The sequence below is a fragment of the Rhinoraja longicauda genome, chromosome 17 (assembly GCF_053455715.1).
Source record: "Rhinoraja longicauda isolate Sanriku21f chromosome 17, sRhiLon1.1, whole genome shotgun sequence".
Taxonomy (NCBI): domain Eukaryota; kingdom Metazoa; phylum Chordata; class Chondrichthyes; order Rajiformes; family Arhynchobatidae; genus Rhinoraja; species Rhinoraja longicauda.
In genome coordinates this window covers 19,896,971-19,969,059 of record NC_135969.1, presented here as the reverse complement: position 1 = coordinate 19,969,059, position 72,089 = coordinate 19,896,971, and the positions used below count along the sequence as shown (strand labels likewise).

The 72,089-nt window shown below is 45.1% G+C and overlaps 1 protein-coding gene and 1 long non-coding RNA gene across 8 annotated transcripts; one reads left to right on the top strand and one right to left on the bottom strand.

The window, feature by feature from the left end:
- Nucleotides 1–25,413: 25,413 nt before the first annotated feature.
- LOC144601810 (uncharacterized) lies at nt 25,414–46,734 on the bottom strand. 2 transcript variants are annotated; one of them, XR_013548372.1, is made up of 5 exons: nt 46,609–46,734; nt 37,381–37,493; nt 31,146–31,232; nt 30,576–30,710; nt 25,414–25,760 (listed from the first exon to the last, which is right to left on the bottom strand). It is a non-coding gene; the product is annotated as an uncharacterized LOC144601810 (long non-coding RNA). The 2 variants fall into 2 exon arrangements; XR_013548371.1 differs by lacking the exon at nt 46,609–46,734 and adding an exon at nt 44,157–44,349.
- gata2b (GATA binding protein 2b) lies at nt 35,528–67,223 on the top strand. 6 transcript variants are annotated; one of them, XM_078414251.1, is made up of 7 exons: nt 44,186–44,489; nt 44,855–45,140; nt 48,867–49,245; nt 50,031–50,660; nt 53,130–53,275; nt 55,481–55,606; nt 63,149–67,223. In XM_078414251.1, the coding sequence occupies exons 3-7, from the start codon at nt 49,008–49,010 to the stop codon at nt 63,440–63,442; spliced, it is 1,434 nt and encodes a 477-aa protein (XP_078270377.1). In that variant the 5' UTR covers nt 44,186–44,489; nt 44,855–45,140; nt 48,867–49,007; the 3' UTR covers nt 63,443–67,223. The 6 variants fall into 6 exon arrangements, with proteins under 6 accessions (XP_078270380.1, XP_078270377.1, XP_078270376.1 ...); XM_078414254.1 differs by lacking the exons at nt 44,186–44,489; nt 44,855–45,140 and adding an exon at nt 35,528–35,544; XM_078414250.1 differs by lacking the exon at nt 44,855–45,140.
- The last annotated feature ends 4,866 nt before the right edge of the window (nt 67,224–72,089 follow it).

Here is a 72,089-nt window from a genome sequence, read left to right as displayed (position 1 = left end):
TTCCAAGGTGTTGGAGTTGCCAAACCAGGCCGTGATGCAACCAGCCAATATGCTCTCTATCATATATGTGTAGAAGTTCAAGACATACCGAATCTTCTAAGGAAGTAGAGATAATGAAGGCCTTTCTTTATGTCTGCCTCAATGTGCAGGGTCAGGGACAAATCTTCAGGGACATGTACTCGCAGGAACTTGAAGTTGTTGACTCCACCAACGAGCCTGAAAACAATTATAAATTAAGACAATCTTCACTGTCTGCACATGATCCACATCCCTCCATTTATATGATCCGTATCCATGTGCCTGTCAAAAAGCCTCTTAAATTATCTTAACAGCTGCCATCACCACTTCTGGCAGTGTATTCCAGGCGCCCACCGTCCTCTGTGTAACCAAACATGCCCCACACATATCCATTAAACTTTACTCCTCTCATCGTAAGTTATGCCCTGTAGTCTTTGATATTTACAGTCCAGGTTAAAGGATCTGACTGTCAACCGTAATTTTATATATTTCTATCAGGTCTCCCCTCAGCCCCGGTCACTCCAATGAAAACGAGCAATGTATTTTATCCATTACCTCCACAGATACTGCCTGATCTGCTGAGTTCCTCCAGCACTTCAATTTTTGCTCTCAGCTCTAGCATCTGCAGTCTCTTGTGTGTCCAAGAATATCTCTTGTTTTTCCCAGCTCAACGCCTGGTTAGCTTGTGGTTACTGACTGTCTTAATTTAGTTTATTCATCAAATGACAAATTGACAATTTTAAATATAACCGGTTAAAGGAGAAGGAAGAAAGGCACACACACACACACACACACACACAAGACACATCCACGATGCACACACACATATGCACACAAGCACAACACATATATTTGATATGTACACGTAGATATGCACACATGCAACATACACAAATACACACTATCTACCTATTTGATTGCTTACACATAATATGCACACAACATGCAAACACACTCTCAGAAACACATACATCACTACACATGTTCACATAGCCACACGTATATAAACATACATATTTAAACACCCATACCCACACTCTCACAGGCAATAGATAATTAGCTACATTTTTAATTATTTGTTTGTCTCCTCACATCAGGGTAGATCTCCATATCAATGTGAAGTGAGCATCGCACTAGCCTTTGGATGTCCACACCTCAGGGGGCAGATGTTTTATATTAATTTACAGATGCTGGGTGCTTTCGGAGGGGCCAGAAAATATTGGCCATCCCTTATTGACCTTCAGGTTTAAGAGCAGTTTTAGCCCAGCAACCAGAAGGCTCTTGAACACTGCATAATACTAACCTCAGCAACAATGATCTTTTACTGACTGTGACTTTAGTTGCACTACAGATTTTGGTGTTTGCACTATGATAGTTACCTAGTTTCACGGTTATTAATTGAGTGTATTTTGATTTTTTAAAATTTATCTGAGTCTTGTGTTTTAACTTCAACATGGACTTTAACCTGAGTTTTGAGCTTTGGCTAAGGGAACAGCACCCAGCCCAACTGCAGAGACAGCAAGACTCCAAGGGAGGGGAGATTAAAGAAAGCAGGAATGCAGACCATCTACTTGTCTGAATAAGAGTCCTGACCCAAAACATTGCCTCTCCATGTTTTCCTGATGCTGCCTGAAATCAGAGTGTGGCCAGGGTGGTGTGGGTCTTTGTTGATATTGGCTGCCTTTTTGAGACAACGCCTCCTATAGATTCCTTCGATAAGAGATCTGGGAGTGTCTTCATCAACCCTCACTTACAGCGCTGTAATGTATTGGGACGTTTCGCGATGAAAGGTGCTAAACAAGTTATTGGTATTCAATGCAAATGCTGGCAGTTGGCCTTTGGGAGTCCACTGTTAACAACTCTACATCCACTAGGTGGCACTTTTTACTAACAAATGCCTGGTCTAGAAGCCAGCTCTGCCTGTGGTCCATTGTATCCAGTCCAACTGGAGCTGTGTGAGAGATTCCATGAGCTCCCGGAATTGATCTCTGCATTCTGTATTCTGCATTAGGATTTCTGCTGAGCATCTCTTCTTGGTCTCCGCAGTGTGGGTCAGTTTGGGTCAGTACAATCACAAAAGAAGCTCATCAATGCCTGTACTTCCTGCGAAAATTGAGGAGATTCGTTATTTCAACAAAAACTCTGTCGAACGTCTAGTGGGCCAAGGAGATGGCAAATAGAGTTTAATTTGGATGAATATAAGATGTTGCATTTTGCGAAGTCATACCAGGGCAGGACCTTCACAGTGAATGGTAGGGTCCTGGGGAATGTTGTAGAGCAGAGCGATATTGGAGTACAGGCACATCGTTCCCTGAAAGTGGTGTCACAGGTAGAGAGGGTGGTGAAGAAGACTTCTGGCATGCTGGCTTCATCAGTCAGCGAACCTAGTATAGAAGATGGGAGATAGACACAAAATGCTGGAGTAACTCAGCGGGTCAGGCAGCATCTCTGGAGAGAAGAAATGGGTGACATTTCTGGTCGAGACCCTTCTTCAGAAGATGGGACGTTATGTTACCGTTGTATCAGGCATTGATGAGACCGCACTTGGAGTATTGTGTTCAGTTTTGGTCACCCTGTTATACGAAAGATTACATTAAGCTGGAAAGTGTGCAGGGAGGATTTACAAGAATGTTGCCAGGATTAGAGGTCCTAAGTTACAGGACGAGGTTGGGTACTCTTGTAGAATTTATGTGGGTTGTCAGTCTGAGTGTGTAGGAAGGAACTACAGATGCTGGTTTACTCCGAAGATAGACGCAAAATGCTGGAGTAACTCAGCGGGTCAGGAAACATCTTTAGAGAACGGAACGTCACCTATTCCTTTTCTCCTGACCCGCTGAGTTACTCCAGCATTTTGTGTTTATCTTCTTGTCGGCTGAGTGTTGTCTGAGTCTATGTGCCTGTGATGCTGCTGCAAACAAGATTTTCATTGTACCTGTACCTCACCGCACCTGTGGAGAGATTGAAGAAAGCAGAAATCCAGAGCACGAGTCTGAAGACGGGTCCTGACCCAAAATGTCACCTATCCATGTTCTCCAGGGATGCTGCCTGACCCGCTTACACACACTTACATGTGACAATAAACTCGACTTGATGTGACTTGAATGGCGGAACAGGATCGAGAAGCTGAATGGCCTGCCCAATATTCTTCCTTACTTTGGATTTTGGGCACCTAAATTCTGACAGGCCTTGAGTTTTATGACCAGGATGGATCAAAGTGCTTGATTATCTCCCACTCCATGTGAACTCACCAGGTTCACTGGGACATGTACTGTACTACTGCCAAATGTGAAATAAAAGTGTGTTTGGGTGTTGATTTGAGTAACATCCAATAGTCCAGAAAATCTACTGGTTGTCCTGGAGATATCGGATTATTGGAGTTTTATTGATAACATTATTTAGGCTGGCAGTGCAGAGGCTGTAGTACACTGGTGGCCCAGCAGAGGTCAGTATGGGCCAACCTCCCTGAGGCGAATAATGTTCATAAGAAGAATCAAGGAACTGCAGATTGTTTACAAAAAAAGACGTAAAGTGCTGGAGTAACTCAGCGGGTCATGCAGCATCTCTGGAAATCAGACCCAAGTATGAAGGGCCCCAACCTGAAAAATCACCAATCCATTTTCTCCAGAGATGCTGCCTGACCCACTGAGTTACTCCAGCACTTTGTGACAATGTTCATTAGAACATCTTCACCAGAAGAACTGCAGCAGTTCAAGAAGGCAGCTCACCTCCACCTTCTCAAGGGCAATAAGAATGGACAATAAATGCCAGTGACATGCAGATCCCTCTTTAATAGATTACCAATGTAGAAGGAGATGTGCAGGTCAGGTTTTTACACCGAATGATGAGTGTCTGGTACGCATTGTCAGGGGTGGTGGTGGAGGCAGATGCGATAGTGGCTTGCAAAGGCTTCTAGATAGATCTCTTCCTCTCTTTCCCTCTTTCTGTTTCACTTTCACTATCTTTCCCTCATCCTCTCTCCCTCTCACTTGTTTTCTCTCTCTCTCTCTCTCTCTCTCTCTCTCTCTCTCTCTCTCCCTCTCTCCCTCTCACTTGTTTTCTCTCTCTCTCTCTCTCTCTCTCTGTCTCTCTCTCTCTCTACCAATATTTTCTCTGTACTCTGCCATTATAATTGAGTATGGTGAGGGGGAAGAATCCAAATTGCTCATTGATTTTTAGATATTCCCCACAATTATGATTGTAACAAGGCAGGTGAAACAAAATGGACTTCCCAGAAAGACCGTGGCCTTCAACTGAATGGCAGCTTGTTTTTACATCGGACTAATTTCTGAACGGCCGTTGAATTTTTGTTTCATTCATTTATTGCATCTGGCTGTCAGTAGCAAGGCCAGCATTTATAACCCATCCCTAATTGGCCTTTGAGAAAGTGGTGGAGAGCTGCCTTTGTGAACCGCTGCAGTCCTTCTGGTGAAGGTGCTCCCACCAGAGGGAATGTTTAGGAAGGAACTGTAGATGCTGGTTTAAACCAAAGATAGACACAAAAAGCTGGAGTAACTCAGAGGGCCAGGCAGCATCTTTGGAGAGAAGGAATGGGTGACGTTTCTGAAATGTCACCCATTGCTTCTCTCCAGAGATGCTGCCATTCCCGTTGAGTTACTCCAGCTTTTGTGTCTATCTTCCCACCAGAGGGAGTTGGGGGGTAGAGTTCTGGGATTTAGACCCAGTGACCATGAATGAACGCATTATATTTCCTAATTGGGATAATGTACTTTAGTTCAGTTTATTGTCATGTGTACAGTTTATTATCATAGTGAAAAGCCTTTTTTGCATGTTAACCAGTCAGCGGAAAGAGAATACATGATTACAATTGAGCCGTCCACTATGTACAGTTACATGATAAAAGGAATAATGTTTAGTGCAAGACAAAGTCCAGTAAAGTTCCATTAAAGATAGTCCGGTAGAATGTAGGTCAGGCCCACTCTCTGGATGTTGGTAAAGTAGTGCTGCACTACTATCTCAGGTATGGTCTGGAGGGGGACCTGCAGGTGGTGATGTCCTCTATAACTGCTGCCCTTATGGGTGCAAGAGGTGGTGGGTTTGAGAGGGACTCTCAGAGTGGCCCACAGTGGTGGAAGGAATGAATGTTTAATGTTACCGATGGGGTGCCAGTCAAGTGGACTGGTTTGTTTGGATGGCATCAAGTGGTTTAACAGCTTTTTGGGGCTGCACTCACCCAGATAAGTGGAGAATGTTCCATCGCACTCTTGACGTGTGCCTTACAGATGCTGGAAACGCCGTGCGTTAACAGGATACCCAGCCTCTGGCCTCTCTAGTATCACTGCATCTATGCGGCTGGTTCAGTTGAATTTCTTGAGCAAACCACAAAATGCTGGAGGAACTCAGCAGGTCAGGCAGCATCTGTGGGGGGGATGCACAGACCATGCTTTGCATCAAGACCCTTCTTCAGATATGGATTAAGGGGGAGGAGAAAGCTGGAAAAGAGAGGTGGGGGAGGGACAAAGTCTGGCAAGTGATAGGTGGGTACAGGTGAGGGGGTGGGGTTGTGATTGGCAGATGTGTGGAGTAAGTGACAAAGGCTGGAGGTGAAAAGGAGACAAAAGGGTGTCATAAGGAGAAAAGAGGAGTGAAATTAATGCTGGAGGAAAAAATATGAGTGGGATAGTGGAGAAGGGAAAAAGGAGGATAAAAGGGAATGGAGTGGGAGATGAGCGTACAGAGGAGGGGAAAGGAGCAGGGTGTCTGGACTGATGGGAAAAAATGTGTGCACATGGGTGGGGTGGGAGCTGGGAAAAGAGAGGGGGTGTTAGGAGGGTATTACCTGAAATTGGAGAATTCAATGTTCATACTGTGGGTTGTAAACTACCCAAACAGAATAGGAGGTGCTTTTCATTCACTTTGAGTGTGGCCTCACTCTGGTAATGGAGGAGGCCTAGGAGAAGCCCAAGGTCGGTGTAGGAATGGGAAGGGGAGCTAAAACGGTTAGCAAGAAAGGACAGTTGAGTGTGTATATTGATAGCGAGGCTCACCAATGGTAATGGGATTAATGACAAGGGGGATTCGAGATGGCTATTACCAGGCTCACCTGCGGCACAATACTATGCCACTCTCAGCCCATGTCTGCATGTTGTCTAGGTCGTTGCATGCAGACCTGAGCTGCAAGGACCGGGTGGGGAAGTAGAGCTGATTAGAGCCAGCAAAGTTGACTTGGCCCAGATGGCTTCCTAGAGTCAGAGTCATAAAGCTATTATTGCACGAAAACAGGCCCCTCGTCCCACCTTGTCCAAGCAGACTAAGTTGGCATATCGGGTTAGTCCTATTTTTGTTTAGCTGTATTTGGAGTATTGCGTGCAGTTCTGGTCACCCCAATTACAGGAAGAATGTGGAGGCGTTTGAGAGGGTGCAAAGGAGCTTTACCAGAATGATGCTGGATTAGCAGATATTAGCTATAAAGAGAGGTTGGACAATCTTAAATTGTTTTCTCTGGAGCGCCGGAGGTTGAGGGAAGATCTAATAGAAGTATATAAAATCATGAGATTTTATGAGGGTTGGCAGTCAGAATCTTTTCCCTCATAGTTTTAAGATGTAAGGGGGAAACTTTAAAAGGGATGTGGAGGTCAAGTTTTTTACACAGAGGGTGGTGGGGGCCTGGAACGCACTGCTAGGGGTGGTGGAGGCAGATACGTTAGTGGTTTTTAAGAGGCTTTTAGATAGGCACATGGATATGCAGGGAATTAAAGGATATGGATCAGGTTCTGGCAGATGAAATAAGTTTATCTGGGGTTTATAGAAACATAGAAACATAGAAAATAGGTGCAGGAGGAGGCCAATTGGCCCTTCGAGCCAGCACTGCCATTCATTGTGATCATGGCTGATCATCTACAATCAGTAACCTGTGTCTGCCTTCTCCCCATATCCCTTGATTCCACTAGCCCTTAGAGCTCTATCTAACACTCTTTTAAATTCATCCAATGAATTGGCCTCCACTGCCTTCTGTGGCAGAGAATTTCACAAATTCACAACTCTGGGTGAAAAAGTTTCTTCTCACCTCAGTTTTAAATGGCCTCCCCTTTATTCGTAGACTGTGGGCCCTGGTTCTGGACTCCCCCAACATTGGGAACATTATTCCTGCATCTAGCTTGTCCAGTCCTTTTATAATTTTGTACGTCTCTATAAGATCCGCTCTCATCCTTCTAAACTCCAGTGAGTACAAGCCTAGTCTTTTCAATCTTTCCTCATATGACAGTCCCTCCATCCCCGGGATTAACCTCTTGAACCTACGCTGCACTGCCTCAATAGCAAGGATGTCTTTCCCCAAATTAGAGACCAAAACTGCACACAATACTGCAGATGTGGTCTCCCCAGGGCCCTTATATTGTGGGCCGAAGAGCTGTTAGTTTGTTGTACCTTTCTATGTTCTGTGTTCTATTTGTCTGTATTTGGCCCATATCCCTCTAAACTCTCCTAGCTATATATCTATTCAAACATCTTTTAAAAGTCTTAATTGTATCCGCTTCTACAGCTTCCTCTGACAGCTCAATCCAGATATGGACTACCCTCAGAGTGAAAAAGTTGCCCCTGAGGTCCCTCTTAAATCTGTTCCTTCTCACCTTAAACTTGTGCCCTTTAGTTTTTGAACCCTGTGTCAATCTGGGATTTGATAAACCTCCCCACTGAGGGATTACGAAAAAAATATTTTAAATTAAATGAAATGGAAATCATTAAAAATCACAACAATAAGTAAAATGGGAGAGGCATCATTAAGCTCAAACTATTTGTAAATCCTTCATGTAAATCTCTGATAGTGATCTGTGCCTTTGCAAGAACAAGTACTCAAAGTGGAGCCCTGGGGCTAAACGTGACCTTTTGCAATCTCCACGGCGCTTATACAACTCCGTCTTGGTTCCAGATGTCTGGCTCGGCTGGACCATCCCAGTTCTCCATTTGTACCTCACCCTACCCACACCCACATCCCCACCCCAGCTCCTCTCTGCTGGTCAAGTCAGTCCAGGGACAGCCAAAATGTGGGCCACAGTACAGTCAGAATGATCTGTGTCCAAAAACCTCAGCCTTACCCCCATCACACGCTCTACTCTACCCAGCCCAAGCACCCCACGTCTTAAACTATGATGTAACTTGAAGAGCGGAAGGGGGTGAGAGGGAGGAAGAGAGAGGGAGGTGGGGAGAGAGGGACAGAGATGGAGACAGGGTGAGCGAGAGAGAGAGAGAGGTAGGAGAGAGAATACGAGAGAAAATGAAACAGCATGAAAGAGAGTGAGAGAAAAAGAACAAGAGAGCAAAAGAGAGAGAAAATAAGAGAATGAGAGAGTGAGAAATAGAAAATGAGAGAGGGAAGGAGAGGATAACAGAGCAAAAGAGAGAATTAAATAGAGAGAGAGAGAGAGAGAGAGAGAGAGAGAGAGAGAGAGAGAGAGAGAGAGAGAGAGAGAGAGAGAGAGAGAGAGAGAGAGAGAGAGAGAGAGAGAGAGAGAGAAGGAGAGTATTTTGGGGTGGATCATATTCAAGCCTTGTCTGCATTAACCACCCCAGGAAGATGAGCCAGCGGAGACAGAGGGTGTGGGCTGCCCCACTGATCCTCGCCGCATCATCTGTGGTCATTTGTCTGATTTATGTGAAGGCGTTCTTCCATTCCTTTGTCAATCAATAATACAATGTTCCTCAATCCTTTGGGTGACCTGAATCTCACAATATTCCAAATCACAACACAGTGTATAAAGACATTCTTGCATCTGAGTCCTGTACAAACCCCTGACATGGGAGTAAAACACAAAGTGGAGTAACTCAGCGGGTCAGGCAGCATCTGCGGAGAACGTGGATAGGTGACGTTTCGGGTTGGGTCCCTCCCTCAGACCAAGAATTTAATTGTTCTGTTTTGGGACATATGACAATAAAACACTCTTGACATCCTTAACTCTTGATGCTGCCTGACCAGCTGAGTTACTCCAACACTATGTATTTTACTCAGGATTCCAGCATCTGCAGTTCCTTCTGTCTCCATTCCCCTGCCAACGGATAGAGGTTCTCTTTATTTAACTGGAGATCTCTCAGTACTGCCCTTCTCACAGTGCGGCGCTCCCTCAGTACTGCCCCTCCCACAGTGCGGCGCTCCCTCAGTACCGCCCCTCCCACAGTGCAGCGCTCCCTCAGTACGACCTTCCCACAGTGCAACGCTCCCTCAGTACTGCTCCTCCTACAATGCGGCGCTCCCTGTGTAACAACACAGCCCTCTCTGTCCCTCTGTCCGTGTTTCAGTGTAGAACACCCTCAGCTATGCCCCTTTGGCAGTGTAGCACCCTCGATGTTGGCATATGGAGTTTGTCTATGTATTTGGTGTGAAAGGTGAATCTATGAAAGGGGTTGCAAATGGGCCAGTTTGGCCATTAAAGGGTTAATCCGCACAGGTGATTCTTGCCAACGAACAGAGCTGAGAGCAGAATAGAACCCCCTGGTTTGTTGGGCATCACCATGACCTGCCTTCAAACCTTGTCCATTATCTGTTAACAAGAACCAGTGACCAGGAAGAGGCCATTCAGCCCCTTCAGCTAGTCCTGTCATTCTGCCAGACCTGTTCCACGCACACTTGGCATGCATTGCTCGCTCTGCTCACCCCTGGTAAACCCTGGTACTTCAGATGTTGAATATCCATTAGCCATTAAAGGCGTGGTATGTGGAATGAATGGTGTAACTGCCTCTGACGAACCAATCACCCTCAACTCCCACCTCAGACAGAGACGGCATTTACCCTCGAAAACTAAACACGACCTGAGCCTTGCTGGAAGATTCACAAACAGGTTTTGCACCCCCTCTTTTCATATTGAAGCCACAGCATATTAAAGTATTGTGACAGTTTAATCATCAATCTCTCTGCTTTCACATCCTAGTCAGGTTCATTTTTATCACAGTTCCCTTCATGTCATGGTGTGCCTTCCGGAGTGAAGCTCATGGTGACCACTGTGCCTCAGCTCTGGATATTATCTCGCTCTCCCCTACCCGCGGAAGCCTGCCTCACACCAAGGTGTCATTACCACATCAGGATAAGAGGAACGTACCAGCCCGTCCCCAGCCACAGTCTCAATCCTTCTGCAAACGGAATTTTACAAACCTCATCAGGCACTGCAGCCTTGATATTATTAGAAGGCAGAATACATCAATAAAGTGCGGCAAAACGGGCCGCAAACGGTGGCATTTAACGGCCAGAGGGCCAATGTAGCATCTACAGGCAGGACCGTAAAGTATGGTCCACGTTTGGAGCATGCAAAACGTGGTGACAGTTTAGGCTCATGGAGACAATTGTTCCATTATTGTTGCTGTGGGACCCATACGTTGAGATGGGGTTCAGACCCCAACTCCAGAAATCACCAGAGTCAGGAGTGTTTAATTGTCATATACCCTGGCACCAGAAGAATGCAATTCTCACCTGCTACAGCTTTTGAGACACAATAAACGTAACAATATAACAGGTAAACATGTCAGAGACACAAGAACGGCAGATGCTGGAACCTTGAGCAAAACATAAAGTGTTGAAGGAACTCAGCAGGTCAGGCAGCATTGGAGGGAAATGGACAGATACATTTCAAGTCGGGATCCTTCTTCAGACTGATACCTTTCTTTAGGCTTTGTAAGATAAATATATTGAATAAATTAATAGTTATACAAGGTATAATAATAGTTATACAACCCTTGGTCCAGGTATCGTTACAATGATGCAAGCCAAAGTACGTAGTGCAACCTCATACAAAGTCCATAGCAAATCGGTGCTGAGATATGGTGTGGCTAGGGTTATGTAGTGTTCAAGTGCCTGCTCAGAAAAACCTGTTCTTGAACCGAGAGGTCACGGTGCTCAGGCTCCTGTGGCTTCTTTCTGATGATAGCGAGACGAGAGTGTGGCCAGGGTCCTGTGGGTATTTGATGATTTTAGCTGCCTTCTTGAGTCAGCGTTTCCCGTAGATCCTTTCGATGGTGGGGAGGTCAGTACCTTTGATGGACTGGGCAATGTCCACCATCTGAATGCATCGTTAAAACTGACAACAAAGAACATGATGTGGCATTAAGCCCCTTGAATCTGGTCCATTGTGGCTGATGTGTGTCTTTTTCCAAATACTCTCCACCATTAGAAAAAATTCTACCAATCTAGGATTGAAATTAAACTCATTGTATAAGAATTATGGGAAGGAGCTGCAGGTACCCTGTGTGTGTAAAAGCAAGAGACTGCAGATGTTGGTTTACAAAAGACTCAGAATGCTGGAGTAGTTCAGCGGGTCAGACAGCATCTCAGAAGGACATGGTTAGGTGATGTTTTGGGTTGGTACCCTTCTTCAGACGGATTGTGTGTGTGTGTGTGTGTGGGGGGGGGGGGGGGTGGAGAGCGAGGAAAGAAAGGTGGAAGAGAAGAGGGGCAGGACAAAGCCTAGCTGGTAACAGGCAGACACAAGTGTGGAGTGTTATTTGATAGGCATATGGTTGGACAAAGGCCAAAGTTGAAAAGGCAAAAAATGTGAGACGGAGAGATTGAAGGAAGGGCTGCAAATAGTGAAGCTAGAGGAAGGAATGTCAGTGTGTGCAGATGTTTTTCTGATCTTTAGTCCTGATTCTGGTTTCCACTAGCGGAAGATCTCTCCGCCCACCCGGTTCTACTTGGTATCTTGCATGAAACCACACCATGACCTTCTAAATTACAGGAAATCAAACCCTACTTTTCGTAATAGATCCTTATAAATTGACCTTTAGTGTCCAGGTACCATTTTAGTTAACCCAGGCTGTGTCTCCTTCCCTGTGTGCTAATCAGGAGTTGCTTCAGTGTTCCTGTTGTGGTCCCACCAAGGCTTTATATGACTGGAGCATCACCCCTCTCCTCTTCTACACTTGAGACCTCTGGATACAAAGACCAGCAATCTGAACAAGGATCCCAACCTGAAATGATGTCTGTCCATTCTCTCTGCAGACGCTGCCTAACACGTTGAGTTCCTTCAGCACTTTGTATTTTGTTCAAGATTCCAGCATCTCTCTTGCGTCTCCAACATCAAATCTGTCAGTTTCAGATTATCTTCTGCTTCTGATCTCTGGCCTGTTAATGCTTCGTGTACAAGGACTCAGAAATCTCATTGCCTTGTCTTCTATTTGTGCACCATTTACAATGTGCTCTGTCCTGGTTCTCCCCCTCACTGTGAATTTCTTTAGTTTAGTTTAATTTATTGTCACATGTACCAATGTACAGTGAAAAGCTTTCTGTTGCTTGCTATCCTGCCAAGGGAAGGACTATACATGATTACAATCGACAGTGTACAGATACAGCATAGAATAACATATCGTGCAAGATAAAGTGCAGTAAAGTCCGGTTAAAGATAGTCCAAAGGTCTGATAGTCCGATTACTTAAATCTGCTTGCAGTGGAATCCCCTGGCCTCAGTTTCATCCACTGCTGTAGCGTTATGTGTAGTTGATGAAAAGTAATCACCTGATGTTGTTTTTATATTCACTGAAAATGTCAAGAGTCAAGAGTGTTTAATTGTCATCTGCACCAGCAAAAGAACAATAATATTCTCATGCTGCAGCTTAACAGGCCAACAAATGCAATAATACGCAGCTAAATATATAATAATAATACAATAAATTATTGATAATACAATGGACCATAAAAGTGCAAAACCTAAGTCCGTAGTGCAACCAAAGAACACAGTTCATAGAAGATCATAGTTGCTGAGGTTAGTGTTGTGCTGTGTTTGCGAGTCTGATGGATGCTGGGAAGAAGCTGTTTTTGAAGAAACAAAGAATTGCAGATGCTGGTTTATACCAAGCTTAGACACAAAGCGCTGGAGTAACTCAGCGGGTCAGACAGTATCTCTGGAGAAAGAGGATGGGTGACGATTTGTTAGAACCCTTCCAGGAGACTGGATGGGAGGAGGTGTAATCAAGGTAGATGTGGGTGTAGATATCGGTGGTTAGTTTGTCTCTTAAGGTGGCGATAAGAAAAATCCGGAAAAGGAATAGATGTGTCAGAGATGGTCCAGGTGAATTTGAGGGAAGGCTGGAAGTTGATGGCAAAGCTGATGAAAAGGATGAGTTCTTCACAGGGCCAGGAGGCTGCACCCATGCAGATGTTAACATCATGGAAGAAGAGTTGGAACGGGGTGCAGAGTGAGACTGGAACAAGGACTGTTCCACATTGCCAACAAGGAGTGTCATAGCTGGAACCCAACGAGTGGCCATGTCTACATCTGCGATTTGTAGAAATCATGCAGCCGTTAGATTTTTTGTCCAGCTGGCTAGATGTAACAAGTGGTGTACCACAGAGAGAGGTGCTGACACTTAGACATCAAGGCATAGAAGGATACAGACCTAATGCAGCCAAATGGGATGAATGTAAATGGGCAGAAAAGGTCAGCTAGGACGGTGGGCCGAAGGGCCAATCCCTGTGCTGAACAACTAAAGAAACCCCAGTTTCATGATATAGTTACGGCATAACAGTGGCTCAGCAGTAGAGTTGCTGCCTTACAGCGCAAGAGACCTGGGTTTTTTCCTGTCTGTGGGTACTGTCTGTATAGAGTTTGTTTGTTCTTCTTGTGACCACATGGATTTTCTCCAGGTGCTCCAGTCTCCTCCCACTTTCCAAAGACATACAGGTTTGTAGGTTAAATGGCTTTGGTAAGTTGTAGAATTGTCCCGAGTGTGTGTAGGTTAGTGTATGGGGGATCGATGATCGGCACAGGCTCAGTGAGCTGAAGGGCCTATTTCTGCTCTGTATCTCTAGAGTAAAGTCTAAACATAGAGTTGTAGACACAAGGAACTGCAGAGGCTGGTTTACAAAAAAAGACACAAACCGCTGGAGTAACAGTCAGGTAGTATCTCTAGAAAACATGAATAGACGATGTTTTGGATCGGGACTCCTCTTCAGAGACAGACTAGGTTGGGATGCCTGCCAACTATTTGGCTACGCTAATCCTGTCGCAAAGTGTAGAAGGACAAAGGAGATACAAGGAACTGCAGATGCTGCTTTACAAAAACAGATTAAAAGTGCTGGAATAACTCAGTGGGTCAGGCAGCATCTTTGGAGAACATTCCAGGTCAGGACCCTTCTTGAGACTACTCACCTATCCATATTCTCCAGACATGCTGCCTGACCCGCTTAGTTACTCCAGCACTGAGCTGCCAGAAGACGTGGTTGAGGCAGGTAGAATATAAACATTTAAGAGGCATTTGCACAGGGAAAGACACAAAGTGCTGGAGTAACTCAGCGTGTCAGGCAGCATGTCTGGAGAACATGGATAGGTGACGTTTTGGGTCGAGACCCTTCAAGATGCAGTGTGCCGTTACATCTGACAGTGTTGCCAGTAACCACTGTTAACCTGATTGGAAATCAGTGCTTCGATCTTCAGGTGTTGTTGAGGCAGTCAACAGGCAGATACCGGGTGGTTTCCTGCCTGCAACAGTCTGCGGCAATGCTGTGCTTTGGTAATATCTCTGCAGGCCAATTATCTCCATCTTCTCATTGCAGTTGGCACATCCCCTGAGCTGTTGGAGATATGGGTTTCTTATCTCCTGTGCAGGATCGCCTGTTTTCGCGAGCTAGGTTTACAAAGCATACATGGCACCGTAATCTCAGAACAGACAATTAAATCTTGGTCAGCGCCTATTGAACAGAGGATGTAAATGTTCTGATGTAAAAAGAACAGGGCTTTCAGCCCACAATGTCCATACCGAACATACAACAAACGATTTGGAACAGTACAGCACAAGAACAGGCTCTTTGGCCCTCAATATCTGTGCCAAACATGATGCCAAGATCAACACTTATCTGCCTGCACATGATCCATATCCTTCCATTCCCTGCATATCCATGCGCTTATCTAAAAGCCTCTGAAACTACTATTGTATCTGCCTCCACCACCACCCCTGGCAGTGTGTTCCAGCCACCCATCATCATCTGTGTAAAAAAACTTACCCAGCATCTGCTTTAATCTTTTCCCTTCTTACCTTATAGTTATGGCCTCGAGTCTAGTTTAGAGATACAATGTGGAAACAGGCCCTTCGGCCTACCAAGTCCACGCTGACCAGCGATCACCCATTCATACTAGTTCTATCCTATACCCAAGGGGCAATTTACAGAACCTATAAACCTGCTCATCTTCGGAGTGTGGGAGAAGGGGGCAGGGTTCTGATATAGGGTTCCGATCCGAAACATCATCTATTCTTTTTCTCCAGAGATGCTGCCTGACCTGCTGATTTACTCCAACATTTTGTGTCTATCAAGAGGCAAGAGTGTTTAATTGTTGCGTGTACCGTCAACAGCACAATGAAATTCTTATTTGCTGCAGTTTAACAGACCCGTAAACATAATAACACAGATAAATATATAGTAATAAATTAATAATCAGTAATCATAATTGGTAACTATACAAGTGCAAAACTAAAGTCTGTAGTGCAACCAAAGACACAGTCCACAGAAGATCACAGTTGCTGAGGTTAGTGTTGTGCAGTGTTCAAGAGCCTGATGGGAAGGAAGAAATTCTTCTTGAACCTGAAGGTCATGGTTTTCAGGCTCCTGTACCTTCTTACTGATGGTTTCAGTGAGATGAGGGTCAGGGTGGTGTGGGTCTTTGATGATTTTCAACGGTTCACTGGTATTTATTGTTACATGTACCTAGATACAGTAACATTCTTTAATTTGTGTTCAATTCAGTAAAATCTTACCATAATACATAAGTACAAGAGTGCAACAATTGTAGTGTAAGAATAGTAGATTACACTATGGTACGAAAAGAGTGAACCATGCTTTTAGCAATATCTTATATCCTTCAACTAGGTGCCGTTTTGAGGCAGCACCTCCTGTAGATCTCCTCGATGGTGGCGTGTGATGGACCGGGCATTGTCAATCACTCTCTCGTCTTCTTCGTTCCGAGGCATTCGAGTTATCGAACAAGGTCACGATGCAACCAGTCAGTGTGCTCTCTACCGTACACCTGCTGTAGTTCAATAGAGTATTTGTCAACATACCAAATCTTCTCAATTTTGTCAGGAAGTATGGGTGTTTAGGAGCTTACTTTGAGATTGCATTGATGTGCTGGGTCCAGGACAGATCTTTAGAGATATGCATATCCAGGATTATGAAGCCGTTGACTCTCTCCACCTCCTTCCCAACAATGAAGATAGGTTCATGGATCCCTGTCTATTTTATAACCATATAACCATATAACCATATAACAATTGCAGCACGGAAACAGGCCCGTTCGGCCCTACCAGTCCACGCCGACCACTTTCTCTGACCTAGTCTCATCTACCTGCTCTCAGACCATAACCCTCTAATCCCCTCTTATCCATATACCTATCCAATTTACTCTTAAATAATAAAATCGAGCCTGCCTCCACCACTTCCACCGGAAGCCCATTCCACACAGCCACCACCCTCTGAGTAAAGAAGTTACCCCTCATGTTACCCCAAAACTTTTGTCCCTCAATTCTGAAGCTATGTCCCCTTGTTGGAATCTTCCCCACTCTCAAAGGGAAAAGCCTACCCACGTCAACTCTGTCCGTCCCTCTTAAAATTTTAAAAACCTCTATCAAGTCCCCCCTCAACCTTCTACGCTCCAAAGAATAAAGACCCAACCTGTTCAACCTCTCTCTGTAGCTTAAGTGCTGAAACCCTGGCAACATTCTAGTAAATTTCCTCTGTACCCTCTCCATTTTGTCGACATCCTTCCTATAACTTGGCGACCAGAACTGCACACCATACTCCAGATTCGGCCTCACCAATGCCCTGTACAATTTTAACATTACATCCCAACTTCTATATTCGATGCTCTGATTTATAAAGGCAAGCATACCAAACGCCTTCTTCACCACCCTATCCACGTGAGATTCCACTTTCAGGGAACAATGCACAGTTATTCCCAGCTCCCTCTGTTCCACTGCATTCCTCAATTCCCTACCATTTACCCTGTACGTCCTATTTTGATTTGTCCTACCAAAATGCAGCACCTCACACTTATCAGCATTAAACTCCATCTGCCATCTTTCAGCCCACCCTTCCAAAAGGCCCAAGTCTCTCTGTAGACTTTGAAACTCTACTTCATTATTAACTACACCACCTATCTTAGTATCATCTGCATATTTACTAATCCAATTTGCCACACCATCATCCAGATCATTAATGTAAATGACAAACAACAGTGGACCCAACACAGATCCTTGGGGTACTCCACTAGACACTGGCCTCCAACCTGACATACAATTGTCAACCATTACCCTCTGGTATCTCCCATTCAGCCAGTGTTGAATCCATCTTGCAACCTCACTATTAATACCCAACGATTTAACCTTCTTAATCAACCTTCCATGTGGAACCTTGTCAAATGCCTTACTGAAGTCCATATAGACAACATCCACAGCCTTGCCCTTATCAATTTCCCTGGTAACCTCTTCAAAAAATTCAAGAAGATTAGTCAAACATGACCTTCCAGGCACAAATCCATGTTGACTGTTTCTAATCAGGCCTTGTTTATCCATGTGATTATATATATTGTCCCTAAGTATTTTTTCCATTAATTTTCCCACCACAGACGTCAAACTAACAGGTCTATAATTGCTAGGTTTACTTTTAGAACCTTTTTTAAACAAAGGCACAACATGCACAATGCGCCAATCTTCCGGCACCATCCCCGTTTCTAATGACGTTTGAAATATTTCCGTCATAGCCCCTGCTATTTCTGCACTAACTTCCCTCAATGTCCTAGGGAATATCCTATCAGGACCTGGAGACTTATCCACTTTTATATTTTTCAAAAGTGTCCGTACCTCCTCTTCTTTAATCCTCCTAATTTCCATCACTACTCTACTTGTTTCGCTTACCTCACATAATTCAATATCCTTCTCCTCGGTGAATACCGAAGAAAATAAATTGTTTAATATCTCCCCCATTTCTTCCGGCTCAGCACATAGCTGTCCACTCTGACTCTCTAATGGACCAATTTTATCCCTCGCTATCCTTTTGCTATTGACATATCTGTAGAACCCCTTGGGGTTTACTTTTACATTACTTGCCAAAGCAGCCTCATATCTTTTTTTCGCTTTTCTAATTTCCTTCTTAAGATTCCTTTTACATTCTTTATATTCCTCAAGAACCTCATTTACTCCCTGCCGCTTATATTTATTGTATATCTCCCTCTTTTTCCGAACCAAGTGTCCAATTTCCCTGGAAAACCACGGCTCTTTCAAATTATTATTCTTTCCTTTCCACCGAACAGGGACATAAAGACTGTACTCTCAAAATTTCACCTTTAAATATCCTCCATTTCTCTATTATATCCTTTTCATAAAACAAAAAGTTCCATTTCACTCCTTTTAAATCCTTTCTCATCTCCTCAAAATTAGCCTTTCTCCAATCCAAAATCTCAACCCTTGGTCCAGATTTGACCTTCTCCATAATTATATTGAAACTAATGGCATTGTGATCACTAGACCCAAAGTGCTCCTCAACACATACCTCCGTCACCTGACCCGTCTCATTTCCCAACAGGAGGTCCAACACTGCCCCTTCTCTGGTAGGTACCTCTACGTATTGCTGCAAAAAACTATCCTGCACACATTTTACAAACTCCAAACCATCCAGTCCTTTAACAGAATGTTAAATTTGAGGGGTATTAAGTGCTGGAATCCGCCAGCAGTGGCTACAGCCTCTGAATGATTATAATAAAGACCCGTCGAGGCATTGAGTTGTGACTCCAACAACCCTTCCTAAGCCGCTGATTGGCTTTGAGGTGTTTTGGGAAGTGCTAATTTCTGAAGCCAAGCTGCTGATGTTCCTTCTATCAGCACAAGGGGGCGGCATCTTACGAAGGATGAGGAGGCACAGCCTTGATCAGTGGTCTCTTGGGAATACTCCTATCTCACCGCCCCTTTCACCTGCATCACCCTCCCCAACAGACACCGTGCCTATTTCCAACCTCCAGTTAAAAAAAATACAGAGTGCTGGAGCTACTCAGCAGGTCAGGCAGCATCTCTAGAGAACATGGATAGATGTCAAGAGACATCCATGTCCTCCAGAGTTGCTGCTTTACAGCGAATGCAGTGCCGGACACACAGGTTCGATCCTGACTACGGGTGCTGCACTGTAAGGAGTTTGTACGTTCTCCCCGTGACCTGCGTGGGTTTTCTCCGAGATCTTCGGTTTCCTCCCACACTCCAAAGACGTACAAGTATGTAGGTTAATTGGCTGGGTAAATGTAAAAATTGTCCCTAGTGGGTGTAGGATAGTGTTAATGTACGGGGATCGCTGGGCGGCACGGACTTGGAGGGCCGAAAAGGCCTGTTTCCGGCTGTAGATATATGATATGATATGATATCATGTTCGGCAGGGACATTTTGGGCCGAAAGGCCTGTTCCTGTGTTCTATGTGTGAAGTGTTATCTGTCTTCACTTTCCAACCAATGGAATACTGTTCAAAGTGCGGTCATTGTTGTTGCGGTGAAATGTTTAGGGAACTCTCTGACATCTCACCTCCTGATGATTCACCTCAGCAGGGGTTCCAAGAACAGTGCGAGGGGGATTGGGGAGGGGAGGGGGGTGGGGGGGTTGGTGAGGCATTCTCGTTTTTCAATGGTTTTTATATTTATATTTAGACAGATTCCACTCGACACTGGGGTCACAGTTGGAGTCACCGACAGCCAAAGCTTCTGGGAAATGAAAAACAAGCTATAAAGAGGGCAGAGGTGCTTGTGTTAACTCTAACATGCCCGTCCCCAAGTGTGACCTGTGATACACAACAGGATAACTGTTATATGAGGAACTGCAGATGCTTGTTTACAAAAGACACCAGGCAGCATCACTGGAGAACATGGATAGGTGATGTTTCAAGTTGAGACCCATGTTCAGTCAGACTGGAGAAGGGTCTTGACCCAAAACATCACATATTCCTTTGAGTCTGAAGAATGGTCTCGACTGGAAACGTAACCTATTCCGTTTCTCCAGAGATGCTGCCTGACCCGCTGAGTTACTCCAGCTTTTTGTGTCTATCTTTGGTGCAAACCAGCATCTGCAGCTCATTCCTACACATGGATAGGTGACATTTTGGACCAGGACCCTTCTTCAGACTGACTGTAGTTGAGGGGGGGGAGAAGAAAGTTAGAAGAGGGGGGAGGCAGGACAAAGCATGGCAGGTAATAGGTGGACACAGGCAAGGGGGGAGGGGTTGATAGATAGTGGAAACAAAGGTCAGAGAACAAAGGCCTCTTCCCTCCTGCAACTTTCCTCTCAGACAACTCTCAGACACCTCCTCCTACTTATCCTTGGACCATGACCCCACCGACGAGCACCAGACCTTAATCACTAACACTATCACTGATCTCACCAATTCCGGCGCTCTGCCCTCTAATGCCTCCAACCTTATCGTTCCCCAGCCCCGCACAGCCCGATTTTACCTTCTACCTAAAATCCATAAACAGAACTGTCCTGGCAGACCCATTGTTTCTGCCTGTTCATGTCCCACCGAACTTATTTCCACCTACCTCGACTCCATCCTATCCCCCCTAGTCAAATCCCTCCCCACCTACGTCCAAGACACCTCACATGCTCTCCTTCTCCTCAATAACTTCCGGTTCCCAGGTCCCCACTCCCTCATCTTTACCATGGATGTCCAGTCACTCTACACTTCCATCCCCCACAAGGATGGTCTTGAAGCCCTCTGTTTCTTCCTCGGCCGTAGAACCAGCCAATCCCCATCTACTAACACTCTCCTCCGCCTAGCAGAGCTGGTTCTTACCCTCAACAACTTCTCTTTTGACTCCTCCCACTTCCTCCAAACCCGAGGCGTAGCTATGGGCACTCGCATGGGCCCTAGCTATGCCTGCCTCTTTGTCGGGTACGTCGAACAATCCCTGTTCCGGACGTACACTGGCCCCATCCCCGAACTCTACCTCCGCTACATCGACGACTGCATTGGTGCTACCTCTTGTACCCATGCAGAACTCACTGACTTCATACATTTCACCACTAATTTCCATCCTGCTCTTAAATATACTTGGACCATCTCCGACATCTCCCTACTGTTTCTGGATCGCACCATCTCCATCACAGGAGACAGACTAGTGACCGACATTTACTACAAACCTACTGACTCCCATAGCTATCTTGACTACACTTCTTCCCACCCTGTCTCCTGTATAAAGTCTATCCCCTACTCCCAATTCCTCCGTCTACGCCGCATCTGCGCCCAGGATGAGGTGTTTCACACTAGGGCATCAGAGATGTCCTCATTCTTTAGGAAACGGGGCTTCCCCTCTTCCATTATAGATGAAGCTGTAACTAGGGCCTCCTCTATATCCTTCAGCTCCGCTCTTGCTCCCCCTCTCCCCATTCGTAACAAGGATAGAGTCCCCCTTGTCCTCACCTTCCACCCCATCAGCCAGCGTGTACAACAAATTATCCTCCAAGATTTCCGTCACCTCCAACGGGATCCCACTACTGGCCACATCTTCCCATCTCCTCCCCTTTCTGCTTTCCGCAGAGACCGTTCCCTCCGTAACTCCCTGGTCCACTCGTCCCTTCCTACCCAAACCACCCCCTCCCCAGGTACTTTCCCCTGCAACCGCAGGAGATATAACACCTGTCCCTTTACCTCCCTCCTCGATTCCATCCCAGGACCCAAACAGTCTTTCCAGGTGAGGCAGAGGTTCACCTACACCTCCTCCAACTCATCTATTGTATCCGCTGTTCCAGATGTCAACTTCTCTACATCGGCGAGATCAAACGCAGGTTCGGCGATCGTTTCGCTCAACGCCTTCGCTCAGTCCTCCTTAACCAACCTGATCTCCCGGTAGCCTAGCACTACAACTCCCCCTCCCACTCCCAGTCTGACCTTTCTGTCATGGGCCTCCTCCATTGTCATAGTGAGGCCCACCGCAAATTGGAGGAACAGCATCTCATATTTCGCTTGGGCAGCTTACACCCCAGCGGTATGAACATTGATTTCTCCAGCTTCAGATAGCTCCTCTGTCCCTCTCTTTCCCCTCCCTCTTCCCAGTTCTCCCACTGTCTTCCTGTCTCCAACTACATCCTTTCTTTGTCCCGCCTTCTCCCCTGACATCAGTCTGAAGAAGGGTCTCGACCCGAAACGTCACCCATTCCTTCTCTCCTGAGATGCTGCCTGACCCGCTGAGTTACTCCAGCATTTTGTGATACCTTCAATTTGTACCAGCATCTCCAGTTATTTTCCTACACAATTTACTGCTGCGCCTCAGTGTCACCCTATGTGACATATGACAATAACACTCTTGGCTCTTAACTCTTGACATAAGCTTGGAGTCACAGAGTCACACAGCAAAGAAATATTATCGGCATCCAGCTGCATGCTTCATTGGCTGAGGAGTTTAGACTTTAAAGACTTTAAAGACTTTAAAGATACAGCGTCGAAACGGGGCATTCGGCCCACTGAGTCCACGCCAACCAGCAATCACCCCGTACCGAGTCCCTGAATTGAGAGCAGTTCATCTCAAAAAGGCAGCCAGCATTATCAAAGACCCACACCACCCTGGCCACGCTCTCATCTCGCTGCTACCATCGGGAAGAATGTACAGGAGCTTGAAAACTGTCATCTTCAGGTTCCAGAACAGCTTCTTCGCAGCAACAGAGATGTAATGCTGAGACTCTACAGGTGACAATAATAGACCAACAGCAAAATGTAGGGTTAAATCACTTGGTGTCATTGTGCTAATTGGTTCCATGTGGGGTTAGTGTTAAGCAGGTAATTGCAGAGGTTGTGTTTAATGGTTCAGTGTTGGGATAGTGTTAATTGTTTCATTGTCAGGTTAGAGTTAAAAGGCACAGCGTGGTTATGGGTTATATAGCTAATTTGGTAGTTTAGGTTAAACAGCTCAGTGTAACATTCAAGTTGAAAGTGCTATCGGGGTTAGGGGTGAAATGCTTTATGTTGGGATTAATATTCCAAGTTGATTTAAAGAGACAAAAGAACTCAAGTTTGAGTTCACTCTGCACCTGGGGCTAAATCAGGAGCGAAATATGAAATTGGGTGACGATTAATTGAGCAAAAGCCAAGAATTAACTAAAACAATTGTGGTCTGCTAAAACATGGGCCTCAGATTAGACCGGGTAGGGGCATAGGATTAAATTAACATTAAATTAGCTAAGCGGAGGGTTCAACATAAAGGGCCTGAGCTGCCACTTTGTAGGAGTCCCAGGGGTTCGAGTGATTCAGTGCTCAGGATGTAAACACTGAGCAGCAAATTGAAACTTAAAACATGATTTGTGAACAGCTCAGAGATTCCCCTCGGCACACGAGCAACATTAGAGGCAGCCACTGCTTTCCCTCATTTCGAGTCAGCTGGAGTCAAAAGCCCAGCTGCAGAAGAGAGAGAGAGAAAGAGAAAAATATACGGCAAACAATGACACAGGCCCTGACTGCAGGAAACATTCCCCACAGCACCTGCTTCCTGTCCCGCCACTTATTTGCTCCCCTGACACCATCTGTGAGGTGCCCCCTTTTCACAATCGTGATGGTAACTGGTCAGAGGCAGAAAACAATCCAACAATGACTAATTGTTCTTTGAAGCTGCTGCTTTGGACAGCAAGAGAGAGAGACAGGGAAACTCATCAAAATGAAAAAGAAAAGAACATAGAAGAGAGCACAGGAACGGGCCCTTCTCCCTACAATGTCAATGCCGAACATGATGCCAAGTTAACCCGAAACTTTACCCGTCCTTTTTTTCCAGAGATACTGCCTGACCCGCTGAGTTACTCCAGCACTTTGTGCCTATCTTCGGTCTTAAACTAATCTCCTCTGCCTGCACATGATCCATAACCCTCCATTATCTGCATATTCGTGTGCCTAGCTGAAGAAAGGTCCCAAACTGAAACATCGCCTATCCATATCCTTCAAAGATGCTTCCTAAGCCTATGTAAAAGCCTCTTAAACACCACTATCAGACCTGCCTTCACCATCATCCCTAACAGCATGTTCCAAGCACCCACCACCATCTGTGTTTAAAAAAAAACTTGGCCCGCACATCTCCATTAAACTTTGTCTCTCTCACCTTTAAGCTGTGCTCTCTAGTCTTTGATATTTCCACCCTGGGAAAAAGGTTCTGTGTCGACCCGATCTATGCCGGATTAATCTTTGCAAAGATTGATTTGTGTTCCCCTGAAGCTGAGCAGGAATGGGTAACCATCACATCTCTGTGTCGAGGGCGGGCTGGGGTATTCAAAGCACACTCTGGAGGTCTGAATCCAAAATTCAAAAATTGGCTCTCCAGTTCAGTATGGAGAGATTGCCGCCTGTGGCAATCATAAAGTCATAGAGTTATACGACATCGAACCAGGGCCTTCACTCAGCAGTGCCAAACAAGTTGCCTAACTGAGCTAGTCCCTAGCCAATATTTCTCCAAACGTTTCCTATCTGTGTACCTGTCCAAGTTTCTTTTAAATGCTGTAATTGTACCCACCTCCAACACTTCCTCTGCCAACTGTTTCCCTCTCTATATGAAAATGTTGCCCCTCGGCTCCCTTTTAAATCTTTCCCCTCACCTTGAACCCATGTCCTCTAGTTTTAGGTCTGTGGCTGTTTGTGGTTTGTAGGTTAATTGGCTTCGGTAAATTGCCCCTAATGTGTAGGATGTGAAAGCGGGATAACATAGAACTAGTGCATGGGCGACCGATGGTCGGCGCAGTCTCAGTGGAATGAAGGTCCTGTTTCCATGGTGTATCTCTAAACTAAACTAAAGTAAAGTAAAGTAAAGTAAACTAAACTAAACTAAACTAAACTAATCTCATGGGATCCAGTGCAAGCTAGCCTACTAGAAACAAAACTGACTTGACAGAAGGAGACAGGGGGTGGTGGTAGAGGGTTGCTTTTAGACTCGACGTCTGTAACAAGGGGTATGCTACAGGGATGAGTGCTGGGTCCATCGTTGTTCATTATTTATATTAACAATTTGGATGAGAGAGTAGGTGGCATGATTAGTAAGCTTGCGAATTAAAGTTGGTAGTAGAATGAACTGAGAGGTGTCAGCTGCAAGAGGGGAAAAGTGGGAGAAAGCCTGGGTTTTTGGTTGGAAAAGAGATAAAAGCAGGTGTGAGGCAGAATTGAAGAGTTGTGAATTGTGAAGCCAGAGAGTGGAAAGTTGCAAGAGGAGAGGGAGAGGCCTTTGTTCTCTGTCCTTTGTTTCAACCATCTGCCTATCAACCTCCCCCCCCCCCCACTGCATCACCTGTGTCCATCTATTACCTGCCACGCTTTGTCCTGCCTCCTCCCTCTTCTTACTTTCTTCTCACCCCCACCCCCGCAATCAGTCTGAAGAAGTCCCAACCCAAAAAAACACCTATTCAAGTCAAGTCAAGTTTATTTGTCACATACACATACAAGATGTGCAGTGAAATGAAAGTGGCAAATGCCTGCGGATTGTGCAAAAAATTACAATTACAGCATCAAAATTAAAATTAATACAGAAAAAAATTTAGTCCCTGGAGATATAAATGTTAACAGTCCTAATGGCCTGTGGGAAGAAACTCCGTCTCATCCCCTCTGTTTTCACAGCATGACAGCGGAGGCGTTTGCCTGACCGTAGCAGCTGGAACAGTCCGTTGCTGGGGTGGTAGGGGTCCCCCATAATCTTGCTTGATCTTGATCTGCACCTCCTGATGTTTAGGTCCTGCAGGGGGGCATGTTCTCCGATGCTGCCCAACCCACTGAGTTACTCCTCCACTTTGTGTTCTTTTGTGTAAACCAACATCTACAGTTCCTTGTTTCTACATGAAAATGTTTAAAAACAATTAGACATGTACATGGATAGGACAGGTTTAGAGGGATATGGACCAAACGCAGGCAGGTGGGATATGCTGGTCGGTGTGGGCAAGTTGGGCCGAAGGGCCTGTTTCCACGGTGTATGATTCTAGGGCTCTATGATTCTAAGATCCAGGACCCAGTGATCATACACAACCACAGCCTAACTCCTTCCACAGCAGAGGAAAGGAGACCAAACTCCAGGGATAATTTTACAATGTCACTATATAAGGAAACAGATAATATTGAAATCTAAATCACGTCAGGGTTGGGTTTTCCAGGAACTGTGTGGAAGTTAGAGAATTTTGAACCATAGGGATCCCATTTACCGCAGGGATTCAGACTACTTGCTCCATCGATGTTGACAAGCCTCCTCTGATTCTTTGGTCTCAGCAACATATCTTCTTGACCAAGCTCTCGCCTTCTTCCAATTCTGTGCTTGACGGCAAGACACTAGATGAAATCATAGGGCCAAAGTAGAGTATCGGCTGTGTCTTTATTGTAACCCTCGCTCCGTATGTAAACAAATGCTCTATCGAACCTCTGCAGGTGTACGGTAGAGAGCACACTGACTGCTTGCATCACGGCCTGGTTCGGTAACTCGAACACCCAGGAACGAAAGAGACTACAGAGAGTGGTGGACACTGCCTGGTCCATTACAGGTGCTGACATCCCCACCATCAAAGGGATGTGTCTCAAAAAGGCAGCCAATATCACAAAAGATCACATGACCACACTAGTTCTATGTTATCCCACCTTCTCACCCACTATCTAGACTTTAGACTTTAGAGAAACAGTCTTTTGGCCCACTGAGTCTGCGCCGACCAGTGATCACACCGTCTACCAACACCATCCTACACTCTAGGGACAATTTACAATTTTACCAAAGCCATTTAACCTACAAACTTATACGTCTTTGGTATGAAGATGGAGCACCCAGAGAAAACCCACATGGTCTCAGGGAGAACGTACAAACTCTGCAAAGACAGCACCATTAGTCAGGATCAAACCCGGGTCTCTGGCGCTGTGAGGCAGCAACTCAACCGCTGCGTCACCGTGCCACGGGCCTGCAAGCTGAGGCAACATCCGAACTGGTGTCTGTCTGGAGTGGGAGGCTCTGAGCCATGAGCAGCATGGCCCCGGTGCCTTGGCAGGAGTTGTCCATTAGTGGAGAGGGTTTATTGCTCTGCTCGGCATGATGTTCCTGGGCCACCGCAAGGTCAGTCTGCAGACCCACCAATCCAACCTTCGAAGTAGCTGCCAGGAAACGAGTGCCCTGCAGGTCCCTCACCTCTGCCCCTTGCCGAGTTCCCATTGTTTCCTCTAGCATCAGACAGGCTTCCTGGAGAATTTCCTCCTCCTCCTGCAATAGGAATCAAAAGGATGGAAAAAACGCGGAATCATTTAGAACGTGGAACCCTTCGGCCCTCGATGTCTGTGCTGAACGTGAGGCAAAGTTAAACTAATCTCCTCTGCCTGCATGTGATACATATCCCTTCATTCTCTGCACATAGTCTCATACAGCAACGAATCAGGCCCTTCGGCCCAACTCATCCACACACACTTAGATGCCACCTCTAAGCTAGTCCCATTTGCCAGCATTTGGCCCATATTCCTCTAAATCTTTACACTCCCTGACCCTAACCAAAGCTCATAAATGCCACTATAGTACCTGCCTTCACTATCATCCCTGACAGAGTATCCCAGGCACCCACCACTGTGTATCTGTACATGTACAATAATAAACCAGCAACTTTCCATGCTGCATTCAATGCCTCAGTTCAGGCCAAGATCCCATGTGTGCCTCTCTCACCGTCTTCTGCCCTCTTCAAAGATCTTAAATCTGTACAGTTCCTCCCTATCCTTGTGAGGTGTGTGTGAGAGAGTGTGTGATGTATGTGTGAGAGAGTGTGTGTGAGAGTATGTGTGTGAGATACAAGCAAGACTGCAAATGCTGGAATCTGGAGATAGACACAAAATGATGGAGTAACTCAGTAGGTCAGGCCGCATCTTTGGAGAAAAGGAACAGGTGATGTTTCAGGTTGAGACCCTTCTTCAGAGTGAGGGTCAATGGCGAAGGAAAGTAGAGGAATGACCCTTATGAAGGAGCATCTTGATCCAAAATGTCACCTATTCCTTTTCTCCAGAGATGCAGCCTGACCCACTGAGTTACTCCAGCATTTTGTGTTTATCTTTGGTGTAAACCAAGTAGAAGAAAATAACTACAGGTGCTGGTACAAATCGAAGGTATTTATTCACAAAATGCCTGAGTAACTCAGCAGGTCAGGCAGCATCTCAGGAGAGAAGGAATGGGTGACGTTTCAGGTCGAGACCCTTCTTCAGACTTCCACTACGGACTTTGGTTTTGTATTGTATTGGTGTAAACCAACATCTGCAGTTCCTTCCTACAGCCAAGCCAGCCAAGTGGTTTACAGGAGACACAAGAGACTGTAGATGCTGGAATCTGGAAATAGACCCGCTGGAGTAACTCAGCGGGTCAGGCAGCATCTCTCGAGAAAAGGAATAGGTGACTTTTCAGTTTGGAACCCCTATTCAGACTCTGGAAATCTGGAGCGTAGATGGCTGAAAGTTGGTCCAGTACCAATATGATTGATCCATGAACCTATCTTCATTGATGGGACAGAGGTGGTGAGAGTCAGCAGTTTCAAGTTCCTGGGCGTGCATATCACTGTGGATCTGTCCTGGGACAGCAGACAGAAAACTGGGACTCAGTATATCGCTGAGTACTCCATCAAACTACTACTGTCTGGAGAGCACACTGACTGGTTGCATCACAGCCTGGTTCAGTAACTCGAACGTCCAGGAATGAAGGAGACTACAGAGAGTGGTGGACACTGCCTGGCCCATCACAGGTACTGGCCTCCCCACCATCGAAGGGATCTACATGAGGCGCTGCCTTAGAAAGGCAGCCAGCATAATCACAGACCCACACCACCCTGGCCACGCTCTCATCTCACTGCTACCATCAGGAAGAAGGTACAGGAGCCTGAAAACCGTGACCTCCAGGTTCAAGAACAGCTTCATCCCAGCAACCATCAGGCTCTTGAACACTGCACAACACTAAGCTCAGCAACTGTGATTTTCTATAGACTGTGTCTTTGGTTCCACTACGGACTTTGGTTTTGCATTTTTATGGTTACCTAGTATTATGGTTGTTATCTTATTGTATTGTGTGTTATTGTGTTTACAGGCCTATTAAGCTGCAGTAGGTAAGGATTTCATTGTTCTGTGTCACACAATCAGGCCCTTTGCCCCCAACTCATCCATGCCAACCTAGAAGCCCCATCTAAGCTAGTCCCATTTGCCCATATTTGGGCCATATCCATCTGAACCTTTTGTATCCATGTATCTGTCCAAGTGTCTTTTAAATGTTGCTATAGTACCTGCCTCAACTACCTCCTCTGGCAGTTGGTTGCATACACCCACCACCCTCTGTGTGGAAAAAATAGCCCCTCATGTTTGTATTAAATCTTTCCCCTCGCACCTTAAACGTATATCCTCTGGTTCTTGATTCCCCTACCCTGGGCAAGAGTCCCTGTGCATTCACCCTATCAATCCCCCTCATGATTTCATACACAAAGAGAGGCACTTCAAGGGGGTCTCCAAGGAACGCGGTGTCTGGCTCTAATGCTACACAGAAATGCTATGTAGTTTTGTTTTGCCCCTGTGGTATCCACCTCTTGCATCAAGCAATCATACCTGTTTTAATTGCACACTGCTCCGTGTCACACAGGTCAGAGTTTGCAAATCACTTAGCATTCAAAGTCCTCATTGTGTTTGAGACTCAGAGGGAAATTCTCCAGGCAACATACATGCCAACTGTGAACAGATCCCCAGTGGCTGCCGTAAGGCAGGTTTCACCATAAACGCAGCCTGAATTATATTTCTTGTTTTAAATAAATATATTGTTCCTTTGTTTTGTGACACACAACCCTACTCTCTGGCAGCGCATGAATCGAGTTGGCGCCACCTCTTGAGTCAGTCTCTCTCCATCACTGAGCGGCGATGAGATAAACTGGGCCATTTCTCTCCGCGCCGTTTGAACGCACGACAGGGGCTGAGGTGGACTGATTGCGGTCAGTGAGCCGGCGAGGGAACGAGCTCTCCGCCTCCATGCGCCCCACGGCAGCGCCGCTAGATGGTGGTCGCTCTCCGCGAATGGTCCCCATCCCACCCAGGGTCCAGGAGATTGAGTGGATTCAGTGCCGATGTTGAGGGAGTGTTGTTGTTATTCCACCTGACTGGATGGCACATCGCCTCAAATGGAGTTTACATTAGTGATTCTGTTCCCTGCATTTTACTAAAGCAGTAAATGCATATATACACACAATATTACATTCTCTCTCTCTACACACAATATTACATTCTCTCTCTCTCTCTCTCTCTCTAATTACACACTATCACTCACACTATCACACATTCTCCCACACACACACTATCTCATACGCACACACACGCACCTAATCTCACACACAATATCATATATACACTCTCAGACGCACTGTATCACACACTCACACGCACACACTTACATTATCACAAACACTTTCTCAAACACATATTGACACACACACACACACACTATCATACACTTTCAAACAGACACAATCTCACACACACACTCTTACACACACCCTCTCTCTCTCTCTCTCACACACACACTCTCTCTCACACTGACACATACTCTCACTCTCACACACACACATGCGTTTAGGTTTCCACGCATTCAAGAAAGGAAATGCACTGTAATATTGCCTGACCTGCTGAGTTCCTCCAGCATTTCGTGTTTTGTTCGGGATTCCAGCGTCTGCGTTCCTTGTGTCGCCTCCTCTGTTGGTGTCATTGCAACAAGGATCCTTCTCAATCACCTCTTCCCCTCGCTGCTCCCAGAAACACTGTGCAGATTACACCCATCATGAGGTTCAATGGAAAGGCTTTGGAGCCCCAGAGATCCAGCACAGAAACAGGCCCTTCGGCCCACCGAGACCGTGCCGATCATCAATCACCCATTTATATCAATCTTACCCAAGCCCCATTTCTTCATTTTCCCCACATTCCCATCAACTCCCCCAAATTCTACCCCTCACACACATGGGGGGGGGGGGGGGGGTAACCAATTAACCCACACATCTTTGGGACAGGAGCAGTCGGGTGAAACCCATACTCTCACATGGGAGAACGTGCAAACTCCACACAGACAGTGCCAAAGGTCGGGATTGAACCTGGATCTTTGGAATTGAGCTGCAGTGGGACCATCACCTATGCATTCATGACAGAGTAACCTATACAAGTTTAATTGGCCTGATATATTCAGTGCTATTCTATGTTACCTCAAGAGTCACGAGTCAGGAGTGTTTAATTGTCATATGCGCTGACAATGGAACAATGAAACTCTTACTTGCTGCCGCATAACAGACCTGTAAACACACAAATAAAAATATAATGAATAAATAAATGGATAACTGCAATACTAGTGCAAAAAAAAGTCCATAGTGCGACCAAAGACACAGTCCACAGAAGATTGCAGTTACTGAGGTTAATGTTGTGCAGTGTTCCTCCTATCTCTCAGGAGACGCCTCCCAGTGAAGGCAGAGTTGGGGATGGAATGCATCATTGCCTGCAGTGGGCCAACACACACTCTGTTCTCAAACCTAACCCCGTAGAGTCAGAAGGATCCCGACCCAAAACTGCCAATCCATGTCCTCCAGAGATGCTGCAAGCCCTTTGAGTTACTCTAGCACATTGTGTTCTCTGCAAGACTACAGCATCTGCAGTTCCTTGCATCTACCATAGAACTGAACAACATGGAAATAGGCCTTTTGGCCCATCTTGCCGACCAAGTTAGCATTGTGGGCTAGCCCCTTTTGCCTGCATTTGGCCCATAGAACTCTAAATCCTTCTTATCCAAACTCCTGCTCTGCCACACAATGATAATCCCTGCCCTCGTATGTTTCAGAGATCTGGGCAACAACCAGGCACCTCAGAGGGTCTCTGCTAAATCCTCTGAATCCACTGGTGGGGCAGATGACCCAATGCCAGGCTAACACCTCCTGCAATGAGGTGCCAATCACTCACTTCCGTCTCGGGAGAATGGGTCACGGGTCTGAGATGAGATTCCTGAACTCCACTGTCGGGAGATGCCATTCCAAGAAGTTCTCAAACTTCCTAAAGTGTACAATGCCTCACCACTGCTGGAAATCCCTGTCCCACCACAGTTCAAGGAAATTTGGGAGGGTACATAGGGCCTTGAATAGTCTTTGTCACAAACAGTGGAAGGAATGCATCACCTTCCAGGCTCTCCAACCTCTCCCCCAATGGTTCACCCATGCCTTTCCCCACTGAGGTAGTCTGTGTATTCTGATAGTGGTCTCCTCAGCCACCTCAGGACCTAGAATGGAAGGGAATCATCATCTCCAGAGAATGTATGAGAGTGGGGTTAGGAGGGAGTGAGAGATCAGCCATGATTGAATGGCAGAGTAGACGATGGGCCGAATGGCCTAATTCTGCTCCTATTACTTATGACCTTAAGACCTAATAAGAGAGCTGGAAAGAGTGCAGAGAAGATTTACGTATGCGGCCAATACTCGAGGGCCTCAGGTAAAGGGAGAGGTTGGGCAGACTAGGACCTTATTCCTTAGACTGTATGAGGCTGTGGGGTGATCCTTTTGAGGTGTATAAAATCCTGAGGGGAATAGATAGGGCGAATGCATGGAGTATTTTACCCAGGGTAGGGGAATCAAGAACCAGATGACAGGTTTAAGATGAGAAGAGAAAGATTTAATAGGAACCTGAGGGATAACTGTTGACACAGAGGATGGTGTTACATAGAACGAGGTGTCAGAGGAGGTAGTTGAGGCTGATACAATAAAAGAGTTTAAAAGATTTTGGACAGATACATGTTTGGAGGGGAAAGGTTTGGAGGGATATGGGTCAAATGCGGGCAGGTGGACTAGCTTAGATGGTGCATCTTGGTCAGCATGGACGAGTTGGGCTGAATGGCCTGTTTCTGTGCTGTATGACTATATGACTCTAGTGTCTTTACAATAGGGGCTATAACTGATTCTGACTAGGACATCCCAGGTCTTCAAGGGATTGGGTTCAGGCAGCGTTGGGTTTAACATAAGAAGCGGGAGCAAGCGGAGATCAGTCGGCCCATTGAGCTCGCCCAGCATTGGTCAGTATCATGACTGATTTTCCTCAGTCAATTTCCCTGCCCTTGCCTCAGTATCCCTAGTGATATCGATCCTTGCTGTGAATGAACTTTGTCTGGGACTCTTGGAGTGGAGGATTCCAGAGACCCATCACCGTCTGGGATATCAACAAATGCTCTCTTCCACTCTTCCACTCTCCTGGATGATCTTCCGCCTGCTCCCAGGATGTGTAGCCCGTGATTTTGGTCTGCTTTTGCCCAGGGAAACACCCTGCTCTCCAATATATTGCAGTGCCCTCCATAATGTTTGGGACAAAGACATATCATTTATTCATTTGCCTCTCTACTCCACAATTTGAGGTTTGTAATAGACAAAATCACATGTGGTTAAAGCGTACATTGTCAGATTTTAGTAAAGGGTATTTTTATACATTTTGGTTTCACCATGTAGAAATTACAGCTGTGTTTATACATAGTCCCCCCATTTCAGGGCACCATAATGTTTGGGACACATGGCTTCACAGGTGTTTGTTATTGCTCAGGTGTGTTTAAATGCCTCCTTAATGCAGGTACAAGAGAGCTTTCAGCATCTAGTCTTTCCTCCAGTCTTTCCATCACCTTTGGAAACTTTTATTGCTGTTTATCAACATGAGGACCAAAGTTGTGCCAATGAAAGTCAAAGAAGCCATTATGAGACTGAGAAACAAGAATAAAACTGTTAGAGACATCAGCCAAACCTTAGACTTACCAAAATCAACTGTTTGGAACATCATCAAGAAGAAAGAAAGCACTGGTGAGCTTACTAATTGCAAAGGGATTGGCAGGCCAGGAAAGACCTCCACAGCTGATGACAGAAGAATTCTCTCTATAATAAAGAAAAATCCCCAAACATCTGTCCGGCAGATCAGAAACACTCTTCAGAAGTCAGATGTGGATTTGTCAATGACCACAGTCCACAGAAGACTTCATGTACAGAAATACAGAGGCTACACTGCAAGATGCAAACCACTGGTTAGCCGCAAAAATAGGATGGCCAGGTTACAGTTTGCCAAGAAGTACTTAAAAGAGCAACTACAGTTCTGGAAAAAGGTCTTGTGGACAGATGAGATGAAGATTAATTATATCAGAGTGATGGCAAGAGCAAAGTATGGAGCAGAGAAGGAACTCCCCAAGATCCAAAGCAGACCACCTCATCTGTGAAACACGGTGGTGGGGGGTGTTATGGCCTGGGCATGTATGGCTGCTGAAGGTACTGGCTCACTTATCTTCATTGATGACACAACTGCTGATGGTAGTAGCATAATGAATTCTGAAGTGTATAGACACATCCTGTCTGCTCAAATTCAAACAAATGCCTCAAAATTCATTGGCCATTGGTTCATTCTACAGAAAGAGAATGATCCCAAACATACTGCTAAAGCAACAAAGGAGTTTTTTCAAAGCTAAAAAATGGTCAATTCTTGCCAAGTCAATCACCCGATCTGAACCCAATTGAACATGCTGAAGAGAAAACTGAAGGGGACTAGCCCCCAAAACAAGCATCGGCTAAAGATGGCTGTAATACAGGCCTGGCAGAGCATCACCAGAGAAGACACCAAGCAACTGTTGATGCTCATGAATCACAGACTTCAAGCAGTCATTGCATACAAAGGATATGCAACAAAATGCTAAACATGACAACTTTCAATTACATGACATTGCTGTGTCCCAAACATTATGGTGCCCTGAAATGGGGGGACTATGTATAAACACTGCTGCAATTTCTACATGGTGAAACCAAAATGTATAAAAACGGTCTTTATTAAATTCTGACAATGTGCACTTTAACCACATGTGATTTTTTTCTATTGCAAATCTCAAATTGTGGAGTACAGAGGCAAATAAATAAATGATGGGTCTTTGTCCCAAACATTACGGAAGGCACTGTATGTATACCGTTGAAATGACATTGCGTTGACCTTTAGAAGAAAGACGAATTAATTAATCGTTGAGGATGATGGGGGTGGATAGAAACGGCAGGTAGTTGTTGCTAGCGGTGACCATATATAGATCAGGACCTTGGGATGGATTAGTTGCTCCCCCCCCCGGCCCCTTTCCCGTCCCCCCTCTGATTTCTGATGCAAAGGTTTAAATCATTTGTGCCTTTGCGTTAAAAAAAATCAAAGAAGGAAATCAAAAAGTAACATATTTAATATTTAAAACCTCGAGTTTAACTTTATTGGGGACAGACGTCGTATGAAATGGCAAGAAGGGTACAAATGCTCAGAGGGTGGAACTCGGGGTGAAATAGGCTGGTGGGGTTAGACTAAACCCATAATCCCTTCGTTTGCAGAGTAACGAGTGACGGTATGAATGTACCCGCGGCGCTTAATGTAAGGTATCCCTTTGGAAAACCGACGGTGTATAATTCGCAAACTCTCCCCCCCTCCCTCCTTCTCCCCCCCCCCTCCTCCTAACCCCTCCCCCCTCTCGCACAGATATCGATTTATTTTAAAGGGTTTTCCGCTATCGAATCTCACCTGATTTTAGCTTAAATCACGAAATAGCGAGGCTGCAGAGATCTGAACGCGAAGCATTGTGTGAGTAATATTTAACTATTATTTATCATAATATACACTTAATTATAACTGATAATTTAAAGGCCAAGTACCTAAATGTGGTCGCCATCAGTTATTTGGATTACGTTATTGTCGACACGACGATCAATTGATTTGATTGACTATTTGATGAACTATTTTTTTAAACCAGCACCTGCATGTGTAAAATTTAACCCTCCTTGAGGCGTACATAATTTGGCCGTAAATTTGTCTTTAGAGGGACAGAAATTGAGAGTGGGAGGATGATAGTGGGAGGACGGAGGGGGAGAGGGGGGGGGGGGAGAGAATGGTAGAATGTAACTCTATTCAGCAGTCTGATTCTCATAATCAACTTGGAGACGAATTTATAGCGAGCGACTGTGGTCGCTGGGAGAATTCAATGCGAGAGAAAGAGAGTTAAAAGATGTCCCTGCAAGTACTGCCAGTCGTTATTTTCAGAGCGAGATCACCTAAACCCCCTAAACCGCGCAGGAGGGGACTCTGTGGAATTTAATTTAAATATTTTAAATTCGCCTTCCCATTTATCCGGCGCCTCTCCGGAATAAAGTTAAACTCGAAAAAAAATGTAAAAAAGGTGTGCGCAGGGAGGGAGAAAAGAAATCATTTCACGACTAACTGTGTTTAATCAGTCTTTATCAGAGGAAGAAGTCATTAATTTTTGTTTTTTTAACTTTACTTTTTGAGGGAGGATTGAGTTTAAACCGATGTAAATTAAGAAGTAGCTGGGCTCCTGGAACGAATTTCTGGTTCACAAATGTATTCCTGGGTTTATTCTCCGCGAGAATTTGGTTTCAATATTGAACAAGAGGGCGGCGGGGTTACCTGTGGCGTTTCAGTGCCGGGCGATGCTTTGGGGGGGGGATTTATTGAGACTCGCGTGCTACCCCGATAGACACAAGACTGGCGAACTGAGCACTTGATTATCTGCTGGAGCGAGATAAGAAGACGTTTATTTCTCCTCCCCCTCCCCATCAGATTACAGTCAATTTACTTTTGAGCGCAGAGTGATCAGCTGTTTCCATCCGACTTCATTGAGAAGCGGAGATAAGATGTCGTCTGCTTATGCTGCCCATTCTCTCTCAAGGAAAAGATTAGTTTCCAGGGAATGAAAATATGCTCCGGGTTAATAAAAAGGGCGCTGCGTGTTTATAAATATATATAAATCTAGCTTCATGAATTTCCTGTGTCTTAGTTTTTGAAAATAAAAACGAAAACTGGCTGTCTTGTGTAAATCCAGAATGATTGGTGTTGCCAATATAGTTACAGTTTAAAAACCCCATTTCATGCCTTCGACAGACAGAGGTGACCAGAAATCACATCGTGTTGTTAAACGGGGTAATGACGAGGGGGATTTAAATCAGGCCGATTGTGGAGGCGATTGGTAAGAGGGGTAAACTGATCATCGATGAATTGGTCCACTATAAAACCATACCAGTCTCAGTGTTTGCAATTATAATACCTAGTGGGTCTAAATCGGGGATATTATCTCTGAAAATTAAAGACAACCCGTCAATGGCAATTATTTTAAAACATAATATTTTGGGTTATGAACAACATTATTTTGTTTGTTTATTTTGACATAACGCTCTGATCTCGACAGAAACATTGCAAATAATAATCAGACGTGCAAGTATTTGTGTTTGGGGTGGTTTTTTAATGTAAATTATAAGCCATCGCGCACTATCAAATATCTATAAATCATAACAATTGGAAATCCGAGAGCAGGATCTAAGATTTTTCTAGGATTTGGCGCGTCCGTGTATTATAATTCATTTCTCCACCGTGCCGTATTAATCACCAGAGATGATTTCATCTTACCTTTCCAGATTTAAGATTAATTAAAGTCCTGTTCTCCGGGCGACGGGTTTGTGACTGCGAGTTACTGATAACTCTAATCACCCAAACATCAAGGAGCAGTCTATAATCGAGGTCTAAAGCAGGCAAGAATTATAGCGTTACAAAGAGGGTGGTTTATAACTAATTCCACTCCCTGATCTACGATTAACATTTACTTTATGATTCTGTTTCCCTCTGATGTTAATACCGTTATAATTTTTTAATCACATTTTGCACGATAACTCTTTTTTACACGGTATTTCTCCCCCCCCCCCCCTTTAGATTTTAATTTCCGTAGAAACACCTCGGATACAAATATCTGTTTAAACATCACAGTTAGCCTGAGAATAATCCACAGAGATCGGACAAGCCCCCTCTCCTCTCTCGCTTACTCGCTCAATAAAAATAATATTCCGTTTAACCTACATTGGAATAAATTCTGAAGCTACGGCGCTCTGAATGTACATTTAAGCTGAACGAAATTTTAGCCACGTGTGAATCAATGGATAGTAAAACTGGTAGAGATGTAATAAGCGTGGTTTATGTGCACATAATATAACTGTGGTGTATTAGGTTACCTATACATTTTGTGTGTATAATACATACACACACGCAAATGTGTGTACTTATATATATATATATATATATATATATATATACACTCCTGTACACTGGTTTTCCACGCGTCTGCCCGCACACCCATGTATATGTGTGCGCTCTCCCCACCCCTGTCATTTATTCTAAAGCATATACTAAAACGGTGCATTAATATACAACTATCTGGGTATATACCTTGTATAAAACTGTCACCAGCTAAAATTGTTTTTATACAATTATTTGCAGCTAATAGGCGCATACACACACATATATATCCCTATATTCACAAAATGCTGGAGTAACTCAGCAGGTCAGGCAGCATCTCGGGAGAGAAGGAATGGGTGACGTTTCGGGTCGAGACCCTTCTTCAGACTGAACCACTCCAGCATTACTCCAGCATTTTGTGAATAAATCGATTTGTACCAGCATCTGCAGTTATTTTCTTATACATATATATCCCTAACCAATCTGAAGAAGGGTCTCGACTCGAAACGTCACCCATTCTTTCTCTCCAGGGATGCTGCCGTGTGTGTATCTTCGGTTTAAACCATCTGCAGTTCCTTCCAATATATATATATATATATATACATACACATACATATATACACATACATACACACACACGCGCGCGCGCACACACACACACGCTCACACATATATGTGCGTGCGTGTGTGTATGCGTGTGTGCGTGTGAATCACAATCCATTCGTGTACAGAGTTTGAGGATATATGGCCTATTAGCTGCAAATAATTGTATAAAAACAATTTTAGCTGGTGACAGTTTTATTCACGGTATATACCTAGATAGTTGTATATTAATGCACCGTTTTAGTATATGCTTTAGAATAAAGGACAGGGGTGGGGAGAGCGCACACATGTACATGGGTGTGCGGGCAGACGTGTGGAAAACCAGTGCACACGAGTGTTCATGGGCTGTGCGGGGAGAGTTGTCTATAACCAATGCACACTCGTGTTCATGTGGACAGCGTGGTTATTAGTGGTACGGAGGGTCGTGTGCACGTGTATTTTGTGTACACGTTTGCACGGAGTTTGAGCTCTGGCCATAGACTAGCTGTATTTGTTCACTTACTGATGTTCTAACCCGAATGTGCGTTTTCATTTGGGGTGGGGATGATTTTTGAACGGTCGGCGCAATCCACTCGGGCACGGATTTTTAATATTTTGTGAATTCGGGAATGTCAAATAGGGAAATGTCAGTTTGAGAGGGAACCGACGAGGGACGCAGAGTGCAGGCCAAGCACGGGTTCAGTTCTTAACGACTGGATAAATCACGTTGAATAAGGTACCGAGAGAGAGAGAGAGAGAGAGAGAGAGAGAGAGAGAGAGAGAGAGAGAGAGAGAGGGGGGGGGGGGGGGGCGACCCTGTGTACAAGAGCCTCGAGTTATTGCCTGAGTTTGTGTGAACACCTCTGCAGAAATTGTCAGTCTTCGAGGGCACTCTTGCGGTTTCTGCTCCCGTCAAAGGCAGCCGGTACAGCTGACTGCTTTTCAGTGAAACGGGGTGGGTGCGAAGTGGATGAAAGATAAAGACAGAGAGAGAGAGAGAGGGAGGGAGGGAGGGAGGGAGAGAGAGAGAGAGAGAGAGAGAGAGAGAGAGAGAGAGAGAGAGAGAGAGAGAGAGAGAGAGAGAGAGAGAGAGAGAGAGAGAGAGAGAGAGAGAGAGAGAGAATGGGATGGAGAAATTGAATGTGGCAAAGATAGTGGGATGGGGGGGGGGGGGTTTGAAAGAGTGAGCTACACACATAAACACACACACGGGAAAAAAGCATACTCACAAACAGTTTGTATTATAAACATACAAAGTAACACATAACACGCAACGCTCTTTCTTACACAAACACATATACACACAAACAGATACGTGCAAACACAGCCACACACATACAGATACATACAAACACAGCCACACACGTACATATACATACAAATACAGACACACACGTACAGATACATACAAACACAGCCACACACATACAGAAACAAACATAAATGACCACTCTCACTCGCACAGAAAGACAGGCACACACACTCAGACGGACACACACACACTTACACATACAAACAAGCAAAAACAGATTCACGACTGTCACACACACAGAAACAAACACATAAACAACCACACTCACTCGCACACACACACACACACACACACACACAAACAAGCACAGAAACACACTCACAAACCGTCGCACATACATAGAAACAAACACATAAACAGCCACGCACTCTCTTTCTCACACACTCACAGAGATAAACAAGCACATAAACGCACTCACAAACTGTCTCATAAACTTACAGAGAAACACAGAGCCTCTCTTTTTCTCACGCGCGCGCACACATACACACGCAGACACACACACACACCCACACGCATACACACACCCACACGCATACACACACCCACACGCATACACACACCCACACGCATACACACACACACACACACACACACATGCACACACACACATGCACACACACACATACACACACACATACACATACACGGATCGGGACAGGCCGGAGACACGCGAGCCCTCTCGTCGTCACCCCCCCCCCCCCCCCCCCCACACGTCTGTCAGGGTCGAGATGGGAGATTCGCTCTGGCTGCCCGTCCTCTGGGTCGACTCTAGCTTGAGTTGCCGCCGGTGTTGGGGGGTCGGGATGGGATCTGAATTCTAATCCAGAGTCTGATAATTCGTGATAGTGGCGGCCTGGAGTTAGAACTTGGAGGTTATAGATTCCTCGCCGAGGGCAGAGTCTGTTTTTAAATCACCAAAGCCCTAGAAGTAAAAGATTATATACATGCACAATTGCCTTCACAGAGCGTAACTTTTACACATTTCAACATTTCAACGTACAATATATAATGAAAAGCGTATAAACGGAATATAAACATATCATATGACATGTCATGTCATATTAATATTAGTGTTAAACGCTACTAATAAAACGCCAAGAAAATAAATAGAAATACAAAAGTAAAGAAAAGACATAACAATATTATTTTATTCATTTCTACTGAAATATTAATTCCGGTTTTTTTCTTTCCATAAGTGTTGTCCGGCCTGTTTTAATAGCTGAAGTATTAGAAAATGTGTTAAATGTATCCATTTTGTCCATAATCATCTCCCTCTGTAGCTAAACTCCCAGAAGCTAAAACGTATAAAACATGAGCATTTAAAAAGAGAAATAGACACTAATCATTTGTTTGTAAATATATTTTTAAAAAGTTTTAACACATGGGCCATGCTAGATAGATCGCTTCACTTTGTGGGTTGTATTAAAACATTCTATTCAGCAATTTTGAATTTCCCTTTTGCAAAATGCAAGGAGTGCATTGAACAAATGTTTTCGTCCAGAATTGGGCGGATTTTGTCCACCTTGAGATGTGTGTGTGTGTGTGTGTGTGTGTGTGTGTGTGTGTGTGTGTGTCTGTGTGTGTATGTGTGTGTGTGTGTCTGTGTACGTGCGTGTACGTGTGTGTGTGTGTGTGTGTGTGTGTGTGTGTGTGTCTGCCTGTGTACGTGCGTGTACGCGTGTGTGTGTATGTGTGTGTGTATGTCTGTGTGTGTGTACGTGCGTGTACGTGTGTGTGTGTGCATGTGTTTCTGTAAAGAGAAATACAGCGGAGAGACCGTTTATAGCGCCGCTTGTGAGGGGTTCTCTGAGATTTATACCACCGTGTTTTGAGATTCAGGGTTGATGTTGCAGCTTTATTTACGTCTAATCTTTTTTTTAAATTCAAATTTACTGGAAATAATTCAGATGCAACTCCAAACACAGCCAATTTGTCTGGTTGAGTGGATTTGAAGGTTTAAATTCAAGGCACTTTACCAAGATCTTAATTTACAATTAAAAAAAAAAAAGAGCTTTAATCTTTCTCCGCCCAATGTTACAGTCGGGGGAAAGAGGGGCTTTATTAAAGAAAAAAAAAGCTACAGATATATGGATGTTACTCCAGTCTTTCGCTGGGCTTGGAGTCTGTGAGCCTTGCACCTGCCTCGTTTGAGTCCCAGTCCCGTGCCCGAGATTTAAACAGCTTTGCATTTTAAGCAAACATCGTTTATTTAACTCCTTTCTCGCAAGCGGTTGAAAATGAACAAGCTTTTGTTGCAATCTGATCCCGGGGTGTTTTTTCTTTCTTTTTAATATGTAAGCTCGCTGGCGATTGTCAAAACAAAGGCCAAAAACGTAGCTTCTCAATCAAAGAAATCAGTGGTTTAGGAGATGTAGATCCAGGGCTGGCCGGCGAGTCCTCAGCACCGGTCTCCACTCTGTGTTGCCGATGGTAAGAGATTTAAAGAGGATTCGTAGACGAGGGCTGTCCAAAACACACACAGAATAGCAGTAGGGAAGCACAGGCAGCTTTAGCTCGGGATTAATACCGGTTTGTGGTGTTTACTTTAGTATTTGCATGTTTCCATTCTCTTCCGTGTAAATGTAAGATTTTCCAGGGGGAGCGTTTTTGAAAGGGAATGGACACTGTCTCAGGAGAGCTGATAAACAGGTAACTGGAAATTTAAACATAAAATGGAATGTGTGTTCTCTGGAACCGTCAAAACAAACGAGGTCGCGGTGTTTATAACCTGAGGGAGCTGCAATATTCGTGGTCGCTTAGGAGGTGCAATGAATTAATATCAACAATAAAACGCCACATAACTCTGCCCTCGCAGAAGCTATACTCCGGATTCGGAAACATCCGACTCCTGGTTCCTAGAACCCCCAGAGTTTTAAATCACCTCAAAAAATCTTGCACGTCCCCCCCCCCCCCCCCCCACCCCGCAACCTCTTAAACAAGTCCCTACACGGATTTTTTTTTAAAGGGATGGAAATTTCCACATTAAATCACAAAAGAGAAGTCACGGAAGGGATTCACTTTTGATGGGCGAGTGAATTGGGCAAACGAGCGGTGAGATATAACGGCACAACCCCTCCACAACATGTATTCGCACCAAACTTTGGAAAAGTGTAGACACTGCTCTGAAAATATACCCAATACTAAAACACATTAGGACGATATAAATGTGATACAAACGGGTGATTGTATACATTATTTTAAAATTAAAGGCAAACAACGTAATTAATTTATCGATACACAATACATCTCTGGAGAAAATCTCTTGGGTGTCAAATATGAATAAACCGATTAATTCCACCCCCCCCCCTCCCCTTTCCTTCCTTTCCCAGTGTTTTTGTCTGGGCTGGTTAAAACATCGGATCCCCATTATGATACTCTCGTATCCCCTCCACCCACATTAGACGTATCTGACGAGGTTTTATTTAATTAATGTGAGCGCAGAATAAATCAACGGCTCACAGAAACGCACATTCTAATCTAATGAAAGTTCACCTTCTCTCTCCGGCCGCCCTACAAGTCGCTGCAGTAGAGGTGCAGATTTGTGATCCGTATCCCGTTCCCAAATAATATCATTTCGTAGAAATGAGCCCCCTTAATGTACTGACAGCGGGGCAGTGTTTTCGTCGAACGCTGTAAGATGTAAAATACACGCGTTATTACACCGACTGTTATTGTGTATGGTTCTGTGTTTAATGTTTTGTGTGTGCGCACATACTTTAAGGTATTCTGATCATTTATAGTTGTGGATCTGATAAACAACTCTCTTTCTCTGTAAGTGCCCGCGATGTACCAATATTGTAACAGGCATTATGTGGCATTGGGGTGACTTCTGTACCTCGCTGTCCGCGTTATATTAGTGGACGGCATATATATAACGTGCTATACATGTACCTTGCGTATCGTGCATTGGAGTTTTAGATTGCAGAAACAAGAAACTACAGATGCTGGTTTACAAAAGAAAGACACAAAGTGCTGGAGTAAGTCAGCGGCTCAGCCGAATGATTGGTTGAGTGCTGAACTTTGTGTACTGGGCTTTATACAATCCGTATAATATTGCGTGCGTTTGGATCTAATTTGAAGAATGCGCTATGTTATTTGCACAACAGATTGACATATTGTCCTTATCGATTATTTTGCAATGTTTTGGATCAGTGGGGCACTAAGAATCCTGTGTGCACTTTTACCTGAAGATTGTGTGTGTGTGTGTGTGTGTGTGCGGATTGCATTCTAACCCGGAAGAGTTGATTTTGAGAAGACTCCTACGTGTCTCAATTTTGGTTACCTGAATCGGCAGCTGATTGGCCAGCCAGTGCTGGGAGCCACAGCGGCGCTGGGGGGGGCTCGAACCATTAAACGCCCGGGTACACTGGGCGGAACCGTTTGTCTGATCTCCAGCATCTCGGCCGCAGTCGCCTCTGACAACCGCACCAGCCCGGCTCTCGTCGCGTCCGCACAAAGGGCCAGTCACGTTTCTGTTTGTGTCACGAAGGAGGCACCCTGGTTCTCTGCGACTTGAACGGCTATTGCTGAGAAGACGGAGTGGAGAGAGGGCGATATCTTAACCCCATTTAGTATGGGCTGCGGGTCGATCCGAAGATTGAGATAGGTTCAGTCTGTAAGTATCTTATCATTACATCCCGACTAATAATTGTAAAGTTCAAAACTCCAACACAGAATCGCCGTTCTCCTGATTATTGTAAATAATTATTCCCAAATATTCTCCGTTTTGCAACAGTGAGCAACAGGATAAATATCTCAAATATTATCGAATGACAAAATACAGAATAAAAAACTATGAGATGCACGTGTGGCGGGAGGAATTGGAATAATTATTGATTTACGCCGTAGGACAAATCAAATTTCCGGATTAAAATTTACATTGTATTCGACAATTTTGATCATTGTGAACGGCATTGATAAATACCATCGTTAATGACCCAGAGGGTCAAATACCTAAATAACCTTGTTACTTGTTAACAGATCAGGTTTTCAAAGTTGTTGACGGCGATACTGGAGTAGCTCGGCTGGTCAGGCAGCGTCGCTGGAGAACATGCGATAGGGGATATTTCGGGTCGGGCCCTTCTTCAGACTGATTGTGTTAAATCGAGTTCAGGGAATTTATAAACGCCACACATCTCTACCCGAACGTTACTTGACTAGTTCAGCTCTCGATCGCCAAATTCCTCTACCCAGAACCTAAGACTTTTAAACCCTCCAGAAACCTCGCACGTTATCCTCCACGGCTCCCTCTGAAACTCGCTGCAAGGTAGGAAAATTTAAATTAAATCTTCACATTAAGTCGGAACAGAGAATTCCCAGAAGGATCAGATAGATTCCCAATGGTTCGCTCTGCTTTGCAACAGTAATGTATTAATTTCTGTTCAATTAACCGCGGGAAAGAAATTAAGAGTTTCATGTCCTGGTTTAGATGGCCATGAATTAGAATTTATGCGCACATAATCGCCTGCGCCTTGCCGGGTGAGGTTGTTTAAGGATGGGACACGGGAACCAAGGTGGAAGGGAGATGTTTAGTCCGCTGTCAACGACGGACAGAGTCGGAAATTAAATCCTGCTTCGTAGTAAATCTCTCCCGGGGGACAGGGCTAACAGAGGTGTGGGTGAAACCGATGGATGTGTGAGTGGGGGGAGAGAGAGAGGGGCAAGCGACTTAGGGGGAGGGTTCCCTGGTCAGGAAATGGGGATCAAGAAAATACAATCCTTAGACATTTGGCACTGGGTTAAGGACAAGACGTGGAGTGAGAGAGAAGGGAAGGGGGTGGGGGAGGCGCCGGTGGGAGTGGAGAAAGTTAGAGAAATAAACCTCATGCTTTTTTTTCCACAAACGCTTGGAGGTCACGGCGAGGTTATCGGGTCTGAAACTGTCCAACCGGTTACCCCGTGGGCTTCTCTCCGCCCCACGGGCGCTTATTTAAAAGTCCACGCCGCTCTGCCGTTAGATTTTTTTGCTCCGATTTTATTTTCCTTAAAATAAATAAACGCACTTTGGCAGAAATTCCCGTGAAACTGACTTGAAGCCAAATCGTGAAAATCCGCTGTTCCTCGGCGCGGGTCCTCTGTGAAATGAACTCTCAGCAACGTGGTTGAAATCGGATGAAATCGGGGCGTTTGGATCGGGTTTGTAGGCGAGGATGGGTGGCGTGGGGAGAGAGACAGGGAGAGGGTAGCTAATTACTGCGCATCGGTCGTTTTCTGTTGATGCCGGGTGCATTTTGAGATAACATTTTTCCTTGCGACGATTGACACGAAACTATCCCGGGATTACCAGTGATTTTTTTTTGTTGCTTTAACCTTCGCTTTGCGGACCAGAAATTCGCGATGAATTTTAAGATTTTATTCATCGCGAATATATACATATACATATTATATTGAACAAGGATTTCGACCCGAAACGTCACCCATTCCTTCTCTCCATAGATGCTGCCTGTCCCGCCGAGTTACTCCAGCATTTTGTGTCTATCTTTTTATATTAAGGGTGTGTATCAGAAGTAGTTTAATCATACGAGTTACCTCTCCCCTCTCTCTTTCTCCGGAGCTGCCAGTTGCTGCGCCACTTGTAGGATTTGCTGAAGATTATATGGAAATGTATTTTAGGGTTTTTTTCCCCATTGTAAGTGCTTCGATCTGACAGGGTGCTCACGTGATGGCGGTGGAGTTTAAATAGACCTACAACACAAATGACGGCTGTTCATTTCATCGCCAGTTCTGGATCTTACCTTTTTCCTATCTCCTGCCCACGACAACTAACAATTCCTCTCTCCCTTATCTATCCACGGGCTTAGTTGAAAGTTCCTGCCAGCGTCCAAGTCACCGGCTGAGGATCCCCGACTCCTCTCAGTTCCCGGTTTTCACGGCGACTCTTCGGCCGCCGGGAACATTTAGTCTCTGTTTCTCACCGACCAAGACCCGGCTCCTCCGGATTTCGCCGCTGACTTAACTCACTCCACCCCCCTCCCCTTCACTCGGAACAGAAACCCGGTTAAAGTAAAATGCACCAAATTTTAATGCGGTTCGGTCATATTTTTAAACACACATTTGATTTTCTTTCCCCTTTTAAAGAGATATCTACCGGAAAACCCAAGGGTTATTTGCCAACCCGTATTGTATAACAAATAAAATTCGGTGCTCAACAAAATTAACGACCCTCTTAAAACCAAAAACCCACCCACCCCTTAAAACACGATTAAGACAATGTGTTGGATTATATTGACTTCACCAGGTGTAACGGACATAGCAGTGAGTATTACAGACTATTTAACTCCCTCGCCGAATCAAAATCTCTCGTAAGCTTTTAATTCTTTGGGGGGTGGTGGGAGAATGAACAGTTCTCACAGAATTAGACTTCAGACCAGCGCGTCGGAAAGTCAAACAACAAGAATAACATTTTCAGTCACTGTTCAAAACGTCAAGTATTGGATGAACTCAGCGGGTCAGATCTGTCTCCGAAAAGACCGAACACATTTCGGGTCGGGACCCTTCTTCAGACCCTTTTTTTCCCAGTCTGGGGGTCTGTTGCTGGCGGGCGCTCGCTCCTCTCTCCGCTCTGTCCACGAAACACCATCGGACGGTGCATTTTTAATCATTTTATTTTGGGAGAGGGCTCATATTTTCCTGTGTCACCACGGTCGATTTAGTAAGTGCACGGTGCACGGGTTGCAGTTCTGGATAAACATTCGCCTGGGTACAAACGGACGCGTGTGGATGGATGCATCGTCAACTCTGCCTTGAAACAAGAAATCGACGAGTTACAACGCGGGGACCTTGTTTAAACTGCGCTCCTTTTTTTTTCTCTTTGGATCTGACCTTTTTCTTTTTGGAAAGGGAGGGGGCGGGGTGGGACGTGTCGAGGTAGAGGAGAGAAGGAGGGGGGAAGTTGGGGAAAAAGAAACTTCATTTCCTGGTTAATTTTGGCAAGATAGGTGACGTCAATGGCCAGGCGTCAGTGTGGCTGGGACTGCGACTCTTGTCCGCGAGTGGAGGGGAGGGGGGTTACGTCCGAATGCTCCCTAGTACCCGGCACAGATCACTCAGGTCCACAACACAGCCGCGAAATTCGGGGCCAAAGACAAACCAAAAGTATGATTGCTTTGACAATCCACACTCCATCCAACCTGTGAAATATAATTTGGAATAAACACAGACAGCAAATAAACAAACTAAAACTCTCGGCCACATATTGCAAAATCTATAAATCATTAACGTGCGATTTTATTTTCAACAGGACGGTTCGCCCTTTCCAATCAAGGGGGTTTATTTAGGCGTGGGAAGAGAAGGGGGGGGGGGGGGGGGGAGAGATTCACAACATAAACACCATTGTCCCAGCCTTGAGTCCTTTAAGTGAATTGACTCAAAAATGTTTTTAAGAAATCAGATTTCATTACTAGTTTGCAGCAAATTTGAATGTTTTTTCCTAACGGAGCGAGTGGAAGATTTGTTAAATGAACAAGTTGTAAATACGTTTATTGTGTGTTTTTGTGTCTTGGAGGCAGAGAACCAATGGGATTGTGGGCTGAAGGTCTGGGCTCCGGCGCTCCCATTGGCCGCCCGCAGTTATTAGTGATAGCGACGCGCGTTTCATGTCTGTTGAACAGCGTTGAGCTAACTGGCGCCAGCGGAGACATGCCATAGTTTTAGTAATACGAAAGTCACTGAGGCTTTGCATTTCACCGCCACCCGCGACCTACACCACCCCCCTTCCCTTCCCTCGCTCCCTCCTCCTGTTTGAGTACAAAACAAATGGAACTCATCTGTTTAAAACTACTGTAGTCACAGGAGACGTCTTATCTCTGCTGCAGCCCGGGAGTTGCGTGCGATCAACTATTTTTTAATTTAACTTGTAAGTAATCTATTTAAAAAATATATATATACAGTGTTCCTTCGATTTATTGACTCCAGATTACTTTTCTCTCTTCTGTCTCCTGTTCAGTTGTGGCTTCAGAATTTAACGTAAACGATTAACCGGCGCTCTTTACAGGTGCGACGCGACTGTAGATCGTAGACGGCAGGACAACCTTCTGCGGGGCACTCGCGGGAGAAGAGGGAAGTCCGGTGTTTGCTGGCGTAACGCTGACCGGTTTTGGGATCGCTCCTAAGACAAGAAATTCCAGGCCCCTTGATGGAAATCGCCACAGACCAGGCGCGTTGGGTTTCTCACCACGCCGTGTTGAATGGGCAGCACCCGGACAGTCACCACCCGAGCCTGTCCCACAACTACATGGAACCCGCTCAGCTCCTGCCGCCCGATGAGGTCGACGTGTTCTTCAATCATCTGGACGGGCAGGGCAACCCGGTCTCCCCATATTACAGCAGCTCCCCACACGCCCGCGCCACCGTCTCCTACCGACAGGCTCACGGTGAGTGCGGCCGTCTCCCCCCGTCTACCCTCTCCCCACTCTCCTCGCTCTCTCTTCCTCTCCGACTCTCTACATTTCCCCCTCCTCGTTCTCCATCTCGCTTCCTTTTCCCTCTCCCCTCGCTCTCATCCCTTCATTTCTCACTCCTTTTCCCCTTTTCATCTCTTTATTCAACTCCCATCTCTCCCTCTCTCATTTTCCCTCCCTTTCTCCTCCCTTTCCCCCTCTCCCCCTCTACCTTTCTCCCTATTCTCTCTCTTTCTCTCTCTCTGCGCCCTCTCCCCCTCACCTCTCCCTCTCTCACACCCAGAGGATGCACCGCGTCCGAATGCGACGTCGCGACTTGTAACTGCCGCACACAACTGTCCACTTCCTCTTTATTGATTGCGTTTTAAAATATTTTTTTTGAAAAGGGAAGAAACGTGGACGCATTTTGTCGGCCCCTCCACCCTTCCCCTCCCTCCTTCGCCCCTTTTCTGCCGAAAAAAAGTCGAAAAAACACACTACTTCCCGGAAATGAAATCAAAACGTGGCTTTTTAATATAGTTAGTAATCCAGGATATCACAGTGTGAGAGGTTAGAGTAGAGACTCCGCATCCTCTCTATCTGCCCCTCTCTTCCTCCCCTGGTTGGAAAGTTAGTTCATTTTGTTTTCGGTCGCGTTGGGAAAGGAAGGGAATATTTATTCACTCGCCCCTCCATCCCCCCCCCTCCCCTTTTTTATTTTGTTCTCGGCTGGCTAAGTGTGTTATTAAAAAGAGGAATGTCTCACAAATTATTCGCAGCGCGCCTGTCGGGGGGACAAGTTTGCGGGCCGCATCTTCTACACAGCCCCACCATCTCGTGGCTTGATAGCGGCAAAGCTCTCTCGGCTCATCACCACCACCACCACCACCACAACGCCGCGGCCTGGACAGTCAGCCCCTTCTCCAAAGGGCCACTCCACCCGGCCGGCCCGAGCGGCCTCAGCGTCTACTCCGGCGGCACGTCGGCCTCGAGTCTCTCGGCAGCGGCGGCGGCAGCGGCAGCGGCGGCGGCGGCCGGACACCCTAGTCCGCACCACCTCTTCACCTTCCCACCCACTCCTCCCAAGGACGTGTCTCCAGACCTGGGTGGTCACAACTCGGTGTCTCCCTCCAGCTCGGCGGCGGCAACTGCAGCAGGTCGGCAAGACGATAAGGAATCGATTAAGTATCATGTATCTTTGGCAGAGAGTATGAAACTGGAATGTTCTAGAAGTTCTATGCCATCGCTCGGAACCAGCGCGACTTCCACCCACCACCCTATCCCTACTTACCCTTCCTATGTACACGGTGTTCATGAATGCAGCAACAATCTCTTCCATCATAACGGGCTCCTGGCGGGCGCCTCTAATTTCACACCTAAATCCAGGAGCAAAACACGCTCATGTGCCGGTAAGCATTTTAAATTAAAATTAAAAATACATTAAATCAAATTATATCTTTAAATAAACTTCGTTTCAAATATCCTTCCCACTGTCACGGTTTAATCTGTATGTCTCTCTCTCTCTCTCTCTCTCTTACACACACACACACACACATCTTTCCAATCCCAGCTATTAATAAATCCTTTTTAAATTTTGGATCGCTGGAAATTAAATTGTATTCCTTAAAACCGATTTGTTTAGCGTCAACTTGAAAAGTTAAGCAGGCGAATGAGCCCAAACAGAGCCGTTCTCTCCGAAAAAAATACATCTCTAGCAAACAAATAAATTGGGGACACGGGAGACTGTAAGATGCTGGAATCTTAAGCAAACACACACACACACACAAAGAAAATTGCTGGAGGAACTCAGCGGGTCAGGCAGCGGTTACTGATTTGAAACAAGGAAATTTGCTGTTTTGTGTAGAAAAAGAACAGTAGATGCTGGTTTAAACCAAAGATCATTTGCTATATTCATGTTTGAAGAAGGGCTTTTTGGGAACAAGCAAAATGGGATGTAGATTAATACAAACGTAGCATGTATCTTGTTTTGAATAGTGCTCCCCAAAAGTTAATACAAGGATTAATTAATTTTGAGAAATAATCGCTCTTTTATGGCGGGTCCCGGCCCTTAAAATCGTTGCTTGCGCGGCCCAGAACATAGATTTGAGAGAATGTTTGCCGAAGGCAAGATGTTAAACAGCAGTGTAGCGAGTAAAGTGATTGCCCCACCTACCCCATCCCTCACCACTGTTCTTGCACCGATCTTCGCAGCCTGTCTCTGCCGGAGTTACAAGCTAACTCTAACGTCCTAACTTCCCCTCTCTCTCCCAACCTGATTGCGTTAATCCCGCAAAAACAAGCCTCCCTCGCAGGGCACACTTTTAAACTACAAAATATCCACCGACTCGCATCGTTGGCAGCAGGTTCCTTCCAACTCGAGGGCCCACACAATTCTAGTAAATATGTCGATAAAATATGTTTTCTTGATTGATTTTTTACATAAGACCAACACGTCCAGAACATGTTTACTTAATGTTGCAAATGATTGTTAAATAGTAATTTATCCATTAAATCGTTTTGATGATCTTTTAATCCATTAACACCTTAAAGAATAAGCGAAGTTGTTGTATTGTCGGGGGACTGTTTTTACTCTTGTTACTTGTGGCGAACAGGCCTGAACGTTGTTATTAAACCCAACCTTGAATTATCAGCGTAGTACATCTAATTGTGACTGCGCTTTCTCTGATGGGCGTTGTGCGCTGTACAAAAATATCTAATTTCACTTCACTTTCTCGTTCATACATTGGTCTCATGTAGCGAGGAATAGAGTGGTTAAAATCAGCCCCAAACCAGCAAGACACATCTTGACAGTCGCGAGTTGAACTGAAAAAATTACCCAAACAAAAACCCTTCAAATCTAAAAAAACATTTCCTGCTTTGTTTGAGAGCATTGTATAAAGTTTTGGTGAGATTGGGAAATTAACCAAATAACATGATTTGACTGGATAGCATGCAAAAAGCGTTTCACTATATCTCGGCACACATGACAATAATAAATCAATATCAAGAATTTATTATGAAATTTAATTATTTTAAATCGACCACATTATGTTTTTAAAAAAAACCCTCAACGCTTCTAACAAGGAGTAGAATTGAGAACAGTTGTGTATGTTCAGCGCCGGTCAACCTCTAAGATACAATTTCACACAGAACTAAACCTTGTTATGTAAACTGCACGTAATATTGGGTCGGTGAAGGGGTTGTGCGACTTCAATGCTGTATCAGGTTCTGTTTGCATAACATACTCATTGCGTTGGTTCCCGCAGCGATTACTGAATCCTGTTTTGTTTAGGGCTAAGGACAGTAGACGGGACTTGTACAGGGTTGTTTTGGGTCACCACTATGTCAGCCATTAATCTGCTACAAACAATTTCAGATGAGTTGCAAGTATTTGGATCAAAATGCTTTGTGTTGGAGGGAATGGGGCAGATTAATACGGTGAAATAATGTAATCATTTTAACAAAAGCGATTCACCATAAGTGACCCTCCCAGAACGGCTTACGTCTCCGTGTTAAATAGATGCCTAAACTTTTTTTTTCGCGGCCCCAAAGGTATATCAAATGGCGAGGTAGCATTTATAAGCGAAAAAAATATGTTAATGTAGGGAAAGATACGCTGAGTTTTATGGTCGGGGGAGCAGGAACCAAGAGTGAGGGAATTGGTTCCCGTTTGTAGAGGGTCGTTTTAACAGGAATCTGAAGTTTGTTGTTCATTATTATGTTGGTTATAGGCAGCATAATTCACCCCCTCCCACCAAATAAATCAGCAAACTAACGCACTGGTTCCCGCTGTCTCACGCTTTGTAATTGCTCCGATATTTTACGTGCAGTCACAATGTCCATTTCGTAGCTTATTCTCCATCTCTGTCCGGTTTCAGAGGGCCGAGAGTGCGTTAATTGTGGCGCCACCTCCACTCCGCTCTGGAGGAGAGATGGGACGGGACATTACCTGTGCAACGCCTGTGGTCTCTACCATAAGATGAACGGCCAGAACAGACCCCTCATTAAACCCAAGAGAAGATTGGTAGGTCTCACCGATGGTCGCGACCCGAGGGCTGGCGATTTCTATCGGGCCCAGTGAAATGATGCATTTGTGGGATTTGAGATAATGGGGCGTGTGTGTGAGTGTGTGTGTGTGTGTGAGTGTGGGAAAGAGGGAGATAGTGTGTGCGAGACGGGGGGGGGGGGGGGGGGGGGGGTGAGGTGCAAGAGATGTGATTATTTGTGTATTGCACCCATCCATTTGTGACCATGTGTGCGTGTGTGTGTGAGAGGGAGAGGGAGAGACAGACAGAGAGAGTGGATGAAATGTGAGGTGCCAGTGCAGAGATGTTGTGACCATATCGTGTGTGTTATGTACATCCAGGTGTAAATGTGTAAAAGACAATTAGCAGCCCTGTTTTGGTAACGTGTCTCTGATACTGGTTTTGAGTATGGTTGCAAAAGCGCCATAGTACACGTTCAAATTCAAATACACCCGCAGAGATACACACGTGTGTGCATTGTGACACGAGTATATAATTAATATGCACATGTCTGCATATTTGAGTTTCAACCCTTGTAAGTATGTGCTTTGTATACCTACCAGCTATGTATTCATATATGTTTGTGTGCGTCAATGCATGGGTATGACCGTGTACGTGTGACTGTGTATTTGAATTTGAACGTGTGCACTGTGGTGGCATTTTGTAGATAGAATTATAATGCACACTGGAGTTAACATGATTACAAAAACAGACCGCTAACGCTTTTTATACATTTCAACCTGAAATTTGTCCCACTGTGATCGCAGTGTGCAAAAATAGAGAATGATATATTTTACATATATTAAAAATCCAGCATTTTTATGTCTTTCTTCCTATGCAAATGTTACTTAGCATTTATATCTACCGATGTAAAGAGCTTTGGTCTTTGTACCGACAGCCAACGATCCATTAAAAAAACATTTTTTAAACAATCCCCCCTCGATGTCGCTGGCTCGAAAGCAGCGACTCGTTTTATACTTTTTAAAATAGAATTCGGTGCTAATTAATTAAGCAGAGGGTAAATGCTAAGTCCCACGGGAATAATAGAAATAAGAGAGCAATCTCTAGTATTTTTGTCGGCGTTTGTTAATGAGCGGCAGACATTTAATCCAGGAAGGTGAAACAAAAAACGGATTCAATTTAATAATGTTGTTGTTAGCTGTTTGTTTTCTTTCAGCGTTAAACGCACAGTAAGGCAGTGTCTGCATTTATCCAGCGATCTCAATGTGTGTGGATATATTTTTGTTAAAAGAAAAGAAAAACAGTTTTCTTTTGTGGTACTTGGCGATATTCTGCACTTTCGTTTGGGTGGTTTTAAATAGCCTTTATAAATACCGACAGCAGGTTCCTAGCCGGATATCTGTTCGTTACAGATAAGGAACTGCGCTCTTGCATGCCCCCGGACAGCGAGGACGAGAGACGCTCGTTTCTATAGAGAGCAGTTTTGTCCAAAAATCCTGTCCTAAACAGCGAGAGAGAGAAATGGGACTCTCTGAATGGAATATATTTGCGGAATCACATAAATAAAAGTGCCTGTAATATAGAAGGTTGCACAAAATGTCGAAATAAGGGGGGGGGTGGGGGAAGACAAAGTCCAACATCTTCTGAAAACAGCTGTAGTTAATGCTAACTACCAAACCATCACGGGGTTGCATTTCCGTGGAGGGATCGCATCTAAAAATAAAATCTATTACTCTTTTTCCCTGCCCTTTTAAAAGACGCGTGTTAAACCTGCGAGATACGCGGTTTGGATTTTCACCGCATTTTTTTGCCCCCCTTTAAAGCGCCCGGCTCCCGGGGCCGACACACCTTGGTCCCGGGTAAACAGTCACCTTGAGAATTTGTTTTTGCAATTTATTGCCGACAAAGTTGCACGCACCGACCGCTCTCGTTCGCCGCTCTTTGCAACCCCCCCCCCCCCCCAGAGAATTGGGAACAATTTATTACCCCGTTTTTTCACCGAGACAAGGGCAGAAAAGTGTTGGTTATGTTGTTCGCTAATGATTTCACTGCGGAGAGCAACTAACTCCCCGCAGCAAAGGTCCCAGTCCCGATTTCAGGAGCATTCTTCGGATTGAAGTGGGGTCAGAACGCAGGTCGGTGGGTCAAGGCTGAGTGAAATATTTTGTGTAAAGCATCCGCCCCCCTCTGCCTCGGATAGTGGCCAGGTTCCAACTAAATCTCCACCGTTTTATTCTATCTAGTCAGCAGCCCGGAGAGCGGGAACATCATGTGCTAACTGTCAGACCACAACCACGACTTTATGGCGGAGAAATGCCAACGGGGACCCGGTGTGTAACGCCTGTGGCCTCTACTTCAAACTACACAATGTAAGTGACCCTTCCTACCAAAGGCGCCACGCCATTTATTTCAGGGACTGTGGAAAAAAAACGAGGAACAGTTTACAGCTTTACACCCAGGGCCAAACGCTCAATCTTGGCTCCCTTGCATTATGCTTGGTTTTGATGTGGAGAGGGCAATTTAGTCTGGATAAATATTCTTTGGAATTTCTTTCTCCGGCATATGTTGGATTTGGCCACCTCTCCCACTTTGCAAACTGTTTTAAAAAGCCACATTCATGAGGTCGTTTGTTCAAACGTGCTGCTCGTCATAAATTATTAGTTTTAGGTTTATTATTATTGTCACATGTGCCCAGATACAGTGAGAAGTTTTTAGAAACAAGGAATTACAGACGCTGGCTTACAACATAAGTCACAACTTGCCAGAGGTCAGGAGAACATGAATAGGTGAGGTAGGGACTTGTTTTAAGTTCTGAAACATTTTATTTTTGCACCCATTTCACTTTGATTGAAGAATTGTCCCAACCCCAAACATCACCCATCCATGTTCCCCCGAGATGCTGCCTGACCCGTTGAGTTACTCCAGCACTTTGTGAAAAGCTTTGTTTTGCATGCTATCCAACCAGATCAGACAATACTATACATACATACAATAAAGATAAACTCAAGTATAATAGGTAGAGCAAAAGGGAAGATACAGAGTGCAGAATATAGTTCTCAGCATTGTAGCGCACTAGTTCCAGAGACAAAGTCCAATGTTCACAATGGGGTAGAGGTGAATCGGACAGTACCCTAGCTTATGGAAGGACCGTTCAGAAGCCTGATAACAGCGGGGAAGAAGCTGTTCTTGAGTCTGCTGGTGTACGCTTTCAAGATTATGTACCTTTACATAGAACATAGAACAGTACTGGAAATGTCACCTATCCATGTTCTCCAGAGATGCTGCCTGACCCGCTGAGTTACTCTAGCATATTGTGTCTTTTTTTGTAAACCAACATCTGCAGTTCCTTGTGTCTACATTGAACAGTGCAGCAGAGGAACAGGCCCTTCGGCCCTAACATGGTGACAGCTAATCTACTCCGCCTGCACGTGATCTATATCCTTTCATTCCCTGCATATTCGTGTGCCAATCTAAAAACTTCTTAAACGCCACTCATGTATCTGCCACCCCCACCAATCCCAGGAGCATGTTCCAAGCACCCACCACATGTGTAAAAACAACATGTCCTGCACGTCTCCTTTAAACTTTGTCCCTCTGACCTTAAAGCTGTACCTTCTCATCTGCAAGCTTTGACTGATTCTGATCTTTCATGGTCAAATCTAATATATTTATTTGTTCATCATGGAGTGGTTTACTTCAAATCTCATGCACACAGGGATGTGGAGGACACCCTTCATATTAAACTGGGTGGAAATGCTCCCAAATCAACAAAGACTGAAGCAAAACACAAAGTGGTGGAGTAACTCAGAGGGTTAGGCAGCATCTGTGGAGGACTTGTCAAGTGACGTTTTGGTTTTGGAGGAAAATAACTGCAGATGCTGGTACAAATCGAAGGTATCACAAAATGCTGGAGTAACTCAGCAGGTCAGGCAGCATCTAGGAGAGAGGGAATGGGTGACGTTTCGGGTCGAGACCCTTCTTCACACTTGGTTTTGGACTGATTCAGACTGATTTAGGGTCCAGACTCGAATGGTCGCCTGTCCATTTCCCCCACAGATGCTGCCTGACCCGCTGAGTTCCTCCAGCACTTTGTGTATAACAAGATTCTAACATCTGCAGTCCCTTGTGTCGCAACAAAAACAAAGTCTAAATTAATCAAAAGCAGTACACTATAAAATATAATTGTGTACACCAATACAAAAAGGCAACTGTTTTCTGACAACCACTCTCTGGAATTATCAATTAAAAAAAATTGAATGTAACCATATATATTGTGGAAATCAATTTAAGTATCTAGGTCTGAGTTTAAAAGGCTGATTTTTCTCTTCATTACTACAAATATCAGGTTGATTTGACTTCTTTCAGAGTGTTTTACCTCATCTCTGGTTTACATGAAAAATGCCGACTTGGTGAAGTACTGGCAGTGGATAACTACAGGTTCAAAGACCACGCTGAACAATCACTTCCTTTCAGTTCTAAACTTGGGTGCTGACAATTTTCTCTCCTCATTTACACTCATTTCTCCAAAGCCATCGCAACACAGTGGTGGAGCTGGTAGAGCTGATGCCTCACGGCGCCAGATCCTGACCTCGGCTGCTGTCTGTGTGTGAAACGTGCGTGTATTTCTTGTGACCGTGTGGGTTTCCCCCGCGCGGGTACTCCAGTTTCCACCGACATCCCAAAGATGTGTGGGTTTGTAGGTTAACTGGCCTCTGTAAATTGCCCCTAGTGTGTAGGGGGTAGCTGTGGGATAACAAACGGGATAACACAATACTAGTGTGAACGAGCGATCGATGATCGGCGTGGACTAGATGGGCCGAAGGGGCTGTTCCCATGCTGTCTCTGAACTCTAAACTAAACACTAAACAGTACAGAAACAGGCCCTTTGGCCCATCATAGCAATGCCAAAAAATTATACTAAATCCATTCCCTCCCCCCCCCTCCACCCCACTTTATTTTCCCTCCACCTCCCCACCATCGACTCCATCTATACTTCACGCTGCCTTGGAATAGCAGCCAAGATCATCAAGGACCACTCACAGCCCGGCCAATCCCTCTTCTCTCCTCACCTGTCGAGCAGACGTTACGGAAACTTAGAAGTCCGTATAATCTGATTTAGGAACAGCTTCTTCCCTTCCGTATTTAGACTATTGAATGGTCCTCTCAAGTGAGGGCATTGTCCTGATCTTATAACCTACCTCTTTGTGAACCTTGGACTTTTTCCTCTAACTATAACACTACATTCTGCACTCTGGTATTTTTCTCTTTGCACTACATGTTATACTTATGGCTTGATTGTACTTGCTTGATTGGGGTGTGCAGTGGTACAGTTGCTGCCTTACAGCACCAGACCTGGGTTCCATCCTAACCTTGGGTGCTGTCTATGTTGAGTTTGCACATTCTCCTTGTGATCGTGTTGGTTTCCTCCAGGTGCTCTGGTTTCCTCCCACACTCCAAAGACTTACAGGTTTGTAGATTATTGGCTTCTGTAAATTGTAAATTATCCCTAGTTGTTTAAGGTAGTACAAGTGTACGAGGTAATCACTGGTTGGCATGGACTCGCTGAGCTAAAGGGCCTGTTTCCACGCTGTATATCTAAAGTAGTCTAAAGTCATGTATGGGATGTTTTGACTGGACAGCACACAAACAATATTTTTCACTGTATCTGACAATAATAAACCAATACCAAACTTCCAGTGGTTTGTCAACAACTTCCATTTCATGGTGATTTGACCATTGGATATCTCTTAAATGCCCCATGACTACATGCCTCCCCCACCCCCTCTGGCAATGTGCTCCCCATTCTAAATACCACCCAACGGAACAAAAAAGTCGTCTGTGCCTCTTATTCTTTACCCTACACCTATGACCCCCAGCATTAGACACCTCTGCTGTGGGTAAACATTTCTTAATGTCTATCCTATCTATGTGTCTCATAAATTTTGTATGCCTCATCAAATCCTTCCTCTCATCATTCAATATCCATTTTGTCATCGTTTCCTTAGGTTTGTGACTCCCTTTCTTCCTCTGTGTCCTCGAATGTATGATCCATTGGAAGAGCAGCATTTAATCCCCATCTCTGATTACATTTGGAGAGATGGGAAGAGCCATTGCAGTGTGTGTGGTGAAGGTGTCTCCACACACTCCCAGGTTTAGTTGAGATACAGTGTGCAAATAGGCCCTTCGGACCACTGAGTCTTCTCCCACCAGATTTCCCTGCAAATGGACTCTATTCTATACACATTAGGGACAATTTACGATTTTTACCAAAGCCAATTAACCTACAAACCTTTGTAAATCTTTGGAATGTGGGAGGAAACCAGAGCACCCGAAGAAAACCCACGCAGGTTAGGGGGAGAACGTACAATCTCTGTACAGGCAGCACCTGAGGTCAGGATTGAACCCAGGTCTCTGGCGCTGTAAGGCAGCAACTGTACCGCTGTGCCACTGTGTCGCCCCAATCATTCAAGTACAATCAAGCCATAAGTACAACAAGTAGTGCAAAGAGAAAAATACCAGTGTGCAGCTGTTACAGCGTTATAGCTGCAGAGAGAAAGTCCCAAAGTCCAAGGTTCTGGGATGGTGCATCTCCAGGTCACTATGGTGGGCAACTGGAGTGGAACCTCAGGTGGTGGCGGGGTCAAAAGAGACGCGGATGTTGGAACTTTGATCAACAACAACGCTGGCATAACTCAGTGGGCAGGCAGCATCTGCGGAGGCAAAAGGTATACAGAGACATTTTTAGTTTAGATTAGTTTAGTTTATTACGTGTACTAAGGAACAGTGAAAAACTCTTTTGTTGCATGTTATCCATTCAAAGGAAAGACTCTACGTGAGTCTCAATCAAGCCGTCCATAGTGTACAGGGAAAAACGTTTAGTGCAAGGTAAAGTCCCGTAAAGTCTGATCAAAGATAAAGGCTGTCCAATGCTGTAGATGGTAGCACAGGACCGCTCTCTAGTTGTTGATAGGATTTCTGTTGCCTGATAACAGCTGGGAAGGAACTGCCCCTGAATCTGGAGGTGTGCGTTTTTACACTTCTGTGCTTCTTGCCTGATGGGAGAGGGGAGATGAAGGAGTGTGTGGGGTGAGACTGGTCCTTGATAGTGCTGGTGGCCTTATGTGAAGTGTAGCTGGAACCAATGAAAGGGAGGTTGTTTGCACGAGGGTCTGGGCTGCGTGCACAACTCTCTGCAATTTCTTACGGTCTTGGATGGAGCTGTTCCCGAACCATACTGAGCTGCAGCCTGATAAAATGCTTTCTAAGGTGCATCTGTAGAAGTTGGTGAGTTTTTTGTTGCATGCTAATCAGTCAGCGGAAAGACAATATGTGATTACAATCGAGCTATCCACAGTGTACAGATACATGATAAAGGGAATAACGTGAATACCAGTGGTATGAATATTGATTTATCTCATTTCAGGTAGCCCCGGCATTCCCTCTCTCTCTATCCCTCCCCCACTCAAGTCGCACCAGCTTCTCATTTTCATCCTACAAACAGCCTGTTTCCTTTATCTTTGTCACTTTTTTGGGTATCTTTCATTCATTGTTCTTTATCTCTCCACATCACCGTCTATATCTCTTGTTTCCCTTATCCCTAACTAGTCTGAAAAAGGGTCACAACCCAAAATGTCACCCATTCCTTCCCTCCAGAGATGCTGACTGTCCCGCTGAGTTACTCCAGCGTTTTGTCTCTATCTTCGGTTTAAACCAGCATCTGCAGTTCCTTCTTACACATAACATGAATACTGTTTTGTGCAAGAGAAAATCCAGTAAAGTCCAATCAAAGACACTGAGGTAGATAGTAGCTCAGGACTGGTCTCTAGTTGTTGGTAGGATGGATCCGTTTCTCTGTAGCTGTAACGTTATATTCTTCACTTTGTTTATTTTCTCTTTTGCACTACCTGTTGTCCTCATGTATAGTATAATTTGCCTGGATAACATGCAAAACAGAGTTTGTCACTGTATCTCGTTACACATTACAATAATAAATCAATACCGATATTCAGGCAAATGTAAGATAATGCAAGTTGGGAGGTCAAACACTTGTAGGACATTTAAACAGAGGGATGTTAAGAGTGTCGATGTACAGAATGACCTTGGGTGCAAGTCCTTTGCTACCTTAGAGTGGCAACACAGGTAGATACAGTAGTAAAGAAGTAGGGAGATAGTGCAATTCCTTGTTTCTACATTTTGACTGATCCACTGTGAAATCTCCTCAAGGTGTGCCTACGTTGAAGAAGTTTTCTTCCTCTGACAGTTCTGTGAGACCCTCTCTCTCACTGGTCCCCCTCTGTGATACTGTTGCTCTCCTGCTCTTCAACCTTTTTACCCACCAGGTTTTGTCTTACCCCTCCTCTCATCCAACTCTCTCCCCTCCACCCCCACACAGTCAGTCTGAAGAAGGGCCCCAACCTGAAATGTCACCTTTCCAGATTCCCCAGAGATGCTGCTTGACCCATTGAGTTAGTCCAACACTTTGTGCTTGTACTGTTCCATGAATGAGCTGAAGGACCTCTTTTTTCAGTGATACAGCGTGGAAAGGAACCTTTCGGCCCACCGAGTCCGCTCCAACCAGCTGTACACTAGCACTATCTTACACACTAAGGACGATTTACAATTTTTGCTGAAGCCCATTAACCTACAAGCCCGCACGCCTTTAGAATGTGGCAGTAAATAAGACCACCCCATCAATATTGCCTCTTACTTTGCTACAGCTAATAAATCCATTGTACCCGTTATCTGTGAACTATGGAAGGCATGATTGTAATCATGTATAGACTTTACTTTGACTGGATAGCACGATAACTAAAAGCTTTTCATTCTATCTCGGTACATGTGACAATAATTAATAAATGAAACAACAATGGTTTGGCGAGACCAAACGTTGACTTGGTGATCGTTTGGCTGAACACTTACACTCGGTCCACCCGCCATGGCATATAGGATCGCCCGGTCGCCAACCATTTCAACTTTCCCATCCCATTCCCACACTGATCTTTCTGTCCTGGGCCTCCTCCATTGCCAGAGTGAGGGCACATGCAAACTGGAGGAACAGTACCTCATATTCCGCTTGGGTAGCTTACAACCCAGCAGTATGAATGTTGAATTCTTTAATTTTAAATAACTTCATCTTATACTCCCCTTCCCTCCTCCTCGCTCCTTGCTCCTTTCCTCCTCTTGAGTCATTTTACCAGTTCCACAGTTCTTCACATTGTTTCCTTTGAGATCATACCTTCCGTCTGGCAGCACAGTGGTAGAGTTGCTGCCTTAAAGCGCCAGAGACCCTGGTTTGATCCTGACCACGGGTGCTGTCTGTACAGAATCTGTACGTTCTCCCTGTAATCGTGTGGGTTTCTCCCGGGTGCTCCAGTTTCCTCCCACACTCCAAAGACACCTGGGTTTGTAGGTTAATTGGCTTCGGTAAATTTTCCCTAGTGTGTAGGATAGAACTAGTGTATGGGATGATTGTTGTTTGGCATGGACTCGGTGGGCCGAAGGGCCTGTTTCCACACTGCATCTCTAAACTAAACTAAACTAAATCTAGCCAACAAAGCACACTAACAGTATCCTACACACACAAGGGACAATTTACAAGTGTACCAAGCCATTTAGTCTACAAGCCTGTACATCTTTGGAGTGTGGGAGGAAACCGAAGCTCCCAGAGAAAACCCACGCAGGTCACGGGGAGAACATACAAACTCTGTACAGACAGCATCCATAGTCAGGATCGAACCTGCGTCTCCGGCGCTGTGAGGCAACAACTCCACTGCTGCACCACTGTGCCGATTCCAGCACTATTGCCACTATCTCCAGAGATGCTGCCTGACCCTCTGAATTACTCCAGCACTTTTTGTCCACCTTAAACTAAACAATGTTTTTTTTCTTCTTGCTTTGCTTGTGGACTTTAGGTCAACCGGCCCCTGACCATGAAGAAGGAGGGGATTCAGACACGTAACCGGAAAATGTCGAGCAAGTCGAAAAAGAGCAAGAGGATATCGGATGGTTTTGAAGAATTGTCCAAGTGCATGCAAGACAAGGCATCCTCCTTCAGCTTGGCGGGTCACATGCAGCACATGGGGCACCACCTGCCATCCTTCAGCCACCCAGGCCACATGTTGCCCACCCCCACCCCCATCCACCCCTCGTCCAGCCTCTCATTCGGGCACCCTCACCCCTCCAGCATGGTGACTGCCATGGGCTAGAAGCAGCCACATGCCCCTCGGGCAACCAGGAGAAGAGGATGGGAGAGAAGCAAAGGATGAGAAGAAGTAGTTATTATTTTGTTGGCCACGACCTTTTACCCAAAGCGTGGGGGTCGCAGGGTTGCGCGTGGCTCCCCTGTGGACCTCATGGGAGGCAAGACCTGCGTTGACCCCGACAGCATTTTATCCCCTGCCACGTGAAAGCACCCAGGGCTCGCTGGTTGCTTGGTTTGGACTGGAGGACAAGGGGAGGAGCGGCACCAGGATCTCGTTAAATGACTTTTGTTCTTGCTGTTGATGTGAATATTGTAAATCAGAGAATTTGGGATAAATGGATTGCAAAAACCTGATAGCTGATGCTGGATTTCTTTTCTTACTTTCATTTAAAAAAAACACTCCAAAAAAAAAAGATTACGCAAAGCCACTTACCTTTGAAGTATGTATTTCTTTTCATTTGAATTGTTTTAATTATTTCATGTTGTGCAGATTTTTTATCTCATTTTACGGGAAGGTTTTTTGTGCTGACTCTGGGCTTTTGTTATTGGGGCTGGGGGCAAGATTAAAGGGAAGAGAGATTGTTGTCTCTTGCATGGTTAGGGTAGGGTGGTGAATGATTGTTGGCTTCAGTAACTGGTTTGTATTTGGTTAACAGGCGATTGGGGAACTGAGGGACGCTAGTTACAAGGATAACCCAACTCCATCTCCCTTTTCCCCTCAAGAGTCAAGTGTACTAAATTGTCATATGTACTGACAAAGGAACAATGAAATTCTTACTTGCAGCAGCATGATAAGCCTGTATACCATGCACACATAATATATAATTAAAAAATCAATAAATTAATAACCACATTAGTGCAAAAAACTCAAGTCTGTAGTGCAACCAAAGACACAGTCCACAGAAGATCACAGTTGCTGAGGTCAGTGTTGTGTAGTGTTCAAGAGCCTGATGGTTGCTGGGAAGAAGCTGTTCTTGAACCTGAAGATCACAGTTTTCAGGCTCCTGTACCTTCTTCCCGATGGTAGCAGCGAGATGAGAGCGTGGCCAGGGTGGTGTGGGTCTCTGATGATGCTGGCTTTCTTTTTGAGGCAGCGCCTCATGTAGTTCCCTTCAATGGTGGGGAGGTCAGTCCCTGTGATGGGCCGGGCAGTGTCCACCACTCTCTGTAGTCTCCTTCATTCCTGGGCGTTCAAGTTACTGAACCAGGCCGTGATGCAACCAGTCAGTGTGCTCTTCACCGGTTGAAGTTTGATCGAGTACTCAACAACATACTGAATCTTCTCAATATTCTAAGGAAGTATGGGTGTCTTTTCCTAGCAAAGGGAGAGTGTGAGAGAGACTAGCTAGACTAAGACTGGTGTTCTAAGACTCTGGGAGAGCCATGGTAAGGGATTGTGTCCAAATGAAGCATTCCCCATCATCCCAATAGCCAGCTGCTGTTTATTGGTGCGTTTGGCTGGGGCTTGTGAATCGAAAGAGATGTGGATGATGGGACATCTATTGGGGAGAATCCCAGGAGGAATTAGATTCTTTAGGAAAAGACAGGAAATGGGTGCAGAGGGGGGTGGGCGGGTGGGTCACGGGGAAGGAGAGGAGGGAGACAGAGCCTGTGATATAACAGAGTTTTCACTGTTGGAAAGAAGACAAATCCATGAGCAAAAGAGGTTTTAATGTAGATAATTAACTGTTGTACATTTTTATTTGATTATATTTACGGGCAAGTAGATAAATATTCCAAAAGTTTTCTTTCCAGATCTCATTTTAATTTAAACAGCAAATTGTTCCTTCTCTCAGTTTAAAAGGGACATCCTAGCTTTAAATCAATATTTTCACCAGTGATCAACTACCCAAGAACAGGGGGTGCTGTAGAGATTTCATCTCTAGTACTATGCTTTGTAATGTCGTAATATTTTTTAAGCATAACACCATAACTAGTGGCAAGAAAGTGTCATTAAATCAACAACAACAATTATCCCTAGCACCAGAAATGTGAATAAATTGACCAAACTATTTCAAAGGAGCATAGCACAGTCAAAATGGGGCATATGAAGGAGCAGCAGGTAGAGCAGCTGCCACACATCGCCAGAAACCTAGGTTTGATCCTGACCTCGGGTGCTGTCTGTGTGTGGAGTTTGCACATTCTCCCTGTGATTGCGTGGGTTTCCTCCGGGTGCTCCGGCTTCCTCCCACATCCCGAAGACATGCGGGTTTGTAGGTTAATTGGCCCTCTGTAAATTGCCCCCCCCCTCAGGGAGTGTGTAGGCAGTGGATGAGAAAGTGGGATAACATAGAACTAGTGTGAACATGGTGATCGATGGTCGGCGTGGGCCGAAGGGCCCAATTCTGTGTTGTATCTTTTAAATAAGTGATATTGGTGGTCCAGAGACCAGGAGGAGGGCATGCCCAGATGAAAGGGTTATTTCAAGGCTTGTTTTGAATGGAGTGTTTGACAGTGGCCAGATGGGGTTTGATTTCTTTACGATGGTAAAAACAATGTGACATGTAAATTATATCTTGTTATGTGTATCCCAGGGACAAACAAGAGATGCGTACATCTCAATCAAGATTCAGCTTTACAAAATGTCTCCCTTTCTCCACCCCCTTCTTCCTCTAATCCCCTTACCACACACTCACCCCACCCAACACGTTCTGTGCATAAAAGGAGCTCAATTTAACACAGGACAGAGCAGAGTTCATTCCCATAGCTGTGCTTGTCTTGAGGTAGAAACAAGGAACCACAGATGCTGGTTTACGAAAAAACACCTTTCATAAACTTTCAGGTGTTGGGGAGACGGATGAAGATTTAGTTATGTGTTGGCGCCTTGTGGGGAAAGGATTGTTGGGAGAAAGTGGTCAGTTTAGAGTTAGAGGGAGAGTTGGAAATAAGCCCACGAAGGTTGTAATCAAGGGCCATCTTTTATTTGTTGCCTTTGAATGCCGAATTACAAAAACTTAACCAGGTGTGGTGTGAGATCCCAATATTGTTGCATTGACTGTGTACCAACAATGACTCTTTAGTTAATACTTTTTACTCTGAAAAGGAGCGGGTCTGTCCCGACATCAGAGCACATTGTGTTGGATTGTGTTTAATACAGAGGGAGCATTTGATAAAATAATCCATTGTCAAACCTTCGGCAGAACTGTAGAGCAAAATGGAGGAGGGGTTATCTTTTATCTTCGAAAGGTAGCAGCAATATTTTATTCATTTTCATAAATCTGGTGATTAAGAAACGGACCGAACAGCCATATTAAAACTCTTGATTATAAGGTAGTCCCATACTTGGCATATATCACTGCACTTTGTACAGGTTCTATATGATATCGAAGGGCAGGGAGAGAGGGGGGCAATTATTGTCACTTAAGACGCAATTTTATTTTTTACCAATTTTTAATTTTCTTTCCTTGCCGAATGATTTGGAACCCGACATGTACATGTTTTTCAATAATGGTACAGTGAATAATGATTTGAAATTAAGCTGGATTTTCATGTGGAAAAGAAAAAAACGGGAGAGTTACTGACAAAAATATTTTTAAGAAAAAAAATGCAAAAAAAATATTAGAGGACAAAGTGCAATATATGGTCGCTCACTGCATTATAGTTGTTGACAGTGAGTCTTTTTTTAAATTATTTTTTATCTATCTTCATAAGCAGAATTTGGTCTCTTGCAGTATTTACATTATCTTCCTTGTTTTATTTTTTTGTTGGTAGATTAAGTTATTGTTTAAATATGTACAACATGTTCATACAATTATCTGTATAAATGTGTATGTTAACTGCATTATTCCTCATGAGCATTGCTAAAATTAATAAAAAAGACGTAAAAAAAAATCTGCCTTTGAAACTAATATTTGTTTATCGCGGTTCTTTTCTGTGAGAGCTTTACCAAAAGTTCTATGCTCGGCACAGTGGCGCAGTGGGTAGAGCCGCTAGGTTCAACTATGGGTGCTACCTGCGTGTGGAGTTTGCACGTTCCCTCTGACTGCGTGGGTTTTCTCCAGGTGTTCTGGTTTTCTCCCACATCCCAAAGATGTGCAGGTGTGTAGGTTAATTGGCCTTCTGTAAATTGCCCCGTAGCTTGTGGGGAATGGATGAGAAAGTGGGATAACAGAACTAATGTGAACGGGCGATCAATGGTCGACGTGGCCTCGGAGTGCCGAAGGGCCTTGTTTCCAAGCTGTATTTCAAATCTAAACTAAGCTAAACTACTAAGGGCCAAATGCTAAACTACTGAGGGCCAAATGCATACTCAGTCCAGCTCAGTATGCCAACTTGGTCAGCATGGAGTAGGTGGGCCGAAGGGTCTCTTTCCGTGCTGTACAGCTCTGTGACCCTTGGACTCTCAGCATGATTGCCCACTTGATTCCGCTTTCATTGGAGGTGGGAGGGAAGCTGTTTCTTTATTTGGGTTCCTTTTCATTGGGCTGAGGCAGGCTTGAGCAGTTTATTTCCATTAAAAGAGGAACTGGTGAGAGAATTGCACCACACAATATTTGCACTGAGTTCCAAAACAATCAGAGTTTGCGCAATGCTTTCTACAGTCCTAGGACACCAAGTACATAGAATCATAGAGTTATACAGCACAGAAACGGGCCCTTCAGCCCAACTCATCCATGCCGACCAAGATGTTCCATCTGCGCTAGTCACATTTACTTGCGTTTGGCCCATATCCCTCTAAACTGTTTCTATCCATGTGCCAGACCAAATGTCTTTTAAATGTTGTTATAGTATCTGTCTCAACTACCTTCTCTGGCAGCTTGTTCCTTATACACATCAACTGTAAAAAAGTTACCCCTCAGGTTCCAATTAAATTTTTCGCCTTTCACAAACCTATGTCCTCTGGTTTGTGATTCCCCTGCCCTGGGGAAAAGACTCTGTGCAACCACCTTATCTGTTGTCCCAATTTTCATCCCTGTCATTTCCTTCTTTCCCGTTGGGCAGAAGATACAAAAGGTTGAAAGCACGTAACACCGGATTCAGGAACAGCTTCTCCACTGTTAGCACACTACTGAATGATCCTTCCATGTTAGAGTGTAGTCCTGATCTTCCAACTAACCTCATTAAAGATCTTGCACTTTTTATCTGTATCTATCTGTAGCACTATATACTATATTCTGCACTGGCATTTTTCTCTTTGCACTACCTTTTGTACTTGAGTATGGCTTGATTGTACTCACGGGCAGCACAGTGGCGCAGCAGTAGAGCTGCTGCCACACAGCGCCAGAGACCCCGGTTCAATCCTGATTACGGGAGCTGTCTGTATGGAGTTTGGCTGTTCTGTGACTGAGTGGGTTTTCTCCAGGTGCTCAATTAAGAAATAGTCATCGATGCAGCACAAACAGCTCCTACGGCTCACTGATTCCATGCCGACCAATTTCCACACATGTTAATTTCCTGTTTGTACATGTGCCAGATTCTCAACCGTCCCCCCCCCCAACATCCTATCCCTCACGCACAACAATGATGAAAACTCACAGTGGCCTGTTAACCCACCAACCCGTGTGTCTTTGGGATGTGGGAGGAAACTGGAGCACCCGGAGGAAACTCACTCAGTCACAGGGCGAATGAGCAATCTCCACACACAGACAGACAGCACCTGAGGTCGGGATCGAACCCAGGCCTCTGGCGCTGTGAGGCAACCACTCTACCTGCTGCGCCATGGTGCGCTGCCCTGCAGAAGGGCAGGGGAGAGGGAACATCCTGGCCCTGCAGGGAGTATATGAGAAGTAAAGTCCATCTGTAGTTAGGCCCCGGCCTGACCTCCAACTCTCCCAGACCACTGGAAAGGTTATAAAATGGAAAGGAACCCCAACTTCCCCTTCGCTGTCTCACAAGCCGAACTTTAGCCGACTGTGATATGAACTGCAGAAACCGGAAGTTAATAACCAGCAGGAAATAGTTACAATGTTAGCCGTCTCTTCCCCCTGCTGCCTGCACCCCTGCTATCCCTCCCACCCTCTCCCCAAAAATAAATCACTGCCTGCCCTTCAAAATCGCCTTTATTGAAGGAAGCATGCATTAGACCTTCTTCAAATGGTTCCAACATTGGGAACATTTGGTAGATTGTTCCTGGTGTCTGGTGCCTGTGGTTTGTCGTGTGGTGAAGTGGGTGGGATAAGAGTGGCAGAAATCTGCTCTGCAGCCAATCCACCAAGCCGAAGAATCGCAAACCAAGACATTGCAGTCCAATTGTTTCCTATGCAAGCGTTATAAATAGCGGCAGATCATAAGCACAAATAATATTTCCTGAATATGGCCTGTAATGGTTTAACAATCAGCACAATTGATGCTGAAAGATAACGTTTTATTTCCTCTGCTTGAGTCATTTTGTGCAGCTTTGTAGGAATCGGCAGGGCTGAATGACAATTGTATTTAAGTGCGGTATGCTACTCTATTTGCTTCATCAGTCATAGTGTCAGGCTGCATGGAAACAGGTCCTTCAGCCCAACCCGTCCATGCCGACCAAGATGCACCATCTAAGCAAGTCCCATTTGGCCTATATCCCTCTCGACCTTTCCTATCCATGCACCTGTCCAAGTGCCTGTAGATATTGTTATACTGCACGTTCTCCCGTTGACCGTGAGGGTTTCCTCCGGGTGCTCCGGTTTCCTCCCACATCCAAATGTTGCCTTAACTACCTCTTCTGGCACACAAAGTGCTGGATTAACTCAGCAGGTCAGGCAGCATCTCTGGAGATTATGGGTAGGTGACGTTTCGGGTCGGGTCCTTTTTCACACTGATTAAAAGCCAGCGTCTGTAGTTCTTTGTTTCATATCATATCATATCATATATATACAGCCGGAAACAGGCCTTTTCGGCCCACCAAGTCCGTGCCACCCAGCGATCCCCGTACATTAACACTATCCTACACCCACTAGGGACAATTTTTACATTTGCCCAGCCAATTAACCTACATACCTGTACGTCTTTGGAGTGTGGGAGGAAACCGAAGATCTCGGAGAAAACCCACGCAGGTCACGGGGAGAACGTACAAACTCCTTACAGTGCAGCACCCGTAGTCAGGATCGAACCTGAGTCTCCGGCGCTGCATTCGCTGTAAAGCAGCAACTCTACCGCTGCACTACCGTGCCGCGCCGTGCCGTGCTACCGTTTCCTTCTCCCTGTGACGATGTGGGTTTTTCCAGGGCGTCACAGAGTCATGTAGACATACAGCATATAAATAGGCCCTTCGGCCCAACTCGTCCGTGCCAACCAAGATGCCCCATTTAAGCTCGTCCCATTTAGACTTTACTTTAGACTTTAGAGATGCTGTCGCGGAAAGTGGCCCTTCGACACACTGGGTCCATGACAACCAGCGATCACCCCATACACTAACACTATCCTACACACAAGGGCCAATTTACAGAGGACAATTAATACACAAACCTGTGCGACTTTGGAGTGTGGGAGGAAACCGGAGAACCCAGAGAAAACCCACACGGTCACAGGGAAAACATACAAACGCCGTGCAGGTAGCACCTAGGTCAGGGTTACTGGGTCTCTGGTGCTGTAAGGCAGCAACTCTGTGGAGGAATTGAATTGAATTCAATTGAATAACAATTGGAAGGCACTACAGATGCTGGTTTACACCGAAGATAGAAACAAAATAGTAACTCAGCGGGTCAGGCAGCATCTCTGGAGAAAAGAGATGGGGGTAAAGGAACTGAAAGAAATTTGCATTAGGCGAGAAATAGTATTGGTGGGACTGAAGGTTGATAAATCCCCAGGGCCTGATGGTCTGCATCCCAGGGTACTCAGGGAGGTGACTCTAGAAATAGTGGACACATTGGTGATCATTTTCCAATGTTCTATAGATTGAGGATCAGTTCCTGTGGACTGGAGGATAGCTAATGTTATCCCACTTTTCAAGAAAGGAGCGAGAGAGAAAACGGGGAAGACGCTGGAGACAATTATTAAAGAGATAATAATGGTGCATTTGCATAGCAGTAAAAGGATGTCCAAGTCAGCATGGATTTATGAAAAGGAAATCATGTTTGACTAATCTTCTGGAATTTTTAAAGGATTTTTTTAGGGGCTAGTGGAATCAAGGGATACGGGGAGAAGGCAGGCACGAGTTATTGATTGCGGATGATCAGTCATGATCACATTGAATGGCGGTGCTGGCTCGAAGGGCTGAATGGCCTCCTCCTGCACCTATTTTTAAAATAAATAAATAAATAAATAAAATAATAGGTGACGTTACATCTGGTACATGTGCTTGTGTCGGTTCTCAGTTACATCTGGGCCAGATGTTCAGCAGGGGGCCTGGGTGTCTCCAATCGAGTTTAGAAGCTGCTCTAATTGACTAACTTGATCAGCACACATTCAGAAACGGTGATGACACAGGATTCGATGAGCACATGGGATCAAATCTACGGCACTGATCTAATTGAGGGGAAGGTCGCACAGGATTGAAATGCAAGTCAAACCCATCCATCATCAGCTCAGCACAGTGGCACAGCGGGCAGAGCCACCGCCTCACAGCGCTAAGGTCCCGGGTTTGATCCCGACCTTGGGTGTGTGTGTGGAGATTGAATGTTCTCCCTGTGACCGCCTGGCTTTCCTCCCGGTGTGCCGGTTTCCTCCGACGTCCCAAAGATGTGTGTGTTTGTAGACTTTGTAAACGGCGCCAAAACCTGGCGACTCTTGTA

Coding starts and splice junctions, on each gene's coding strand:
- gata2b (XM_078414254.1), top strand. CDS start 49,008: ATGGAAATCGCCACAGACCAGGCGCGTTGGGTTTCTCACCACGCCGTG. Junction 49,246..50,030: donor CTCCTACCGACAGGCTCACG/GTGAGTGCGGCC, acceptor AATTATTCGCAG/CGCGCCTGTCGGGGGGACAA. Junction 50,661..53,129: donor CAAAACACGCTCATGTGCCG/GTAAGCATTTTA, acceptor GTCCGGTTTCAG/AGGGCCGAGAGTGCGTTAAT.